Below are 72,089 nucleotides of genomic sequence, written 5' to 3'. Positions count from 1 at the left end.
AAGTTAGGAGGGGATACAGCTGGGACAGTTGGCTGAAACTGACCAAAAACTATTGCTGAAAAGTCACACTAAGCAATAAATGTTGGTAGGGGAGGGAGGGGGAAGTTCTTCTAAGGCAGCCATTTCTTGTGGAATGGCTGGGCATCTGTCTGCTGGTGGCGAGTGATTGCTTTTGGAATCACTTTTTTTTCATTTTCCTTCCTTCCCACCCCCACCCCCCCACCCCGCTCCCTTTTCACTTACTAATCTGCCATTATTGTGACCCATGAATCTCTTGAGGGTGTGTGTTTGTTTGCTTGTTTGCTTTTCCCCTCACTTTGCTCTTCTGATTCTCTCCCACATTCTGCCAAGGACAAGTGACCAAGTGGCTGGGTGAAAGCTGAGCTGCCAGCCAGGGTCAGCCCACCACAGGATGATAGAATAGGTCCTCCAGAAAAGGTTTTCCACCTTTGGAATATAGCTGTTTTAAAAGAAACACAAAACAAATCATGGACTGCATTTTCAGGGAATGCCACAGCAAGTAAAAGAGCTGTTATTCACAGGTATGGACTGTTATTTGTATGAAGTTATTCATTTGTATAGACTGAAATGATACAAAAACCCCAAAGGTATCACCTTAACAGATTTAAGGCGGTGAAACTGACTTTGCAATATCTGCCCTTATACTGTAATACTTATAAAGTTTACATCTTTATATTGTTTAATCTAACCTAGTGGAAATTAATAATATAGTACTGTAAAAAAATACCGTGAGGGAAAACTTTCCAAAGATACAGGGAAAGTAAAAAGATGATAATTATACACTTAGCAGCCCATGTTTCCTCATCTTATTCTATTTTATAGGCTAGGGAGCTTGATTAAATCTCCATTAAAACAACTGAAATTTGCCATAGAGGTCTTCATTTACTTATTTATTAATAATATAGCACTGTCAGTGAGCATAAGGTGACCTAATTGTTCTGAACAATTCATAGTCACTTTCCCAAAGAGATTATGTTCTCAACTTGTACTGTATCGAAATAAAAACCTGTATAATGTGTATGTTCTTACAGAGAAGTTCTTTATATAAGATTGTCTGAAAACAAGGCCCAATGATGGATGGACAGTTTTGGGTGTGGATTAATGCACTAGTTTTCCTTTCAGAAACATGATGGGCCACAGTTTTGGCCACAGCTGAAAATGTGTCTGATGTCCTCAGCTTTATTCTTGGTGTAGATATGCATACGGCTGAAGGTAATCTATAGTTACCTCTTTGGGCCTGATGTGTGCCATGGGAATTCTACAATTCTGTAGAAGAGATTGCAGTGACTATGAAAGACAGAATCCTGCAGTATGTTGTTTGGGAATGGGTTTTTCATTTAGAAAAGTTTGCAAAGTATCTTCTTTTCCACCGGTTCTGAGTGTCTCAAGAGCTAAATACACATAATTTCTTTTTCAATGTTTTTGTCAGACTGTCAGATTACATTACCAAATGAAAAATTGACTCCTGTGTAAAACCAGTGACAGCATAATTTCAGCTTTGTGTTTTAGGGTGAGAACTCTACAGAACAGGGCAGAAACGTAGTTACAGAAATAATTTCATGGTACAATACTGGCGGGCTTTCAAATGAAGCTTTTTGAATGTCATAATCTAGTGTAGATTTGTAAAAATAGATTTAATACAGATGAGAATATGTTTACGTTAGCTCAGCTCTTTTGGCTGAACAATATATGTTGATGTATGGTTTGTTTTTTAACTTGTCATAGTTCTGAAATTATAGATGTGCAATGTTATGCCGAGTTGCACTGATAGCTACGTTTATGCTCAGTGCCACATTCAGAGACACCTGAGAGCATTGCAGGAGACGACGTCATACGTTTTAACAATGGCAAGAATATGCACATCAGGAACATCTGAGCTGAAAGGGGGCTGCTTTCATCTTTGTGGTTCAGGTGCATATCTTCATCACAGTTGTTAACGGTGCCTCAGATATGACACCAATCTGAGAGGCTGGTTGTCTCTTGAGCATTCAGCACAGCGTGCTTAGCTATATCTGCTCACACTTGATTTTGTCTTTCTGTCCAACTAGAAAAATTCTAGTTGGCTGGTTCAGCAGAGCGAATGCTCGGTGCAGAGGTTTGTTTTTCAATAGCTTCTTTTTCCTAAGAAAAGCCAAAAGGATATTGCCTTCATCTGTTTTCCCATTTAAGTTAAATGTCTGGTTGTTCTACCGTTTCAGGCCTCAATGTCTTTTCAGTAAGGTTGATTGTTCTTTCAGACAGCTCTAGGTATGACAGGTGTCTTTTAGTAATGGATAAAAATGTGTGAACTACTTCCAGCAATGGGAACCAGACAGATACGGTAACTTCTGACAAGATATGACAATGTACAACATATCATCTGTCCCTTGTGCTCAAGGTACTGTAAAAATCTGTATACAGACAGATAGAAAAGTCAGCTACTTTGCAATATCTGTCTGTGTGCAGACAGTTGGTAAATATAGTGTGATTTGAAATACATTAGTGGTCGAAGAAGGCTGGCCTATCATATATTTATTGTAGGTTAGAATGTGTAGAGAGATAGCTGGGAGTTTGATAGTGGATAGCCATGATAGTTTGCATCATTATGCAGACTTGTTTGTGTATCAGTGAAGACTAGTAATTTTTTTATGTATGAGCTTTGCTGTGTGAATCTAATGTGATCGCTGCATTATAATTCCACAAAGACTGGAAAAAAATCTCATGTTGTTGAATAGTTTATAAAAAATATTGTAAACTGAATTGCATGTCAGGTTTGTATATGAATGAATGAATCCTAAAAGCCACAGTGATGATTTATTTTACTTTTTCCAGTGCTGATTGTTTATCAACATTTGTTATTTTTTCAACACTAATTAGTATTTGTAAAGTAGTGCCATATATGAACTTGCAAAACATATTGCTTCCTGTACAAAATCAGAATATATATACATGTATAAATAAAAATTATTAGAATATTTTCAGAACTAAAATATATTAATGCTGTCCATGAATTTTAACAATTTTTGTGTTCTGCATTCACTGTAAAACTATTCAGAAGAGCGAGCTGAAAAACTATTCATATGAATACACTTTCATGAAAACTTCTCCTTAAATTGCAACTGAACAGATATGAAATTAAGACACACTTGATTTTATGTTTAGAGGAAAATAAAACAAAAATCCCTCTTCAAAGTCTTCAGAACCGGCATTTCACACCCTTTCCCTAAGAACTGGTTTACTCATCTGTTTTATTTCATATTAGTTGGCAAATTATTCTCAAATTGCAGTGTTTGATGCAGTTGACTTGCTATAGTAAGTAAATAAATAAAGCTCCCTACTTTGTTACTAGAGCTATTTAAAATATAATACTGCAGGCAATGATTCTCAGGATTTAGCCTGACTAGGAAATCATTTGGAAACAGTGGTAGTTTTTTTCTCTGATGGTCTGTTTACTATTATGTAGGGTGGAGAACGAGGTCTTCATTTGGATAGTTCAGTGTTCAGTGTTCTGATCCCCAAAGGCATAGTTAGTTTGAACTGTTTATTCAATTTATATTGAAGTGTTTTCTTTACTACAAAGGGCTAAACCACTTATGACTCAGGAGATAATTAAAAATATTTGGGGTATTTCGGTACACCATGTTTGCATTGGCTGATGAGTCTCAAAAAAATTAACAGTTTATATAGAAGTAGCTCATTTTAACTCACTGAAGAAAGATTTATTTTGCTTTTCCTCTTCTTTTCTAAACAAACATACAAATACAAGCCAGACCTTGAAGATCAGACAAAAGTCTAAAAAATAATCACATTTCCCTAAAGAATATTTGTTTACTAATTTTTATTTTTAAATATGGATTTCACTTCTTAAAAAGTAGGCATAGAAAGTAAAAGTTTGTTTAGAGATACTCAGAAAGATGTGCAAAGGAGCCTTTTAAATGTAATCTGTGTTGAAAAGATACTCCATCCTACTTTTGTCTATCATGCTTTCTAACTGCATTCAGTTCATTCAGTTTTCGTATCTGTTATAATAGTATCTCTCAGAATAAATCCAAGCCATCTACTCTTTTTTTCATGTATTCTTAATGGAATGAAAAAGAGGAACAAAAACTACAATGAAAAGTAGTTTGAAATTGTGTTTTGGAATACAGGTTTTCCTAGAACATGTTAAGATGTAGGATTCCACCACATCTAATTAATTCAACTTTGCTTTGTATGCAGCATATCCATGCTCTGCCTTTTATGCTTTTTAAATCTCATGAAGTATCTACAACAAAATATTTGCAGATGATCTTATGGGCTGTGTTTTACTCTGCTTTCAGTGTGGATCCTATTAAATCCTCAGATCAGATACTAGCAGTTGCACTTGAACAAAAGCATTTCCCATTTATTTTTCTGCTTCTGTGCATAACACCAACTCTTCACTTACTATATTAAGTCTGTTTAGCTTTTAACTCAAAGTCTGTCATTCTGTTCTAGATAATGAAAAGGCTTATTGATGTGTTAATCGTGTAGGCTATAAAATGTTTGCCTCCTTTTTAAAAGTGTAGTTGCACAGATGTGTTAAGCTGGTGGCTCTTCAAGACATAAAGAGTAGTCTCTGGTTCAAGGAGGAATGGTGTGTCGTAAGCAGGAAAGTATGGTTTTAATTAGTGTAACCATAACTCCAACCACAGGACCAATAATTAAATCAGTATGGTCCAGTTGCTATTTCAATCAGATTCAGATTTTATAGTCTGCTGTCTAATATTGTAGCAGTCTTACTTCTTTTAATCATTTAAATTGCATCTTATAAGCAAAATCCTATTTTCACCATTTATGACAGCACTGCGGAAAGGTTTGGTGTTGTAAGGCAGGATACAAAGGGCTGTGTCTTACACAATCTTTAGGTCTGTAATGCAGCACTACTTGCCAAGGCAGACTTTAGGTGGGGCAGCAACAAGACCAGCAGGACACTGGCCAGTGATGCAGAAACTGGAATTACTCAGCCGGATGTATTTTTCCAGCTGTTCAGTAATTTCTGTTTAAAATCACATATGCGTGCATGCATGTGGGCACACACACACACATACAGCCCATTGATGCCGCCTGCCCGTGCAGCACCACGTGGACACCCATGAACTGGGCACTTGCTCTGACCACTCAATCTGTTGGCCCTGACTGGGAGCCCAGCCCCTACAGATGTAACCACTCCAGCACGGGCCCAGCCTGCTGCACCATGCCTGACATCCAAGGATATCTCCTGCCCCACACTGAGAGGCTATTGTTTAGGTGAACTTTGGAAAAGATCTGCTTATATTCTGTCCAAAAATTATAACTGAGTTATTCTGCAAATGAAACTGGCTTGGTTTACCTTTGAACAGTCTCCTTATATTTGTGTGGAATCCAAGAGTTACTTTTCTATGGTTGAGACTATAGTCTCAGTAGTGACTTAGGATAATATTTCATTCCTAAGGTTCTGATGTTGTTCCTGATATGTATACTTCCCTTATTCCATATACAAATCACCACCTCAACATTTTTATGTGACCTTTTGAGAGCTATTTGAGTTGCAATGTGTTGAAATCCACCACATTTCTGATAGGAAAAAAACAAACCAAAACAAAAAAAACTCCAAAAGAAACGCTAAATGGAAAGCTGGAGAGAGAAAATTCTGTGGCAGCATATTTTTCCTTCCTGAAAATTAGGCACACACAACAATGAAAAAAAAAAATTAACGACATCTTTATTTCCCTCTTAGTGTAATTACTTCCTCTATAACCATCATGACAGTATTAAACCTATTAAATGTAATGCTGATAGCTGGAAAATAGATGATTCAAGGCACTATGCAGCAAATACCATACAGCTTTAATTTTTGCATAATGCTTCATTTATCAACAGTGCCTTGAGGACTTTTCCTGTGCTGAACTCAATTTTTCTGTTGCATAAGATGAATTCATTTTCCTACTGGTCAAAACTGTAATATTTTGAAGAAAGAGGTTAGTAGTATAGGATCAGCATGTTTTCTCAATAATGATACCTCTTGCTTGAATGAGTTACAGGTATTTCCCATTTACATATTAATTTCTAAATAAATAATTAGAATATGAGTGCCAATATGAGACCAAATGTGTTGACAATGAGAGACATTTAAAACGGGGGGTTTCAGCTATTGATTTTATCACATAGAGATTATATTCCCTAAGGTACAGGTAAACCTCTGTGCAATTTCAGGAATATTGTTGGACTAATATATTACAATAACTTGAAAAAAATTAAATAAATACAGTGCTCTTAACATCAAAAGACTACATTTTTAATGAGGATTAAGATATATTTTTGTTTACATTTTACGTAGGTAAAGGAAACCTTAATTAAAAAGTAAGTGCTAATTATTTTTTTTAAAGGCAAACCAGAAACTCCATGGAAAATAATGAAGATGGAATTACCTATTTCAAATTGGACAAGTTATTTTTAGGCAGAATGGACTTCCCGTCTTTAAGCCTAGGCTAGAAGTGTATTTGTGAAAGAACTGATAGATGTGTCCTTCATTACTATTATAACAGAATAAATAAGTGGTTGCTACTGTCAAATTATAAGTTTTAATTGTTAGGCTGGACCTTAATAATGGTAAGTCAATGTTTAAGTCTTTGTTGTACACAAAAGCAGCTTCACTAATGAAACACAAACAAATCACCCATGTATTCCAAATGTTTTTAAAATAAAGATTGAAGTGAGAATAAAGACAGCCTATAAAAAAAAAAAAAAAAGCCTTGAAAATGTGGAAAGCATAGATAGAGCTTATCAAGGTAAAACCAATCATATTAAAAGTTTCACTTCATCTGGCCAATAGAAATTGTAAAAAAGAAAAATAATAATGCATTTTTCTCTTTGTGATGCACCTGTCATGTTGATAATCAGAGCTGTGTAACTCTTTTGCAGGTAAGACAGACCATTGTCATGTCCAAGTGCACAGAGTACGTGAAACAGTTCCTGAGACATAGATACTGCTGTCCCGTTTTGGATTTAATATCAGTGCAGTATTAAATTGTCTTCAGTTCCCTACACTTCTTATTTTCATATAGGCACACAGCATTTCTCAAACACAGAAACTCAGAATTCCATCTCTCTGGGGCCACCTTTAGACACAGGTAAAGTAGCTGTTATGGGTGTCTGGACCTGCTAAATTAAAACCATAACCTTCCTATTTCCCTCCCAGACAAAGACAAAGAATTGGGCTGGTGAGGGCAACATCAGAAGTGTGCTGGGAACCAATACAGACCAGAGCAATATCAGGTGCCCAGGGCAGCCCAGGAGACATTGCTGCCACTGCTGTCCTACTGCCTGTTCTCCAAAGTCGAGTAGTGCCTTTTGCTGTATTTCTCCAAGCTATATGGCTAGTGCTTGCTAGGATGTAGCAGTCCTTAAATGAATTATGAATAAAATGGAAATGATTTTACTAATCTTTTGGATTTTGAGACTGTAGGTGGAAACTAGGTTGCATTTTCAGACTGTTCCATGCAGTTATGAAAGCTAAGGCTAATACATGTGTCTATGTACTTCTGTGTCTTTATAAATATGTACGTTTGTGCACAAATTGGTGACCCCAACATGATCCATTTAAGGATCTGACGTGATGGGTTTATGAACCACCAGGCTGAGTGCCAGGCTGCGAGTCCCACAGAACATCGAATGAGCTGCTGAAAGGAAGCAGGAATCGAAAAAAAGTCCCTCTGGAATTAAGAGGTGAGCTGTGGGAAACTTGGGAATCAGGTGTTCTTCCCCTATCAAGGACGTATATGAACTCATGGAGGGTCTTCTAGTCAGATCCGGGAGTCCGTGCCTCAGTCTCCTCAAATAGTGACCCCTATGGTGGTGTTCCAAAGCCTTGGAAGAATAAGGACAGAACTGATCGATAAAAAAGACAGCTCGTGGAAGAGGGCTGCATTCCAGAGGAGACGTCTTGGCTGAACGATCGTCTTGCTGGCTGGACCAGGCAGACAACCTGCATTGAGACAGGTGAGCAGCCAAGAAACTTTAGAGACTTTGAAAGAAATGAAAGTGTGTTCATACAGCAGCCAATTGTATGATGCTGTCGTGGAGGGGAGCTCCGTGTCGGGAATGCATTTAGCACCTTGGTGGCAAATTCTGACTATTCTTTGCCAAGTGTGGACTAATTCTACTAATGGTGCTAAACCAGAGGAAGCTGTAAATTCACCGACAGCGCGACTCTTCTCAACACACCGTCAGCGGTGACGATTCCGTCCACACCTCCTCTGCCCCCAAAGCTTCTGTCACTGATTGCAGCGACCCTCACAACACAGGACCAAGCACGGGAACAGGACAACTTGGACAATGATTTTATTGACACTGATAAACCTTTTGATCCAGGTCCTATAGATCTGGAAAAGGAGCTAGACCTTTCCCCCACCCCCTCGTCTCTCCTGATGCATTGATTGTATTTTTGGGGAGGGTGAAAGGGAGTCTGAGGGATTGGTGGCAGGAATGCAAGTGGGAAACACTTAAGGGAGGGGGTTTGGGAGTCGCTATGGCATGATAGGTTAGTGATATATAGCTATGTAACTACATGAATGATTTTTGCCCTGAGCCTGGTGGTGCATACAGCTGTGGTTTGTGTCCAGTCTCAGAGATGTAAATATGGGCTTCTCTGTTATGACTTTTTGACTGAACCAGTTCTTGTTTGGTGTGCCCTTCCACCTATGTATAATGTTAATCCAAAAGAAGTTGATATTGTTAATGTCTTTCTGTAGATGCTAGTGTAGTAGGAGGCTATGATGGGAACGTATTGCAGCGGTTCTTCTCTTATAAATCATCTTGTTTAGTAGGCAGTTCAGAATGTGAGTCAAAATTGCCACTGCTTTTTGTTGTTGGTTCAAGGACACGGCTGTGAGGATTTTGATGGTATGTGCTGCGTGGATTTTAGGCGCCCCATTGCAGCAACATGTTATCAAAATCTGAGAAAATGTCAGCCTTTTTGGCATCCATTCACTCAATTGGCAGTATTGTTTGTTTGCTGTTACCTTGGTCGCTGTCATGTTTGCAAGGGCCCTGCAGAACATGGCAAACCTGGTACTAGCTGTTCAAAAACAAAAAGGGGAAATTGTAAAATTGTACAGAACAGAGACAGTGGGTTGTTTTGACATTGATAATATGTCTTAGTTGCTTTTTTTATTTGTTCTATTACAAAAACTAATGACTCATTCGGTTTCAAAGGTTCTTTTTGTGCAACAGGAAGGGGGAGATGCAGGAGCAGGCTGGAAACTAGGACCATGCGTGGCAATCAGTTAGCTGAGGGGAATGTGCTCGAGTGTGTATAGGCACAATTAACATGATGAGTCATGCTGAGAAAGCATAGGGGAGTGGGGGACGGGGGGGGGGACGGATGGCGCCAAGTATGGTGCCAAGTAAAGATAACAGCTTGCTGCTGATTGATGGTAGTTAACCACCAATCAGGGACTTCCTAGTATGCAATGCTTAGCTCAAAAGAACCAATCTGTTTAAAACGCACAACTTCTGAAAGTATATATACCCGTGTTTTTATACAATAAATTGACATTTGCTTGCATCAAGCTGCGTCCTGTCTCTCCATCGCAGCACTTTTGCTTGGCATTCTCAGATAATTACTGGTTACCAGGAACTGTCCTTTTAATTAGGCATGTAGCACTACAAGATTCACAACGCAATTATATGCTTTAGCATTTTCAAGCATCATAGGGAAATATTCCATAAATAAGAGCTTGCTGCCACATACTGTAGACGTTGCATTACAGGGATTTTCACTAGGTATTTACTAGAGGTCTTTTAAGATTCATCTTAATAGCAAGGTGTAACATTGATCCTACAGAGACATCCTGAGAGCTAATAGACTCTTTATAGGCAGACTGTACCTATTAATTTATAGTGAAGGTAATTTCTATCCTCACATTGAATAGAAAGTAGATGGGACAAAGGAGAAGAAAAGCTTTTGATAGCCACTACCCGCCTTCCTGCCAAAATTATCTCATGCTTTGTAGATCCTCTCTCTAAAACAGATCATTGAGCAATTACCTGGTTCTGCTTACACTTTCAACAGCTTCTAAAGGCACTACAATCTTCTCAGAATGAGACCCCATGCACAAAGGTGAGCAGTGTTCTTGTGCATTCAGGGCTAATCAGAGAGTAAAGAAAAAGTCAAATTCATGTGCATCAATTAATACCACTTCAAGTTAAAGGTGATTTTCTTTCAGTATTTCCACTTTATGGTATGCACACTGGCTCCCATTCAGCTAAACATTTATGCTAGACCAGGTTATTACTTTGAACAGAGAAAAAAGATTTGAAATCAGAAGCTCCTGCAGATTAGGAAGCAGCTGTGTTCCTTCAGTGGCCATCAGGCCTTTTTTGCTTCAGCAGTACTATGTTGATCTCTTTTTTTTCCCTCCTTCTGTTGAAGATTTATCCCACTTAATGTTAGATGTTGAACAGAAACACCTTTATCAGGAGAGAAATTAGCCTAGGCTCTTGAATGCAAATAATGAAAAATAAGTACATCCTTGCTTTGACTGTAAAGGGAACCCAAGGCTGCTTTTCTCCCAAGTTAGATAACTCCTTCAATAAAGCTTCCCATCAAATTTCTCCTACACACACACACACACACACACACACACACACAGAACTTCTGCCCTTGAAAACACTTATCTCCAAAATCAATAATAATTGCTAATAACAGATTGGAAGGAATTATTACAACAAAAGGAAATTTACTCATATTCAGACAAACTACTACAGAAAGAACATAATATCCAAGTGTTCTTATGTTACTGTGCCTGTGAGGCTATTGTACCTGTTATGCTCTTTACTTAATCACCTTTCTCTTTGCCTTCTGCTCAATACATTTCCCAATACTGTTAGTTTCTTCTTTCTTCATTCCATCACTAAATCATATCCAGTTTATTGGGGAAAAAAGGAAAAAAAAAAAAAAAAAGATTAATTGTGTGCTCCTAATATTTACCAACCATTTTTGCATGACTTCAGAAGGAAAATCTGAGACTTACTATCTCAAGGAAGCAAGTTTCTGATATTTCCTCCTGCCAAAGCTTATAGATGCGGTTAATTATTTGCTCAGAGACATATTTAAAAGAATGGAGCTACTACCACAAAGTTAGAAATATGCATAAGACTTAGCAGGCTCAGGGCCTAACTAAATATGTATATTTTCTCTCTTCTCATTTAGTTGCAATAAAGAAAACTGGAGAATTTTAAAATATTGTACATGGCTTGTCTTATTGCATTTCTACTGTGATGGTGCAATTTTAATCAACCTAGCGATGTATATTAATAATGTTAATGGAACATGTTATTATATTACTATCTTTTACAATTAACCTAATTTTTAGGATTCTGGTATTGCATAAGTATGAGAAAATATAAACTTAAACACCTCAATTAATAAAACAGTATCAGATAACATTTAAATATTACTAGTATGAAAATAAGCAAAGACTGTTGCCATAAAAGTAGTAAAATACATTACTATTTCACTCTTTCAATTTTTTAAAAAAAATTATAGAAAATGCTCAGGGAATGATGAGGATTTCTGAGTGAGCCCTGTTACTAGGACAATAATATTTTTTTCAGAGGTATTTCACTAGAAATGTTAGGGTGTTATATGAGTAGGTTACTAGTAAGTAACTGAGGTAAGAATGGTCATTTATTTTCAATAGCATCTTTCACATGAAAGCTAACTTAGAGGTTTTAGAATGATTTATCTTTTACTGAAGGTAAATTCTGTGTGAGTGCCATCCTGAGGTTATTTGCCTTGTCTTTTCCCCATAGCAAAAGCTATTAGCTCTGATAGGATAGGTATTATGGAAAAGAAAATTTAAATCAGCAGAGCAGTAACTGTTGGAACACTGTGAAGAAAAAAGTATATTATTCTCTTGTGAAAACAAAACAAGTCCTCCATTTCTAGAATTTACCACTTGTCATTATTCTGTGAGTTCAAACTCTCACTAGATACCTTTACAATACTTCAAAAATATTAATATCTTTTGTACTTGTTGACAGATTAGTTTCTAATCTGTTTTAAAAGCTAAAATGGCAGAATATTTGTGAATGCTATTATTCATCTCTTGATGATGACGGGTTTCTTACAAATCAAAAGAAAGTTAACAGGAGACAGAGAAGCTCACTAAAAGGTTTGCTTGGCTTTTTTTTTTTTTTTTTTTTTTTAGGGAGGGGAGGGGTGTCCTGGAGAAATAAGATAATATATCATATTTAGCTGGTTCTAATTTGAGAGATCGTTCTGGGAGCAACTCAGTAAAACCCAAAATGATATTAAAGGGTGGAAAACATTATTTAGATTAATATCTTTCTTTCCATTTTTGCTTGCTGTAGAATCATATTAGATGTTTATACAATATTCACAGAAATATAAAGAAAAAATATTGGAAATAACAATAAATTCATCAGTAAGAAGACTAGGAATATAACATTTCTCAAAACATAAATTACTGGGCTTTAATAGGCTACCTTCAGAAGGCTGTATTGGAGATAAGCAACCTGAAGTGAGAAATGTGTTGAGTAGGAATGTTTATGAAATTTCTTGAGGAAATAAATGATAATCCATTTGTTTCATGTAGTGTTCAAGAACTGAACCACACAAATTTTTCATAATGTCTCGAGTCTCAAGAGGATTTCTAAACTAAATCCCGTAGAACAGTATACTCAGGATGACTCACGCTGTCAATATGAGTTCATATAAGGGCAAGCAGAATCGGGGAAGTGCACAATGGCTTGCACAGAAAGAGGGAAGTTTTTATTTTTTTCACTTTCCCTGACACATTAGAAAATAAAACGACCACCATCACCACCCCCACCCCCTTCATCTTTCATTGATAAAGGGAATTTCTGGCTTAAATTCAAAAAATTAAGAAAGATGAATTAAAGTGGATCTTAGGTCAGCTGTTCAATCAACCCAACAGGCTATTTCCAGCATGATCAGAAGACAATGTGTTTTTCTCTACAAAAGCTGTGTTTGAGGTATGAGAGTGTCTCACCTAATTTTACAAATACACTGTGCAAATATCTGCCTCTGAAACCATCATCCTAGTCTCATTTTATAAACAGTAGATAAAATAATATATATTCTAGGAGTGAGCTCTCAATCATTAGGATAGGAAAAAATATTTCTGCTCCTCATAATTTGTATGGTTACACTACAGTATAATATGCCAATTAATGGTAGATGATTCACTTTTGCAGAGTCTGCTTGAAAGCCAGCGGAAGCCTGAAAAACTGTCTTGTTATAGGGCAGGTGAGATCCCCTCAGTAAGTTGTTGGTTAAGTGTTTAGAAATAAAACTAGAGGAGAAGCAGACAAATGCAGATAGGCAACCAAGTTGGAGGGAATAATTTAGTGAAGATGAAGCCATAGAAATTGTGAGTTCTTAAGACACAACAAAAGGCTCCTGAAAAGATTAAAAATATGGTCAGAAACAGATGAGAGTATATTCAATGGTTCAAATCTTGCATGAGATTTTCTAATTTTTTCTTTCATGAGAAAGCAATGCATGGGAAAGCAATTTGTGGTATATTCCATAAATACACATATGACATGATATACACTACAGGAAAGGCAAAGTAGATGCTCTACTGAAGAAGTGGAATTATATGATAAATTAAATGCTGAGCTCAATAAAATATCAATAAATAGTAGAGTACCTGTTTACTTAAACTGCAATATGGATTGTATCAAGCATTAAAAAGAAAAACTTAGAATATGGATCGTATGAACATCATGTTGTCCATCCAAGGTGGAATTGGCACTGTGACCAGCTAAGGGCTATGGTATATTAGTGTAATGAGGACAGAAATCACTGCCTTTCTGAAACCTACTGGTAGCCTAGAACAACATTGTAATGAAAAAGCAGATTATTTAGTCACAGTGCCTTCTGGAGAAACTATCCAGAAAACACACAAACAAAAGGAAAATAAAATATTTATTTCTCAGGCGTACACAGGACATGGTTCAAAAGTGACTGTTGCAGTCACTAATAACAATAATCTAATCATATTTACAGGAAAAACTACCCTAAAAAAAGTTTCTCCCAGTAACTCTCCCAGTGATTTCACTTCAAAATCAGTATAATATCAAAAGAAAACCCAGGCAACCATTTTTGTTTGGTTGGATGTTTTTTCATTTGTTTCTTTCTTTCTTTTAGAGGGATGATAAAAGAAATTGTCAGAAGGACATAGTGTACTTTCACGTAGTACAAAGCTCTTTAAGGACACTATGTTAAAAGGTCGTATTTAATGTCTGTTACCTATCAGAACATATCCTTGACAAGGCAGAAATTAGGAAACTGTGGCAAGATAATGGATAGCCACAAAAAGATGGCCAAAAAATTTAGAAAAACAACTTATTAAATATATTTAAACAAGTAATATAACACAACAGAGACACAAATATGACAAAACACCCCTGCAGAACCAATGATCAATGTGCAAAAAGATCTTTCAGGATGATAAAGCCATAGCCATCAAGCTACATCAATTCTGTGTGCAAGTGTTCAGGTGCTAAGAAAGTTTCCACAGTGGTGCCATTTTTCATGGAAGAAAAATCACAGTAAGTGACTCAGACTGAAGTGTCAACTGAGAAGTTTTGAGAATAACCTTATAAACTGAAAAAAAAGAAGTTTCTTCCTCTGCCTTTTATTCATTAAGAAGTTCTAAAGGAATTAAGGGGTGAAATACTCCCATTACTAATTCTAAGAATGTATGGTTTAAATACTGTCAATACTAAAGTAAACAACTTCAGTAGAAGAAGCTATCATGAAAAGAAGAATGAGTAGGAATGTGGGTAGATATCTACATAAATCTGGTACAATGGTGAAAGGTAAGTGAAAAAATACTAAATTACAAGGAAAAAGTTTTAGAACAAAGAAAAGGCAACTGCTTTTCAGACAACACATCATTAAACTGTAATTCAGCACCAAAATAGATTTTTAATGCCAACTTTGTGCATAACTGCAGGAAAAAAGTTAGACAATGCACTGGTGAAAAGCTCCAAGAGCTAATTAAAAACACCTCTGGAGAGATCCTTAAACTGCAAGTTTCTGAAAGCTAAGAGGGTATAATGGGGGAACTTTCACTGTACATTTCCCCACTCTTGTATTCTTTTAAATATCCATTTCAAGCCAGTGTCAGCGAAGTACTGGAACAAACAGACACTTTGTCTGACTTAGTAACAGACATGTTAATGTATATCAGGGTGTTCATGTATAAATATAATACATAATAGATACACATTTGAGATATGAATTATACATTATTACCAAAGAGTAAACCATATAAGAAGAAACCATCATAAGAAACCTTTATAATGGTGTTTCCTATTTCACTTTCATTTTATACTTCTGCTATTTTTAAAGAAAATGGATTTTGTAGGTATGTCTTTGTGATTTTTCTAGAGAAAAACTTATGTAATACTTGGTTTAGAGTAGCTTTTAATTACTTTTCAGCATCTGGTAAAACTGTTCCAGGAAAACACTAATTTCCATATTCACATTTTCCTTTTCTGTAATTGTGCTTCAGTGTCAGTCAAACAAGACTTCAGAAAAACTAAAACCAAAATGAAGCAAAACTCTGAATTCAAGCATAATAATTTAGATCAATTAAATAATATGCATGTAATGAAATTTAAGAGTCTGAAGACAGAAGCTGATAATTAAAGTACATTTTTACTATACCTACAATGGCACAAACAGCATAAAGAAAAAATGACACTGATAATATATTTGTTTCTAACTGTTAATGTAAGAAGAATTATACTAATCAAGGAAAATTAATATATGTTAACTCAATGTTTATATATAAACATAAAATATGGTATCAAATCTGCATATGAATAAGAATTAGATTGTTGAGAAATTAATCCGTATTTGCATAAGTTAAATAGCTGTTTAGATTCATTACAAACATATACATATTTCTACATAAAGACATTTTAAAGACTGGAGCTAACATTAGTTGGCTAATCATCTTCAAATAATATTCTGAAATGTGTGAACACTCCATTTCAAAATTACAGTCAACATTTAATTTCAAAGTCAGGGTAGCAGCATTTTATTATTCATTTCATGCTAGTAATCATCATGGGAAAGGCTTTAAGACACCAGACAAGACTGGGGCACCTCCCACATATCAACTTCCAGCAGAAGTTGCAAACATTAAATTGTCCTCTGTGCCTTTGTTTCAAACCAGAAGGCCAAAATTATAGTCAGCGGTTGTAGCATCAGCTGATATCTGTAGAAGACAGATTCTTTTTTGGTTTGTTTCCTTCGTTTCTTTTTGTTTCTTTTTTTTTTTTTTTTTTTTTTTTTTTTGGGACTGGAACTCAAACACCTTAGATCCTGATATTACTTCTGTTCTTGTCCTCAGCTTAATATCAATAATTTTACCTGAAACAATTAATGGCCATATAATTACTGAAAAACCCTTCAGTTTTAAAGTTTTCTCAAACTAGTATCTTTATTTTATAGGATATTAGGTGAAAAAAGAAAACCTCTATTTTCTGTATTATTGAGGACAGTCAGCAGTGGAGTATATTGCCCTGAGAGGCTATGCCATCCCCATCCTTTGAGGGATTCAGTTCTCAGCTGGACCAAGACCTGAGCAGCCTGGTCTGACCTCAGAGGTGGCCCTGCTTCTGGCAGGGGGTGGGCTAGAGACCTCCCAGGGTCCCTTCCATGATCTGCAAGATACTTGCAGATACACAACTTCTCTATGTCATGTCAGCAAAGAGAATAAATAATATCCTCTAAAAAATTTTAGTCATTTTACCTCAGTAACAAAGATCTGTTGGAGTTAGTGAAGTCCCTTCAGGTCACACTAGGTGAATAAATAAGAATGGGGATGTTTTGGACAGCTGGATTGTTGCCATCTGCTGTGGTATCTGGAATTGATCACTCAAGTTCTTCATGGAATGAAAAAAAAAATTTAAAAGACTATTAACCTTGTAATTCTGTTTGTTTTCTGAGGAGAGTATAGTGTGCCTGAACATAGTCCTACAAGATGCTACAGGAAGATTAAAACGGGCAAGAATTCTATGGAAACTAAGATTAGATTTTCCTTGCTTCAGAAAGCATTTGTTGTAAAAGTATGTTCAGAAAGAAAGTTTTCTTGGAATCAGGGGAGGATCTTAGAATCACAATGCATCAAGATTTAATGCATTGGTTCATTGAGATTGTTACCCTGGGACTGAGCTAGTCAATTAAAGGAGCAACTAGGACCTTGAACTCAATGCATAAGGAACAGGGTAAAGAATATTTGGGGTTAGAAAGCTGAACAAGAAAACTGATGTTTGAGGCTGCTGTGGTCTCATTTTTCTGTGCCCACAAACACACTGAGTACTGAACTTTGTTAGACTGAGGTAGCTGAAGACGAACCATTTGTGATTATTTCAATATATCTATAACTTCTAAGAAAAAAATAAAACAAAACAAAACTTCAACTGCCATTTAATCAAAGGAATTTCACTGATTCACTCTTGATGTCCTGCCTCTACTCCTTTACCACCCTGTGCCTTGGCACATGTATGCAGTCATTTTAACTCCTGGACTCCATGATCTTAAAAGTCTTTTCTGGCCTAAATGGTTGTATGTTTCTGCACCACAGACTGCACAGATGGATTTTCTCCATGGAATTTCTCAGCTATCTGAGAGAAAACAAGCTTCAGCAGCCTGGGTGGCCTATGGAAGTGACGACTTCACTAGCTTTTGCTGTAGAAGATAGGGATGTCCAACAGAGGTCTCCCAAGCCATACAAACGGGTACTGCCCTTCTGAAATACTACATATTCTTCTGCCTCTAGCGGAGTGCACAGATTTAAAGTCTGTTTTACTCTTAAAATTCCTGTCAATATATACAACATGTTTTAAATGGAACTTGACAAATAGTTTATGGCTTTTTTTCTGTGCAGCATTTTGTAATCATGAAAACAACATCAGGAAAAGTGTAGGTAGCTGGTCTAATTTGCAGTGTTTGTGTCACGTGTTAGACGTGAGTGGTATCGTTTGACCTGTTGCAGCTGCTTTCTGTGGTTTGTTGTTTTCAGTCACCTAACATCAGGAAGGCTCCTAGTCCTTGCCTTTCTTTCACATATGTGCAGCACTTCTTTCTAGTTTCTCTCATGCTTTGTTGAAAGAAGTCCTTGTACAGACTAATTGTGATATAATTCTTGTAATGCCACTGGAAAGTGGAAAGATCCCATTTAATCTCTGAGAAATGTAATCATAGAGCCATAGAATAACTCAAGGTGGAAGGGATCTATAAGAGTCAAGTCCACCTCCCTGCTCCTTGCAGGACTACCTAAAATTAAACCATGTAACTAAGAGCATCATCCAGATACTCCTTGAACTCTGACAGGCTGATAAACCAAAAAGCCTCCATATTTTATTTTAGGAAAAATATACTAAGCTGAAGGTTCTGATGGGTTAGTGAGAAGCCTGAAATAAAATTTGATACAAGCAGTCCCACATTTTTTTCTTGGCAGTACCCACACTCTTTTCATCTATGGATATATTTTGACAGTACATTGCATGAAAGGCTAAGTTATGTTTGCTTTCGTTTAAAAGGTGCAAGAAAAATTGTGTAATACTTTAAAAGGTATTTGCTGCCACTGATAAAAATGTATTCTAAGTTTCCCAACCTGTTCCTATTTTCTGTTCTTTTCTTGTCCCCTTTTTCCATCTTGTAATTAAAAATCTGTACTTAGCTTGCTTAATAAATCTTCTGTCTAGGAGATAAATCTTTTTTTTGTCATTAATGCAGTTCAGACATTAGTTGAAGAGACAGAAGGAGAGGATATGAAGCTCTCCTTCTGTGTAATGGTGTTTTTTTTAAGAGGTGTAGAAAGCCAATCATAGAAGTCTGGGCAATGGATTTGCACCAGAGAGATGTTTAAGGGTGCCGCAGGCTGAGAATTAGTTTCTGACAAACAGCTAAAAGGCACTGTGGGTATTAGTGTGTTGTGAAGCTGTTTAGTTGGGTTTGTTGGGTTTTTTTGTGTGGTTTTGGATTTTTTTTATTTCTGCATGATTAAATGAACATTTTTTATTTTTGCATATGAAATTGAGAGAGAGATACTGGCCTATTGACATAGGAGAGATGGTTACTCTGAGTGAAATTCATCTCCCCTAACTCTAGCTGCCTGAAAAATGGGCACCTAGTCAGAACTATTTGTCTAGGCCTTTTCTCCCTCCCCTTTTAGTCAATGGAAAGGAACAGATAACTGCCACAGGCAATTCATCCCCCCCTATCTCAGACACACAACCAAGATGGGATGAATTACCTTCCGGGAGTTGCTTCTTTCTCTTGAGTAACTACATACTACATGGCTACATTTCTAGCTCTGAGCAGCCATTTAACTTTTAGACGGCTGGCTGAGCTGAAACACCCTCTCAATGTACATTTGTAGTGCAGATTTCTGTTTGCAAACAAGGAAATTAAAAACTTGGCAAAGCTATTCCATATGCTGGAAGCAAATACTCAGTGTATGTTACCAAGAAAACAGTATTTGCATGGAATGCACTTAGTGTCTTTCATCTGCTTCTGTGCCAGTGAACTGATGGGTTCAAACAGCTATTTTCAAGCCGAAAAGATGAAGGGGCTGAGGAGCAGCAGGACAGAATAGGCATCTAAAAATGTTTTTGGATAACTTTTCTGAGAAATCAGTAATTATAGGTGCTTTGCATAGCTATAGATAAGCAAATAGTCACTGACTTTCAGCTTTCTAATAACACATCATTCAAAACTCTTCAGGGGGTTACTTTTAGTGTTTGAATAGTGAATTCAGAGCTTATGAACTGGTCAACGAATACAGGAGCTGACAACTGTGTTGTCCCAGGTCAGCTGCAGCAGAATCAGTGAAAGAAGTAACCTACCACAAGGGACTGTGAAATAGGGTAGTACTATGCTAGCCCACATAAATTGTGCAAAGGGATGAACAGAAGTTGTATCTTATCATAGAATCATATAGCATCATAGAATCATTTGGGCTATAAAAAAACTTTAAGACCATCAAATCCAACTGTTAACCCAGGACTGCCAAGTCCATCACTAAACCGTGTCCATAAGCACCACATCTAAACATATTTTAAACACCTCCAGGGGTGGTGATCCCAACACCTCCCTGGGCAGTCTGTTCCAATGCCTCACACCATCTCAGTGAAGAAACTATTCCTAATATCCAATCTAAACATCCCCTGGCACAGCTTGAGGCTGTTTCATCCTGTCACTTGCTGTCGGGAGAAGACACTGATACCCACCTGTCTACAGCCTCCATTCAGGTATCTGTAGGGAGCAAGAAGGTTCCCCCCTTGAGTGCAGGAGCGGGCTGGAAACTAGGACCATGCGTGGCAATCAGTTAGCTGAGGGGAATGTGCTCGAGCTTGTCTAGACAACAATTAACATGATACAGAGCATAGGGGAGTGGGGGATGACGGATGACGCCAAGGATGGCACCAAGGAAGGTAACACCTTGCTGTTAATTGATGGTAGTTAACCACCAATCAGGGATTGCCTAGTATGCAATGCTTAGCTTCAAGAACCAATCTGTTTAAAACGTGCAGCTTCTGAAAGTGTATATAAACTCGTGCTTCTGTACAATAAATGGACATCTTGCTTGCATCAAGCTATGACCCGTCTCTTCATTTGCAGCGCTTGAGCTTCCTCCTCTCCAGGCCAAACAACCCCAATTCCCTCAGCCATTCTTCTTAAAACTTGTGCTCTTGCATGCTTATTTATAAGCCTCTACATTTTGACACATCAGGCCAGGGAAAAGAGGGTTCAGATCTCAGGCTTTAGCAATTTAAAAAACAACTGAAGTAAAAGTTAAACTCAAAGTTTTGACCTGAGCACGATGTATGCACCTTGCCAATATATTAATAAAAACATAATATAAGCTCCTTCTCTACCTTCCAGATATTTTTTTATTATTATTTGTAATTTTTTTTCTGGTCAACATGAGATTTCTGTGTATATGAGTTATCAACCATATTACCTATAATTTTTTAAAAACTTCAGTTACACCTCCAGTGAAATTACAGAAATGTCAGGCTTTCTTTTAAGCTCTACTTTGAAGTCATCTTTCCAATTGTATGTGAATACAAATGCTACTTTGATTATTGTCTTCTAAGCAAGGAAGCAGTGGGGATGTCATGGTAACTTTCATGTCATCTGTAAAGTGGTGAATCTGACATCTAACATTACACCAACGCAGCTACATTTTTCTATCAACCAGCAGATCTTTTGTGTGTGCCCAGTGTCGCAAACACTCGGATTGTCCTTGAATCGGTCACTGTGAATCAGTTTCTCATAAGAGCTGAGCTGTATAATACAGAGGTATGAAATGTAAGGAAAGGATATACAAAAGCTATACGAGTTTTCTGCAATTTCCCTTCTAGCCCAGGTAGATACTGAGACAAGACTGAGCTCAAGGGCTAGAGGCAAGTGGCAATAATAAATGACAATATTATTTTGTGGCTTTGTACAGAGAAAGTATATTATCCTTCTAGTTTCTTTACAAATACTATAACATTGATATAACCTGCTGTATTGAGTTTGTGCGGTTTTGCCAGGTTCTGGTATTAAGAGGCTGTATGGTGAACTCTGAGAAGAGGCCAGGGGCTATCTTGTGTCTGGCACAGTCAGTTCCACTGGCTACACAATGCACTCAAAATGTATTTCACAGAAGGACAAAACACTTCATTGCAGAAAGAACAGTGAGAATAAGAAGTGTGAGAGAAACCCCTGCAAACACCAAGGTCAGAAATGGAAGGAGGGAAGGAGGTTCTCCAAGCGCCAGAGCAGAGGTTCCCCTGCAGCCTGTGGAGAGGACTACAGTGGGGCAGATATCCATACTGCAGCTCATGGAGGACCGCACTCCAGACCAGCTGGGTGTTTGCTGAAGGAACTGCAGCTTGGAGAGATGGCCCCTGCTGGAGCAGGTGAAAAGTGTGAGAAGAAAAGTGTGAGCAACAAAAAGGAGCAGTAATGAACTGACCTCAACCTCCATTCCCCATCCACCTGCACCATGGGTCAGGGAAGGAGACAGAGAGGTTGGGAACGAAGGAATGAGGCTGAGTCTGGGAAAGGGTGGGGGAAAAAATATTATTTTAATATTTTTGTCTTTGCTTCATAGTACCCAGCTCTCTTTTAATTGACAATAAATTAGAATAATCTTCCCCAAGTAAAATCTGTTTTGCCTGTGACAGTAACTGGTATGGGATCTCCCTGTCTTATCTCAAACCATGAGCCTTTTAAGCTTATTTATCTATCTGCCTTGTTGTGGAGGAGCAAGAGGGCAGCTGGGTGGGCATGGGGCTGCTGGTCACGGTTAACTCACTACGCTTGCATGTCTTAATCATATTTTTCCATTGAAAGAAAATTTCTTAGGATGAAGTCAATTTAAATAAATAACTGGGTTTAGATTGTTACAGTTTGTATAAATTCTACCTTGACAAGTTCTTTAAACTTTCCCTAAACTGACAATGCTCTTTTTCTTTAATGCAACCAAATATTTAGGACTACTTTTCCTTCTGTGGAAGTAGAAGAATTCATAGCTGTGAATTTTGTCACATTTATGTAGCTGTGGTCCTGGTAGACAAGTTTAATGTCAGTCGGTGGTATGCCCTTGTGAGGAAGGTAGACTGCATGCTGCATGAATAAAAGCAAAGGCAATACATCAAAGGAAGAAGTTATTCCCCTTTACTGAGGATACAGAGGTCACAACTAGAGTACTGTGTCCACTTCTTCACCCCTGCCCCTCTGCTTCTCCCAAGCAATTTTGAAGAACTGAAGAGATTTCTGTGAAGGACCAAAAAGATATCCGACTGCTAGAATATATGACTTACAAGGGGATACTGAGATACAACTGAAGTTTGTTTAGCCTGGAGAAGAGAAAATAAAGTTTGGATCTAATTGAAATGTTGCACTAAATAACAGTGGTTGGTTGAGATCTAAACTCTTCTTAGAGGTGTATGACAGAAGTACAAGAGCCAAAGATTACAATAATGTTGCAAGAAAAAAGATGCTGATTGTCCAAAAAAATTTCCTCATAATAAGAATTGTTGAACTGTGAACGCAACTGCCCAAAAAGGCTGTGAAAACTCCATCTTTATATGTTTTAAAACTGGTGTGGAAAAGTCTTTAAGCAACCAGTTCTAACTTGGAGGTTAGCTTTGCTTTGAGTGGAAGACTAGACACAATAGTTTTCAGAAGTCCAAATCAACTTAATTATTTATGTAATTCCAGGACTGAAGTACTGTATTTATCTTCAAAAAAAACAACAAACAGATTAAAACATTAATAGTTAATGAGACATTTGACTTTTGAACACATTTTCATTAAGTTTCCACATATATAAATACACACAGGCCCACACAAATGCACGTACACATGACTTCCTGTGAAGCCTGTTAGATATTTGTTTCTCCCTGTATATATATCATTAGATGATAGAATCCTAAAATAATTTAGATTGCAAAGGAACTCTAGAAAGCAAGTTCTTCATTCCCTTCATTAGAAGCAGGGCTAAAGCAGATCTATGTGAACCATATATAAAATCCCTTCTTTAGAATGAGAGGAATGTTCATTGCTGTAAAAATTATGATTACATCCCTGATATTGTATACACATATTGTACCAATTTAATTAAAAGGCATGTATCCATACATGAAGGGTTAGACTTTATTATTCAGGAAAACTAAAAATCTTTGGGACAAATATCTGCAAATACAATAATTTTACTGAGGAATTTGCTTGTCTGAACAGCATCATGACTACAGAAAAACACAACACGGGTCAGTTGACATTAAAAATGCATTATAGCTGAAGTGTATGAAAAGTCAGTATGTTGGCTGGCTTAGCTTTTGCTTTGTTTTAGTATTATAAATTGAATTATCTTGGGGAAATATTGTTGAGCTTTTCCTTGGAGGGAAAGATGGTTCAAGCAGTGCTAGAGAAAAGTTTCCTTTCCATCTAAATCAGATAGAAATTTGCATTTGCCCCATAGTTTTAATGCGAAAATAACCATGTCATTATTACTTTGTACTGTACAGTATATGATCTTTCATTGATGATTTCTATACATTGTTCTGGTATTTTACAAGAAGTGGTTTCAGCAAACAAATCTGCACTGTTCTGATATAAATTTTTAATGTATCTTCATAATACTAAAATATTCTAATTCTAGTGTATTTATAGCTCTAGTGATTATGGTTAGACTGCTACTCTTCTACTAATACATGTATATTTTTCCTTAGGATGTGTATCCAGAACATCAGTTTTGTGCTTAAGAGTAAAGATATCCAGTATTTTAATAGAATTTACTCCATAGATTTCTTGGAATGACTATATTACAGATATTGTTAATAACTCTCAATGAATGTATCACAGTGGTAATCTGTTTCTTAAAGCCTTGAACACTAGAAGGATCTTGTATATACTCAGTGGTAACGCTTATGCCAGTGTGTATTTGAACTCTAACAATTTATGACAGATAAGACTTAACAAAGACTTTGTTTTATCTCTGGAAATCAGGTAAGTGAAAAACAGTATCTTCCTATAGTTGGACCCACACAAAAATATGGAAAATTGATTTTCATCTTAAAATGTATCTTAAAATATGTAGGTAAATCTGTTCTAGCAAATCATCAATAGAAGGACAAGCATTCCTCTTAATGTGACCCACTTCCCTGAGATCTTTAATAATTTTCTAAAATTAATTTGCATTTTTGGGTTTACACAAATCTTGGTGTACAACACAGTAAGATGAAATATGCAGAAGTTTTTTTCTGGATAACAGACATTCATTTCGGATGAAATAATGAAAAATGTGTATTCCTTATGCCTACGTCTCAGAAGATTTCATCTGTGAAATAGTTTGGTACTCTTCCAGTAGTTATATCTGTCTTTGATATGAACTATGATATTCTAAGGTGGTAGTCTGATTTACCTTTCTAGTTTTGTTAGTTTTGAAATTTATATATGGAAATTATTTAATATATGTGAAAACAAATCAGACAGCAATATTGTGTACTGTATCATCAATTCCTCATAGACACTGAATAGAAAAATTTCAATCAATAGTTTGATTACTTACACATGGGTAGTTATAGAACTTATGTGTGTATTTATGTATCAAAAAGTATCTCATAAATTAGAGTATGGAGAGAATTGAAGATAAAACATAATTTTTGGATTACATGATTCTGCTGAAATACAGATGTCTGGCAGCTCTTAGGCTTACTAGAAGAAAAAATTAGCTTTAGAACTATAAATATTGGTTTAGTGTTGATTGAACGTTCTCCAAAAAAACCCCAAATGTTCAAAAGTTTCAGTGAGAATACATATCTTAACATGAACATTACTAAAGAAAAGGAAATTAAAAATCTTGATTTTATAAGAACATTTTTTTTTTTGTTTATTCATTATAACACCATGCTAAATCCTTCTATGTCAAGCCCAGTTTAGCAGTCTGTTGGTTTTTGCATGTCAGAAAGCAATACCATCTACTTTAACCCTTGTACAACCCAATGTCAGGAAGGACCTGAACCCCACCAATATCTAAGTAACGTACCACCAAGGTCCCTGGAGTCCAGTGATTCCTACAGGAGCTCACAGATGGCTTGCTTTAGGTATCTAGTGGTGGAATTCAGCCAACTCTGTGTTGACATCTATGTCTCATCCCATCACTCTTGGTACCCTTCACAGTCAGTGAAAAGAAGCAAGTGTTGGTCTTCAGATGTGATTAATCTCAAAATAAATGCTTAAAATACACTAGATGAAGCAAATCCTTGAAGTGTCTATTGCTCTTCATGGGGAATCAAGGGTGATTAGATTTGCTAATACATCTACATTTAGATAACTGAAGTTGAGCTCAGTGACCCTCTCTGATGCTTTGTTGCAATTCTGGCATGACTGCAGCTACATCTTTACTGTACTTTATTATCTATAGGGTTTGATCTGGTAGATACAAACATTGAAGTCTTCTGCACTGAATTCAGTTCAGTATGAAATGTGTCAGAGCAGTTATTTTAGTTTGTAGGGAACTGCCCTACTCATTTTTGTCACTTTTGCATCTTTTATTAAAGCACGAACTGAAGGAGCCAGGGAAAAGTTTGGAATGAATGGGAAGTCATTTTCACTATGAATGGAAGTGCATAGCTATAGTGACTTTAGCATGTATTTTTTTGTATATCTCACTTAACTCTGTATGGTAAAAGACAGATAGTGGTAGCAAAATGTCATCAAAATATTTGTCTAAAACTTCTGTTCTTACTACATAGAAGAACAAGACTGGTTGAATCTGAAAATACAAATGGAATACAAATTCGGTATTATGTTTCCACACTTCAAGCAAGTACTGTTTCCTTATAGGATTCTGTGATTGAAGTCAAGGGTGAAAACAACCCCCCAAATTCTATGATGTCCTCCTTCCACTCTTTGACAAGATTTGTATTATCAAGACTGATCTCTTTGCAAGCAGCAATTGTGCTAAGTAATTTCATTATAGATGTGCAGATACAAAGAGTTGGGAATAAGAAGGCATTTAACACTAAAGGATCTGCTTGGTTGACAAAATTAACAGCACCCTGTCAAGTCAGCAGTACCAACTGAGTACATTACTAAGTAAAAGGTTTTCAACTTCTGTTTTCCAGAAGCCACACATTTTACTAAATGCTATTTACACTGGCATGAGGAAATCTACAGTTTTTATTTGACTATGATTAATTTATTATTGTTGTGAAGTATCGTACTGCTCTTGGGAACAAAGTATAATTTCCAAATTTAAAGTAAATCACCTATGTCTAGTGAAAGGATATTTCACCTGCTGACCCTGCAGTGGCACCAGCACGCATGCAACTATGTGTTCCTCTTGGCAAAGTGTACAGAAAGCTGAAAACTAACACATCAAAAAGAAATTAAAAATAAACATTATTAATTTTCAGCTCAGTGAGCTTCTTCATCTCCCTAACTGTTGTTCAGCCTGGTAAATGTCACTGTGAGCACAGTATCTGTGTGGAAAGAAGGAAAACAGTGTGACATAAAGCTGGAGGCAGGAAGATGCACAGGTTAGCAGCAACATGGTTACATGTTCGTCATAAAGCTGTGACCTGAGCTAGACACCTATTCTGCTGGTTTTCGTGGTATTCTACAAACACAGAGAAGCAAATTTTGAAACACATGTAATTTGCTACTTACACTAGCAACATTGCTATGTTAAAGTCACTTTTCTATCAAGCTTTACCAAGTAAGATCTGTTCTAGCTGTGCACCATCTGAGGAACTAGCAATGTGCTGGCTTCTCAGTAGGCCTAGCTGGTGTCTTACAGCAGCTTGGACTTTAAGTGACAGCCCCAGGTCTCCAGATGCAACAATGGAAGTGTGGGTCTTAAGGACATGGCAAGGAAAGGAAGTTTTGAAAAGTTTGTTAAATTTTGGTTACAGAGGACAGGAGTGTGTGAAACTGCATTAGAAGGCTAGGTTTCTTCAGGCTTAAAGCCCAGGCAGGGTACAAGTCATTATCAGTTAGTCATGCTTCATTAGACCCAACTGTATTCACATAACCCTGTAATATGGCACTGGTTTTGCTAGCAGCAGGCCATAAGCTTCATAGTGAGTTTGCAAGGTCTCAGTGTCACCGAAATGCGGGAATAAAACTCCTTAACACCAATGTAGAACTAAGCAGCCAGCATTATTTATTGTGGTGCCAGCTGCACGGAGGATCACTCCACCTACCATGCATGCCAAACTATTTTGTGCATCCCATTTTGTGATACACAGCTATACATATTGATTACATTTCTCAGAATTATTTGCATATGTATGAGTTTTCCCAGGACCTTCATTAATATTATAATGTCCTTTTACCCCTGTGTAGTTATGCCTTTATATGGTTGTTTTAGTGGTCTGGTGGTCGTTACTTCCTCTTCACTCCCCTTCATCCCGTTGTTTGCCCCATGACCCCCTAAGTTCTTGCACAGATCCCTTACTTGGCACTCCTTCACAAACCCCAGAACCAGCTTGGCCTTGTTCGTCTGCTGCAGACCCTCTCTTATTGACTTCTTGGATTAGAAGGCATTGACAACTTGAGATGGTGGGAACTGCATGACAACTTGACATGTTGACAACGTTGACAACTTGAGAGGGTGGGTCAGCTTGACCTAAACTTTGTGCACATTCTTATCTAACTAAATCAGAATTCAGTAACTGAGGAGTTTCGGCAACATCAATAGTGAGGGTTAGGTGTAACAGCAATCTTTCTAAATTCTGTGGCTAATTTGGTTTACTTTCATTTAACTTTGTATGATACCACCATGGTTTTACAATTCTAACATCACAAAGTAATATGGAGAAATGCAGGCCTGGTACAGTAACAGAAGGCTTGAGAAATAAGAATTTGCTGTAAGACTCCCACATCACAGTTACCTAAACGAAGCCACTGACTTCAGAGCTCAGGGAAATAGGCAAAAGGAGAGCATAATATCAGGACAAGGGGTAGAATTTTAAAATGTATGTTCAATAACTTTAATTATGTTGTTATTACTAAAATTCATAATGTATTCTTTCACTTTCTGCAATAATTACAACTGAACTAGTAATGATTCTTGGATTAGACTGTTAAAATGCCAATTAATCTAATATTGACTTTATAGATAAGATATGTTTCCTTTTTCCTCCTAAACAAATTTATTCTTTGCTAGTTGCATATGAATCCAAAGGTTCCATGGAGGAATTGAATAATTCTCCAAAGCTGGATTGGAATGGTGGACTGCGAGTAAGGCAGTTTGAAGAATGAAAAGCAAAGCACCATGTTGAAGAGAATCTAAGTAAAAAGCTCACACAGTGAACATTATTCACAGTGTGAGGGGGATGATAGTGAACTTTTATTACAAAAAACAGTTTTGTGATTGTGTGCATAGTAGCCTTACCATAATGCTCTACTCTAGGATGCTGAATTCAGTGTTCATAGACAGCCACTGTTATTGACACATCCTAACATCTCATGCCTTGTCTTTACATTCATAACATTATTTTTTTAAACATGGATATTTTCCATATAACATATAACCATGGTATAAAAAACAAATATATTTTATTACCTGAATATAGGTTATTTAGTGGACCATTTAGTATAAAACTATCAATATAAGAATCAATAAATTCTGTAATAATTTTCCAATATATTGAACATTCATCTGTTATATGGCTATTCCTTCATGAGTTTCCAGGTAATGTTTCTATTTTGATCTGTAGAACACAAAGTGGAGACTTTGATGTCTGTGCCATGTGCCAGGTGCATAACCATGTGTCAGTGCAGACAGGACAAATGTTATTACTTCCTTCTTCCAGGATTTCAGAAGTGAACCCCAGTAGAACATTCTGTGGTCATGTGAAAACACTTACAGTCCTGATCGTGCTGGCTTTAAATAATTACCTGTAGGGTAGTCTGCATCTAAATGCTCTTCAACCAAGCTAGGTAATGGAGTTTAATCTGGGGAGATTAGGTGGGAAGCAATCGCTTTAGAGACTAGGTATGTACTCTCCCAGTCCCATGGATCAGCAAATTAAAATAACAGAAGAGCTACTACAAAAAAAGTAAAAAGGACGGAATGGGAGAAACAGATGTGGAAAGTCATTCTTTCATTTGCCTTTTAGAGTTGTGACCAAAGAACTGAAGATAGAGAGAATAATTTCCAGGACACCTTGTGATGTTAACTAGCTAAAAAAATGTTGTCACAAGAAATTATAGTGCTTTATGTTAATTTTCCCTAGATTTCCAGAAAGAACTCAAAACAACGTGCTTAGTAACTTTTCAGTAGCAACCATTAAACACTGAACCAGCCTATTTTTCTGCAGAATAAAGATGGTAAAATCAATTGTAGTTGTATTATTCACTTGTGAATAGATCAATTTCTTTATACTCAGCCTTTATTGGAACATGTGTTCCTCTCTGGTATTGTTAAGGCATATTGAACCAAGATGGGAAAAAAGAAAGGAAAAAAACCCAAACCCCAACCAAACAAAAAATCCCCAAAAACAAACTAAAAGACTCCCCAGCTGTTCAAGGCCTTGACCCTTTATTATATCTAAGAAATTATCCCAGTTGTTCAAATGCATACATAGGGTATGCCTTAAGCCTTTTGGGTTGTTGGTTGGTTTTATAACTTTTTTTATTGTCACTGCTCAATTGTTCTACCTGATTTGAATGTATGTTAAAGCCTTGAGCTCAGAGAAGGCTAGACTGAATTTTAAAATTCACTGAGGAAAGGGACAGTTTCTAGATAGTCTGCTACAGAAGCAGTCAAAAAAGTCAGTGAAAATTCATGAAATCTCACACATCTTCCTGTTTTGTCAGAATAAATTCATTTTCATAAAGCATCTACATGTTCTTGAACTCAAGGGAATATGTTTCAGATTTTTGCCTCCTCCACAACTATATTTCCCTAGCTCCTATCTACTTATTTCTAGAGAGTCTCTGTTTGTCCATGTCAGAGGAATTACCACCTCAGTGTCTGTTGGGAGAACACTTGAGAACTGACTGTCTAAACCTAGGAGACTCTGAATGTAAAAATACTTGTCTGCTAGGTCTGTGAATGGGCTTTCTCAAGACCATATGTCACGTCTGCAGAAGCTAATTTAAAGATTAAAGGGCGATAAGATAAATAAAAGTTTGGGTGCAAAATGAACAGACTTTTTCATGTATTCCATTATGTTTTCAACATTTTGTGCTTTTGTGCTTTTCTAGAGACTTTTAACTTATACTCCTGATGCCATTAGCTCCAATATTTATTTTAGAATAATATTTCAACAATCGTCTTTTTAAAGGATGTTTTGAAGCATCAGCTGAAAATCTAAACATTCAGAAAGTAACCCTGTCAAAATAATTTTAATTCTTTATATTAATTATTTTAGTTAACTCATTCTTTTCTAGCTAATGTCAATATTTTTGATGACTCATTTCTGCTAGTTGTGCAGTCAACTGTCAGTACTGCATTCCTCTCTGTCTTTAGTTAATTTGTTCAATCATTGTATCATTTTCACATGCATGATACAAGTATTTTTTGTTTCTTGAATATAGTCTTTATTAAACTGCCAGATTCATCTATTTTCAGTCATGATTTAGAGGTTCCATGATATATGACAAATAAATTTCAATACAATAAAATCTATTGTGAGACACAGATCACTTTTCATAGTTAAATTGCACAAGTGTCTGTGTTTTCCTTAAAGAATCTGGACATATTTGTAGTTGTTTTGCACTCATGACTAGAGTATCCCTTCCAGATGATAAAAGATTATAAATTTAGTAACAACAAGCAAAACTACTTCTGTACATAGACTTCCCATTTTTTCCTACAAACAAAAAATCATTCAAGTTCAAGACTTGGGGGACTTAATTAGTCATAGGGCAGGAAAAAAATAACTGGTTAATGCAAAGATTACTGTTTATAAGAGATTAAAAAGGAGTTAGGATATACTGTGTTCCTGCTATATGCTAATTAGCTTGAAATTATGATAATGGGAACTTTAATTAAAATGGCAATTTTAAGTGCCTGCTACAAAGTGTCATAGAACAGCTTCTCGGCTAGTCATTCATTAAGGGAAAGACAGTATGTTCTCAAGGAAAGAGAGTAGAAACTGTGTTTAACCCTTTATTTAGCAAAAATCTCCTTATGATATTGGTTACAATTGTGAATAATATTGGTTATGACCCTTAAAAATATTGTATTGAGTTTATGTAGCAAGGGAGCACTGCAAGGGTGGCCTCTGTGAGAAGACATCAGGGACTGCTTCCATGTCAGACAAAGTCCCAATTGGCGCCAAAACAGACCTGCTGTTGGCCAAAGGTCAGTCCATCAGCGATGCTGGTGGCATCTCACTGACAAAATATTTAAGAAATTGTGAAAAACACTGCACAGCAGCTGTGAGACAGAAGTGAGAAAATATGAGAGAAATATCCCTGCAGACACCAAGGTCAGAGAAGAAGGAGCGGAAGGAGGTCGTCCATTGCAATGGAACAGAGAATCCCCTGCAGCCCATGGAGAAGACCACAGTGAAATATTATCCTTACAGCCCATGAACTACCAGGTCAGAGCAGATTTCTACCCTGCAGCCTGTGCAAGATCCCACAACAGAGCAGATGAATGTGCCCTGAAGAAAGCTGCAGCCCACAGAGACCCAGCACTGAAGCAGGGCCATGGCAGAAACTGAAACCTGTAGAAAGAAGCACATGCAGGGGTAAGTTTTCTGGCAGGAAGTATGGCCCATGGGTGATCCACACTGGAGCAGTCTGTTCCTGAGGGACTTTTCCCCAAGGAAAGGACTCACACTGGATTAGTTCTTTAGGAACCGCAGACTATGGGAAAGATCCACATTAGAGCAGTTCACAAAAGACTGTATCCTTTGGAAGGGACCACACGCTGGAGCAGGGGAAGAGTGTGAAGAGTAAGAAGCAGCAGAAGTGAAGTGTTATGAACTGTCTGCAACCCCAATAATATTTGGGAATATTATTTGCTCAAGTAAAGGCATTTCTCACAAAATACTGCTTTTGAAGAGCGTAATTATCCTTACCTTTGTGTTCAAACTTTCATCTCATCATTGAATTTTTATAGGATTTCTTTTAAACAGTAATTTGAAATTAATATTTAATGTTGGCCTTAAGCAGATAATTGCAATACTGGAAACTTAGATATGAAAATACAAGGAATTTCAATTTTAATCTTAATAAGAACAAGGTCTCCAGCAAGATTACATTCCATCTGTTATAAATGAGAATGATACTTGAAGTTATACAAGAGAGGGTATAGCTAATTAGAACAATAGTGAAGTGTATTGCAGTTCTCAGGACAGATTTGTTACCTTCTGGTTGAATTCGTACATGATTTTGTGAAGTAGAGAGTGAATATTGGTGAATTTAGTCCATATGTCATGATGAGCAGATTTTCACAGCTGGGCCCTGGCTGAGAAATTGTAAAGTATCACTTTAATGGAGAGACATGAGCACACCTGAAAGGTGTTAATGACATCTGCAAGGGTCATATACCTGCATATTTTCTGCATCTTCTTTGCTAATAAAATGTTGCAAATAATCACTTTTATAAGATGCAGAAAATGTTTGAACCTTCCAGAAACATCCACCATTCATGAGCTCTTGGATATTCTGACTCCAGATTCTGAGTCAGTCATCGAATTACAGGAAGTTTACATAACAGAGTTGAAGGCATGCACTGAATCTAGAAAACCTAAGGGTCCCTGTTTTATCACACTTTGCAACAAAAAGAGCTATTGACAAGCACTGAATCGTGGAATTTCAGCCCATTTAAATGGACTTGAGCTAACACATTCCTTTCTGGTCTTTGCAGCTCTGTTTTTGGAAGTTTTAGGGGGTTGTTTTGTTCTTTTTTGGGGTTGTTTTTGTAATTATTTTTTTTTTTTCTTCTTAGTAGCTGATGCAGTGCTGTGTTTGGGATTTGGTGTGAGAACAATGTTGACAGCACACTGATGACTTTAGTTGTTGCTGGGTGATGTTTATACTAAGTCAAGGACTTTTCAGTTCCTCGGGTCCTGCCAGCCAGAGGGCTGGAGGGGCACGGGTAATTGGGAGGGGACACAGCCAGGGCAGCTGACCTGAACTAGCCAAAAGGATATTCCATTGCATGGGGCGTCATGCTGAGTGTATAAGCTGGGGGAACAAGAAGGAAGGGGTTGGGGGGAACATTCAGAGTGATGGTTTGTCTTCCCAAGTCACTGTTATGAGTGATGGAGCCCGGCTTTCCTGGAGATGGCTGAACACCTGCCTGCCCATGGGAAGTGGTGAATGAATTCCTTGTTTTGCTTTGCTTGGGTGTGTGGCTTTTGCTTTACCTACTAAACTGTCTTTATCCCAACCCACAAATTTTCTTACTTTTACTTTTCCAATTCTCTCCCTCATCCCACCATGGTGGGGTGGGGGGGGGTGTGGGGGGGTGGGGTGTGTGTGAGCAAGCGACTGTGTGATACTTAGTTATTGTCTGTGGTTAAACCACAACAATTTATATGCCCTGTATTCCAAAAGAGCCCAAGCTGATGACCCAGTAATATCCATGCAAAAGCTGCTGTGTGGGTAAAGAAAAAAAAAAAACAACTGCCTCTGAGATGTGTGTTAAAGACCTCTAAGCAATCTATACTGTGTGACATAAATTGAGGAATGAATCACATTTATCTGCATGGGATGATTCCCACTAACTTCAATCAGTATTAGATAAAAAATAATACTAAATTCAGGATTTGAATACACATATTGCTTTTATTTACTGCCCATTTTATAATTTCAAGAACTTAACATACTTTGCACAAAATATTGTTTATTTTACTTGACTTTGGAGACTTTAGAAATCACATTTAAATTAATTTTATTTCATTCAAACTAATTCCAGAACATTGTGGTAAAGGTTCTGCTATCCACGTCACTGCTGATGAGTACCTTAAACTGTGTTGTGCTGAAACACACAAATTAGTTCAAAGGAGATGGTTTTAGCAGGAGGTATAAAGAAGGCAATAGCATTGTAATCTTTGTCTGTAGGCATTCAGTCCCACACAGATTTTTTCACTAGTAACACACAAATGAATATTCTAGGGTTCCTCCCAAGGTGAATACTGTGTAAGTACCTTCCTGGAGTTATAGAAGACTCCCAAGACAAATATGCATAGACTGTTGTGTGTAGGCATATTATAACTATCAGAAAGATACCCTGATACTCATACAATTACTGTGAGTGAAAAGGGTTTTTTTCTTGACAAAAGGTCTGGTCTACACTTGTGAGGAAATAGTTTTTCCACAATATGATGAGTAAATACTCATTGATCATTATGGCATAAACCAAAACTGGAGTGCTGTGTCCAATTCTGGGCTCCCCAGTTCAAGAGAGACAGGGAACTACTGAAGAGGGTCCAGCAGAGGGCTACAAAGATGATCAGGGGGCAGGAGTATCCCCCTTATGAAGAAAGGCTGAGAGAGCTGGGCCTGTTTAGTCTGGAGAGGGGAAGATTGAGAGGGGATCTTATCAATGTCTACATATCTCTTAAGAGCAAGTGTCAAGAGGATGGGGCCAGGATTTTGTCAGTGATGCCCAGCAACAGGACAAGCGGCAATGGGCACAAAATGCAATGCAGGAGGTTCGATTTGAACATAAGAAAAACTCCTTTATTTTAATGGTGTCAGACCACTGGAACAGGCTGCCCAGAAAGGTTGTAGAATCTCCTTCTCTGAAGACAATCAAAACCCGCCTGGACACAATTCTGTGCAACCTGCTGAAAGTGAACCTACCTTAGCAGAGGTTGGACTAGATGATCTCTAGAGGTCCTTTCCAACACTGACCATGCTGTGATTCTGTGGTTCTGTAATGTATGGATAAAAGGTAGAAAATCAAACTGTACATAAGAATAAAGCAGACATCAGCAAGTACACAGCAAAAAATATAAAAATAAAAACTAGGAAGTTAACTGAAACAAAAAAATATTCTGAAAAGAGAAACAAAAGCAAATGCTTAAGACAATGGAGGAATTTTAAAGTACAAAACAAGGGAAAATAATAAACACATTGGATGGAATCTAATAGACAAAAGGTGAGAATGGTTATTAATGGGGAAGTTTTTCTGATTTTTCCATCTTTTCCTGTTTGATCATCTGTTTTCACCTTATTTTTATGTTTAAAATGCAATGCAGCGATCCCATTTTCATATGTTTGTACAGTCTAGTATCTCCGAATAGGATTAACAGAAGCAGATCTACTTCCATACATATAGACCCTCTGAGATATAATTATGTAGCAGCTGTGTAGTGCAGTGATTTAGGAGAAAGTTTATGTACATTGAAATCCTTAAAAATTAAACAAGAATAACCAGCACAAATAATTACCTATAGTTTGCTAGACACAAAGGTTAATAATCCAACAAAATCCAGGTCCAGAGTCATCCATATTCTTTGAAAGAGAACCCTTTTGGTATCTCCATCTGGTTGGTCCAGAACTTTCCTCAGTGGGAAGATAACAGCTCACAGAACCACTAACAGCATGTCCTGCATTACATGAGTTTTCCCTAGATGTCTTGCATCAAAGTGCTGAGCAAGCTTAATAGTGCATAGTTTGAGATTTGATGAAATCATACTTCAGCTGTTCTGGCTTCTGGTTGTATCAGAAAGAATACAACTGCATAGCTATTGCTTGTGCACAATATGTTACATATGGAAAAAAAGAAGTGTTAAATATATGGCTATTCAAGTAACTGTTAACACAACAAAAGAAGACCAACTTTAATATTTATAACATTTACTTATCATCTTCCTGTTATGTTCATTTTGGGGGTTTTGTGCTGGTTTTGGGTCATGTAGAGTTAATTTTGTTCATAGTAGCCAGTATGGGTCTATGTTTTGGACAGAGTTCATAATTCAGGGATGTTTTCATTATTGCTGAGCAGTGCTTACTCAGCATCAAGGCTTTTGTTGCTTCTTCTATCACCCCACCAGCAAGGAGGCTGGGGGTGCACAAATTGCTAAGACAGGGCACAGCCAGAACAGCTGAACCCAACAGACCAAAGGGATATTCTATACCATATGATGTCATGTTTAGCATGTAAATTTGGGGGAAGAAGAATGAAAGGTGTGACGTTTGGAGGGATGGTGTTTTTCTTCCCAAATAACAATTACGTGTGATGGCGCCCAGGTTTCCTGGAGATGGCTGAACACCTGCCTACCAAAGGGAAGTGATGAATGAATTCCTTGTTTTGCTTTGCTTGTGTATGTGGCTTTTGCTTTGCCTCTTAAACTGTCTTTATCTCAACCCATGGGTTTTCTCACTTTTACTCTTCCGATTCTCTCCCCCATCCCACCATGGGGGGAGTGAGTGAGAGGTTGTCTGGGGCTGAGCTGCCTGCCGGGGTTAAACAACAGCTTTGTACAACTTTCTATACCATGTAGAACTTCCCAGGATTTAGATAAGATCCTTAAGACAGTAAACCCAGTAAACATTATATTAATGTAGCTGTTACCACTAATGCCAACTCATTACCTGTTCTCCAAAACTTGGATGAATATTTTTTTGTTAACAAAATCACTTATCTACAAGTTTCAATAAGCATTACTATGGTTTTCAAGTTTAATGGCAAAATATTGAAAAATATGAATATGAAACATGGCAGTAAAAAAGCCCTAACAAGAAGTGTTGGTGATGTTTTGATTGGTTTGGAGTTGGGTTTTTTGGTTTTTGTTTTGTTTTGTTTGGTTGTTTTTTTTTTTTTGTGGGGAGAGGGGGATGTTAAGATTCTGATGTGATTCAATTAATTTTTCAATGAATTTATCCTTCTTTCCCCAAATTTTTGCTTGTTCCATGCACAATCTGTTGTATCACTTTGCTTTTAATTGCAAACCAGAAAAATTCTAATTTTAATAAGGTTGTGTGGTAAACATAGTTATCTAATTACATATATTTAGAAGATCACTTAGACAGTTTTTTAAGCCACTTATAAATTATACAGCCAAATTATTATGCAATCTATCCCAAACTAAGATACATTGCTACTATAAGGCTTTGGATTGTCTCAGAGCAAGGGGAGAGTAAGGATACACCTAGACCTTGTACATATAAACTTCATCTATATATATGATGAATAATGAACAATTCATATTTTGAGAACACTTAGCTTGCAATATAGCACTTAATCACTTTGAGTAGGATTCCTATTGCCTAACTTTTGTCTTCTAAAATGTAGGTGTTGTGTCAAAGGCCATTATTTAGACTTTCAGTATAATTAATGTGATGGACAAATGTAAATACATCATCCACCTTCTGAGACAATGTTTAGTACATAGATGAGATTCCTTGTCATAGAGGTGAAGTAAATAAGCTATGCTAAATATCCTACCTTATACAACTGCCTGGAGACTGAAGGGATCATCCTATGGCATATTCTGGCAACTGTTGCTTCTGTCAAAGCTGGTAGGGCATAATTTGGAGATGATGCACATGAGACTTATGGCTGATCCAAAAGGGATGGCAAACTGTAAGATAAGGAACGCTTCTACCCAGAAAAAAGTCTCCTGTGGAATATCAAAAGTAGAGGGCTGTAGTTCCCTGCAATTACCATGACATCCCCCAGTTATATCATGATTGCACACACTCCTTTTTCCTTTTTTTTCTTCTCTTGTTCACTGTACTTGAGAACTGTTGAGTTTATGGGGTTTCTGTTCATGAAAAATTTAAAGAGTTTTGTATTATTTTATATAGGTAGCATGCTTTATTTGCCTTTTAAATAAAGATCAGTAGAGAGATTTAAAATTCTGCAACTTGAAACATTTCTTACTTTATATCTCGAAATGAGAAATTATCAGTCTGAATTTTGAGAAAGATCAACAGTGCACACACCTAAAACAATGCTTGAATTTTATTTTCAAAGCATAGAGCAATGTGTTTGCATAACACTTTTACCCTCTGCAAGCCCTGGGCTCAACATTGAAGTTGAGTAACTTGAATTGTGTTGATATAAAGTTACATTTATTTTTAGGCACAATGCTCTCTTCGGGGCATTAAAATCTTGGCTGTGAAGGCAAATGAACCCTTATTTGATGTTGATAAAGACATACAAGTGCTTTTATTTTCCTAATGCATGGTGAAGGTTTTCTGGTTCATCCACAGTTCTACTATCCTGGGGGACACAGCTGGAAGCATGATGAACTACTAAAGCAGCACTGGGCTGTGTTGTACTACTTGCAATGCATGGTGAAGGCTAGTCCTTGCTCTTTCTTTAAAGAGTTTTGGAAAAGAAAACATCTTAGTCCTTTTGGATATGTATGGATAAAGAAAAAGCCGGAACAAAAAACAGAGTACATGATGCTTTCAACAAAGAAACTAATGGGAAAAATCAAAACAAGAAAAAAATTTAAAATATGCCTAAAATGTCAAAAAAGTAAATTTCTGAGTAGTTTTGTTCAAAAGACATTATGAAGCTAATATCTAGTACAATGTGTAATTGTTTTTTTAGAAAAGTCATAACCAGACTTAGTTTACTTACAAAACAGAAAAATGAAATTATAATGAAATTCTAATTAACTAATATTTGGAAGATACTACGCTTGTTAATTGATTCATTTCAGGCTTTATTTCTAATTAAGAGCTTTGTTTCATAAAATTTAAAGATGTGTTAGAATATAATAATAATTTTAATTTACATTTCATAGTCACCTAAGGATGACTAGAGATATTAATGAATGGATTACACATATTATTTCTTCCCCTCCTCATTTTAAAACAGTTAGCATATGGTGATTTGGTAGAACTTAATTGAAAATTCCATACACAATGGAACTGAAACAAAAATTACACACATAATTTTTTGAAGACTAGCATTTTAACCCTCAAAATGGTGAATTATAATCCAACCAATTCAATTAATAATCCAGGAAGTATGCAGGGGAAGTCAAGATAGAAGAATGGCTGTTTATTGGAAACATTTCATTTAATTAATATTTCTATTTTGTTCTTGACTGTGCTATTTTTCAAGTAGCAACAAAAATCTAAAGCAGTTTCTCAGCTACATGGAATCAGAACAAATAGTTGGCTTTAGTGATCAATAGCAACAGTTGTTGAATCTTAAATTGTTTCAGTGTGTTTTACTGGACTTGTTTGGGAGGGCAAAAAGCCCATTGTTCCCCTATAACTCTGGAACAGTCAGATGGCAAATACCTGGATTCTGAGACCAGAAAACAGACGAGGAAAATCACTTTTGAGCATCTGTGACTGCAAAACTACAGTGCAGAGGGTTTGTAGAAGAACTTAAGGGTAAAGGAAAAAAAAAATCCTTCTATTGAAACACAAGTGACAGAGACAGAATGATGAAATAATTTTGAATAACATCTATATGCAGTATTGATCTTTTTTCTAGGACCTTCTTTAACTCTTTTCCTGATCTATTCTATGGGCTATTTATGCTCTCTGTATATAAACCAGGGTTGATCTCACTTTCCATTAGTTTTTAAGAAATCTGTAGATTAAAATAGACAATGCTGTCAGGATTCATTTACAGGGGTCGGGTGGGAAATCATCACCTAATGCCCTTTGAAAAGTCTTAGGGTTTCTTAGTCATCTCCACAGTTCTGGCAGATCTAAGCCACAAAATAAATTAGGGGAACCAAAGCCCTTCCAGGGCATCAGCTATAGATCTGCTATCCCACAGTGCCCAAAATGACATTATAAGCCTGTGTTTAGGCAACTAAATCCAGATCCAGATTTCACAGCTGGTGAATGGGGAAAATTTGTCACTTCCAGAAAGTGATTTATCCCACATAATTTGGACACCTATTTTAGGATGGCATACATTTCTGGATATGTCTATTTCTTTGTTAAATGAAACGGGTTGACAAATTTAGACTGAGGGTTTGATTCAGCCCAGCAGTGGACACCTCAGCATAGTTTTCTATCTACTTGCTAAAGCATGAATATGTTATTCTACTCAATCTAGATAATATAGTACTGCGCCTTGAGGTTGAGGCCATTCAGAACTATTAATGCACTCAAGTGCTCTGACCCTTGATGACAAACAGGAGATTTTCTGACTTGTTTATAGGTTCCAGGAATGAAGAATTCTCTAGTTCCACTGATTGCAATGAAATATAGAAGACAATTTACCTGAATGAACATAGGTGTCTATTTGGGAATAATACCTCAAATTTTGCTAACTATCTGCATGAGCTAAAATTGATATTTGTATCTGCATTAGCTAAAATGGGTATTTAGAGATGAGATGTGCTTCAGATGTAGACATGTATACTCTAGATACTTAGAGATACCTAAAAATAGATCTGAGCCTCACTGTAAATGCTGAGCAGATTTCATGTTTGTGTATCCTACCAAAAAACCCAAAGCTTCTTCCCTTTGAATTGGATTGGGAACTACACCTAAATTCTGGTTCCCATAACTCTTAGGTGTTACACGAGCTTTACGCTCTTTGACAGGTTCTGCAAAACATATGGAACACTGACTTTCAAGTCAGATAACTGCAAAGAAAGTAAAACAATTGTTTCTAATAGCAACACTATTATACTAGTTCTAGATGCTGAGTGAAACAGTTTTCCGTTCAGCAGATTCTAAAATTCATCTGCAGGTTACAAAACCAAGGCTTTGCCAATGCATTTACAGTACAGCAAATTGAAACACCAGCTGCTCCAGAAATATTCATATTCTAGTGGGTTTTCCTGCTATCTGGCCAGACAAATTCAAGTCAATCTGACATTGAGTCTACATGAGTTGAGGCTCATACCTAAAGTCCAAATAATATCATGCTACTTGTCATAAAGTTACGAATAATACAATGAATATTAGAAGAAAAAAATTCCTCCCTTAACCTTATGATACCAACTCTTTTTCTGTGTCCTGTTCATGAGATGGTGAAACTCTCCAAGATTCTATTAATACAGTGGAAAATGTGCTGGGAAATTAAAGATTTGTTAAGTTTTCTCAGGGTTTACAGATTTGTCAGCCAGCTAAACAATGCTATGATTTTGTCTGTTCATCTTAAATCCCATTTGGCTGATGCCTGGATAATATTAAAACATATACAGAAACATTTATTCATAACATAAAAAAATCAACAGCACAGATATTTAAACAAACTGACAAACAAAAAACACCAAAAGTGACCCACGTAAAGAACAAATATGCACAGCTGTCTTGAATAAGGATTACTTCAGAAAGATTTTATTTGTCTTATCTCCCTGATTTACCATTGTTCTCCTGTTAAGGTGATACTACAGATTTCAGAATTTTCTGTGTATCTTATGAACATGTTGGACCTGATAAGCAGATTCCATATTTGACCTTGACTGTAAGAACTCCAACAGGAAACAGTTTACGGAACACCTGGTGCATAAAGAAATGCATGCATTAAAATAGATCATGTTATCAGTTTTTGAGATCTCCAATGTTTCAAGTGTCCAGAAAGCCTTAATCTCTCATTCAAAATTCATTCTACTTCTTCCTTATCCAGGACACAATTGATCTTGATGGACTTGAAATGTGGACCTGTGTGAACCTTATGGAGTTCAACAAGGCCATATGCAAGTTCCTGTGCCCAGGTCTGGACAATCCCCGGTATTGATACAGACAAGGAATGAATACATGGAGAGCAACCCTGCAGGGAAGGACTTGGGGATAATGTGGATAAAAAATTGGACCGCAATGTGTGTTTGCAGCCTAGAAAGCCAACCATATTCTGGGCTGCATAAAAAGTAACATAACCAATAGGTCAGTGCAAGTGATTCTCCCCCTCTACTCTGCTCTGGTGAACCTGGACTATTGCATCTAGCTCTGGCATTCATAGTGCAAGATAGGCATGGACCTGTTAGGGCAGGTCCAGAGAAGGGCTGTGAAAATGATCTGAGGGTTGAAACATTTTTCCTCTGAAGACAGGCTGAGATAGTTGGAGTTGGTCAACCTGGAGAAGACAAGGGTCCATGGAACATCTTACTATGTCTTTTCAATATATAAAGCAAGCTTATAAGAAAGACTGAGACCTTTTGCCAGGGCCTGTAGTGACTGACAAGGGACAACAGTTTTAATCTGAAAGAAAATAGGTTTAGATTGGAAATAAAAAGGACATTAGTACAATGAGGGTGGTGAAAAACCTGGAACAGATTTCCCAGAGTTGTTGTAGATGTCCCGCCACTAGAAGTGTTCAAGGCCAGGTTGGACATGTCTTTAAGCAACCTGATCTAGTGAAAGATGTCCATGTCCATGGTGGGGGGGTTGAACTAGATGGCTTTTGAAGATTCCTTCCAATCCAAACCATTCTGTAATTCTATGATTCCATGATAACTTACTTGATTGAAAATAAAAGTTTTTCCCCTTTCTGAGATATGAAAGTACATTTTTGTTAGATTTAGGAAACAATTTAAACCTTGTCTAAGTATTCAATGGCATTTTAGATGTTCCCATGGTGTCCCCAAATAGCTCACTGATATGAGAATTGTCTCTAGGAGGCAATTTGGATGCAGCAGAAGCTGGATGGTAGGTAGATGGATACTCAAGGGGGTTTTACAGTTGCTCTAACGGCAAAGATTAAGCATTAAAACCATTTTCCTTGAAGACAGATAAAAACTCCAATTCTCTTGCTGTTTATACATTCTAGTTTAGGATAGTTTGGGTTTTGATTTTTTTCTTACTCTTTTTCTTATACCCTATATCAGCATTGTTATTAAAAACAAGTTTAAAACACTGAAATAGGAAAACTGTATCATTAATTTCTGACCTACACATTAGATGTTACAAAAACTTATTATACTAATGTGGAAATTGATTTAGGCACATGGTTAAGCCATTTTCAGTGATTGAACATTGGAATGCCTTTCAATGGCATTGCATGGAGGTTATATATGCCTGGTGAAAACTATCTTTCTTTCCTTACTTGCTTTTTATACCTCTTAAAAGTAGCCTACAGATCTCTTACTGGTACAAGGAGAACAGATGGACATTTTTAATTACATAAGAAAATACAAGCATTTTTGTTTAGGTTATTTTAGGATATTTTTAAATAGTGCTCAGTAGGCATCTAAAATGTACATACAGACCTCATTTACACAGAATAAATTGCATTCTGAACTGCCATTATGCCTCCAGCTCATCCTGGAAGTCACCATGAAGCATGTGGAGGAAAAGAAGGTCATTGAGAACAGTCAACATGGATTCACCAAGGAAAACTCATACCTGACCAACCTGCTTTAGCAGGGAGGTTGGACTAGGTGATCGCCAGAGATCCCTTCTAACTCTGATTATTCTGTGATTCTGTGATTGGCAGGTATGCGTGTATACTTAGCAACACAGCCACAGTGTTATCACTGCTTATTAGTGTCACTTTGAACACTAATAAATGTCACTCCAAGTTGAACTTCATTGCTTTCAAAAGAGGAAAATATTTATTGGATTCAACTTGGGAATGAATATTAAGTTGATTTTGAGGCTTCCTTCATGAAACTATGTGTAAAATCACCAGGATGCAGACAGCAGACTTTCAGCCAAAACATCAGACATCTGTTTGACATCTGTTCCATTGCCTGGAAAAAAGGCCACTTCATAGCACAGGCCATTCCTTTGGTCTCAGCAGCAGTCCTGCCTCTGCCACCTCACTCCACCACAGTGCAAACTGTAAGAGACTTTAGTATAAATGCAGATTTACACCCAGTCAGCACCTTGCTTAATATTTATACTGGATGGACAACGAGGCAGTGCAATGTTTTGAAGAGACCTTACCTCCTTCCTGACCATCTCAGGTCTTCTCCTGCTGTTGTTTCCTAGTATCACACTAAGGATACCAGTATGCACACAAGATATTCCTCATTCATAAATTTACCTAAAGTCTGCTCAGTGCCACAGGTTTCTCTGCATTGATTTAATTGAACTCCAGATCACAGCACTGCATTTCTGATGTGCAATGAATAAGTAAATAAAGGGGGTTTGTTAGGGGCTTTTTTGTACTTTGGACTAAGTCTATAACGTTTTTCAGTCACAAAGTGTAATGGGAGTGGGGGAAGTCACTTAGTTTATTACTCAAATCCTGTTAAGAAACATTGGATAACATATTTAGTCATTAGAATTAGTAGACATCCAATTAATATGTTGCAAATAATTCATCTGAATTTAACTGATCTTGATTGCTACTGATTCTGATATGTTTATGAAATTAGTCATCCACCAGTTCCTCCACCTGATCATATAAAGTATATGGCTACCTTTATAATTTTTTTTAAGTTAAATTATAGAAATGGTCATTAATGGATTGGAAATGGCAAATAGAAACCAACTTTTCATGTGTGTAAATATGTCATCTGTCAGATATTTCTAGAATTTCACTTTCAGTATACAGCAATAACAAACTGTGCATGCTGATGAAAAGATCTGATAGTTAAACCTGTATAAAACTGTGTCTACATACAACAAATGTCAATTTAGCAAGCAAGAAAAGAGAATTCTGCCACAAGGTCTTTTTCTTTTTTCTGTTTTAGAGTTTTATTTGCAAGCTTTGTTCCTCAAGGGAACCAAAGAATTGAAACCACAGAATTTTAAATACAACAGATTTTAATCACAACTATAATTTTACTTTGGAAAAATATGAAGGGGCAAGGTCATGCACATTATAGCTTGCTTTGTGGAATTAGTGTTCTTACCTCAATCCATACCAATGTAAGAAGATCAATGACAGCGTTTGTGGGTTGATTACTTTGGCCTTGGAGTGACAAAAGGAATGTTTGCAAAATCCAGTTCAGTTTATGAGGAAGACAACACATAAATCACAAGCAAACAGACTATGTGTGTACACACACATATATGTTATATATATTATATATATGTGAAATAGGTAAAGATATAAAAGATAGGTAGAGATCATATAGGTACAATATACCTATATACATATAGATATGGATACAATATACCTATATACATATAGATATGGATACAAATACAGATATAGATACCCCTTTTATATCACCCTTTTTATGAAAAGCAATATATCACTAACAAAAAGCAATAATGACTTTAATCTGAAAAATACATATAAGCAAACAAATCTGCATGAAAAGTTTTTTTTAAAAAAAAAAAAAAACAAAAACAGAAAAGAAAAACAAAAAAAGGATGAGTTCATAGGCTAACCAGGAAATAAAAGAAATAACGGTGCCTTTGCTTGTTGGATTTTTTAGCATTTCAAAGCTAATGTTACATGCAAATCTATAACTAGCATTTTGTCTTGGTATTTATTATTTCACATGCACTAAAGGAGTGAAACAGCAAAACTGACAGCACAGTATTAAAATGTGAAGCCATTTCTAGAAAGCTATGTATGATATGTCAAAGCACAGTCAACTTGCATTAGCCGAGTAAATCTGCACTGCATCACTGAACATTAGCTCTAGTTCATCCATAATGGTGTAGAGATTGCTTATTGTGTTCCCAGGGCTCTTTTATATAAAAGAGCAATAGTACTATCTGCCAAAATGGTCTTGGCCTGTCAGAGTAGTTTTAATTGAGCTGAGCCATAGGACCCTGCCCGGTGCTATTACAAGAACAGAGAACCATTTGGTGAACAGCACTCTATGAGATTATAGCTGTTAAGAGTATAACGGACAGTTACTTTAATATTCTACTCAACTAGAACACTATAAACACATCCATAGGTAGTCATTTTACCTAGTTATTCCATTTCCTAAAACAGTGTGGGTCTGATGCTTTGTGTCTTTTATGTGAAAACTACTGCTTGTATTGGCAACAAGTGTTATCCATTCTGTGGTCATGGGAGGGAGATGGAAGAGGTCATCTTTAGAAAGCAGACCTTTACTGTTTAAATTCCTTCTGCTTCTTTAAAGCAACTATATTTTCCAAGTAGAATGTAAACTAGTAGGATTTAAATGCTTGCTATATTTTTCTAGTGAAAATATGTTAATGATTTAATGGAAATATTAGTTAATAAGGAAAATATTTTATTTTCAGACTTATAAGAGCTGATTGTAAATAATGACAAATATAAATAGGTGTAAATAGGCACCTGAAAAAATACTTTTTTAGTTGTATTTGAGTAGTTCTGATATTTGAACATATATTACTTAATTTAAACCATTCTTTTTTAGTTTCAAATTGATTTACAAAGTAGCATATCAGCAGAACAGCATGTCTGGAAAGAAATCAAACAATAACTAAGTACTTCCCAGCAAGCTTATGTAAGTCTGTGTATTGAAAAACAAACAAACAAAAAAAAAACCCCAAACCAAATGTAATCAAAATGAAATTAGAAATGCATTTTTTTTTTGCACAGCTGTTGAACACAAGACATAAATCAAAGCCCCTTCCATTTCATATCCCTGCCAGAACATCAGAAACCAAATAAATACATATGATGTTTTCTGATGATGATGATGGTGATTTGTACAACCCTGTTAATTCAGTTTAATGTGTATTTGTGTCTGGCAGCAAACTGCTGTGAACTGGGGCTCATTGTACTGCCATTCTGTATAGGCAATCTAACATGTTTGCCCAGTGCTGAAGATGTACTGGAGTATCACCAGTTTGTAAGACAATGGCATAGTGGAGACAAGAACATGGAGTTATTTTTTCGAGGGGGGGGGGGGGGGGGGGGGGGGGGGAAAGCAACCAAAAAAGTCCACAATACCCCCACCTTTAAAAAACAAAACAAAACAAAAAAAAACAAACAAAAAAAAAAAAAAAAAAAAAGACCAAAACAAAAAACAACAGACGTAGACAGGATGGGGCAAACTTTAGAAATTATTGAGGATTAGGTGGATGCTCCCCAACACACTCCTTGTAGAAAATAGAGAGAAAAATAGACCAAAAACACAGAATTTGTCTAATGTTGTTTCTTACTTCTTGTAAGGATAAAATGAATTGCTGTCCAGAAATGCCTACTTCTTTTGAAAAGAGTTTGACCTAAGTCCATAGAGTATTCTCAAATGCTGAAGAAACTGGAGGAACAAACTGAAGATAGATACACTTTTTATCTTCTTTAGGTATTGTTGTACAAGCTAAACCAAAGCATGTTTGTAAGAGTCCTTTCAGGAGATCTGTATCCCTCCATTTATCTAAAGTACAAATCCCAGTCTTTACAATGTAAAAATTGTTGTGTGAAAAGCATTTATGCTTAGGGCATGTCTCTGCAGGAAGGGCTAATAGGCATAGGCTGTTTTCTGGAAAGTACTGCTGTGGCAGCCTTGTTAGACTTGGAAAAAAACCCCTCAGATTGCCTGAAATAAAGGAAAAAAAACAGGTACTAAATGAGTGTTCATATAATGAGGTTATACTACGACACTATCTCCTGAACCAGAAAGACAGCCACCTTTTCATAAGCAACAGGGCTAGTACCAGAAATCTTCCAGGTCTAAAATGTTATATATTTAATAAATTTTTGCAGCTTATTTAGATCTCATACCTCCCTGAAGGGCAGAACTACAGTAAAATATAAACCTATAATTAATCAATAATTTTAATTCCTACAGTTCTTAGCTTTTCCAAAGCACAAATCTTTACACCTTCAAAGAACAATAGAAACTCATCTAGGTCAGTTGTTGGTTTTCTGTATATTATAATGTTAAGGGAAATGACTGTAGTACTCCACTTTTCAAATACACAAATGTGTGTATTTAAAACCTACTTTTGCAAAGTCGCAAAATAAAAGTAAAACAAAATAAATTAAAAGTGGAGATTTTCACTTGTGAGAAGCTCTGGAAGACCATGTCTCTGCTAGTCTACCTCTTCGTCTGAAGTAGCATAAACAAGCAATTTGCTTTAATGTTTCCTGGCCCCTGGAGAAGGCAGTCCTATGCTTCTGCCGTGCCCCACTCCAGTCCCACTGTTCCTGCCTTATTTTGTCTGTGCACTGTATATTATGTTCTAATCCTCAGTGAATCAATTCAGTTAACTGCTGTATAAAAAAGTAAACTTTCCCCTCCCTGGCCTGCTTATTTTTCTATCTTCACTTCCTCTTCGCTCTCTTTGTCTCTTCCTCTTTCCCTTCCTCCCTTCCTTCTTTCCTCACTTTCTTTCTCTTTCTAACCTAATTCTAACCTTCTCTTAGGGCTAACAAGGGGTCAGGTGATTGCCAGAGCTAGCGCAAAGGATTATATAGGAATCTCTACAATAGAATAGCACTGTTGCCACTGTATTAAAAGACCAAAAACTCAGTGGCAGCAGGATATTTGACTGACCTTTTGGTCTTGGGGCCTCTTGCCCTGATAGGTCTAGCCCTGGCCCTTGCTGTTGTAGGGGCTGCAATTGTAGGCTGTACACATCTACAACATGTTGGACCTGGAATGACCTGCAAAATCAATTGTCATCCCTGTAAAAATCTTGTAAAATGAAAGCAAGCAATGATAAGTCACTGTCAGAAAGACTATGTGAAACATATTTTTAATCATTTTTTCATCATGATGTGCGGAATTAGACTCTATAACTCGAAAGTTAAAAAGTAGGTATGTTTATTGCGCGCAGATGCACGGGGGATAGCTCCTCCACAAGCGTGCATGCCCGAAGTGACGAACCATCTCACATTTATACAATGAAACAAATGAATATTTAATTAATGCCTATACATATTCATTACCTAAACCCCGCTTCGTATGTTAATTAGCTTATCAGTCCTTTGCCTGGAATGTGGTGGTCTTGCAGGTTTGTAGGTGATTCATGTTCTTGTGACCATCCATCTTCTCCAGCAAGGAGACTTAGCACTCCCTCCCTCTAGATAGCCTTGGAATATCTCTCATCCTTTTCTCATTCTTTTTTAAATAGCCCCTTTGTTAGAGGAAGAAGGGCAGGTGTCTCCCCTTTGTTAGAGGAAGAAGGGCAGGCGTCTCCTCAAAACTGCAGTTGTCTCCTCAAAGCTGTGTGCCTATGTGACCAGAAACCACACCCATAACCAGTCACCATACCCACATTCCTGAGTAGACATATACAATCACAGTCGGTGTCCATTGTCCCCATTTCACACTATTTCTCCATATCAAATTATCTTTTATTTTACAAGCCAGCATTCTTGGGGGAGAGACAGTTGTGTTTTCCTTGCAAATTAAATATGGAAATGGTCTCAGATATCAACATTTGAATTGTAGTGACAGCATATTTTTTTTGTTTTGTCTCTTATCAGCAAAAACAAGAAACAATACTTGTTCATTCTGTATTAATACTTTGCAATGTTTTCCTCCATATCTTTGGCATTACTAAATTAAAAGAATTTTCTCATTTCTATTGTTTTAATAACTTGTGTTTCAATTTGAAACCACAATGGAAACTAAAGGAAAAGAAAGGAAACATAATTACAAACGCTGATTGCATATTTTACCAGGAACTTCACTGAAGGAAAATTCATATAAAAGAAGCTGTCAGGTTGTCAGACCTGACATAGACAAATAGCGTGCAGGTATTGTGGACCTAAGATTTTTTGAAAACTAAAAATAACTCCTTTTTTACTTAAAAGAAGAAACAGTTGTAGTCTAGAATATCACTCAATGACAGTAGTTGAAAAATATAACCTTAAGTACATAGAAGGCCATTTCTTTGCCACAGAAAAAAGTACTGAAATTTAAAATGAAGCTTGGAAGTGTTTACAACCAATTGTTTCCATATCTATATCCTACAGCATAATAATTAGTAGGGCCATATAATACATGAATACCAGCATATTCAATTTCAGGAAATGAACTTTGAGTGAATTAAGAAAGCCAATGAGCAAAGTGCAATGCACTAAAGTGAATGAACTGGAAGAACTCTGGGAAATATTCAAATGGAACCTCGAAACATTAAGTCTATAGGAAGTACATATGAGTCAATATGAAAGTACAAAAGATTCCATGAGTTAGTAAGGATGAAAAGGAAGGTGAAGCTGGATTGGAAGAACTAAAAAAGCAAGAGGCATGTTCAGTATCAGTGAACACACCCTTTGATAAGAGCTTACAAATTAAAAAGACAGTCATAATTATTCTTTCTTACAACCTGTTAAATTCCTGTATTTTATATTTTTTTTTTTAGATCAAACTCACTTGTCAGCTGAAGTTTTGTAATACCTTGAGTGGGTTGATAATAGACAGAAATTTTCCTTTCTCATTGGTTGTGAAGGGCATATAACACTTTAACAGCGCTTAGACAACAGAAAGTACAACAAAACATATTTCTGATTTGTTTCAAGGCTATTGTGTCTCCAACATGAAAACGATGAGACTCAAGGCTTCTCAAAACAAGAAAACAGTGTCTGTGCTTTTGTAGATGGTGCAATCATTAAAGTTTAGTGCAATGGTTTCAAATAAATAAATAAATAAAAAACACCCAAGGTTTTAAAGTTATTCATGTAACACTGTGTTGGTCACATTAAGTGTGAGATGTACATAGAGGATCTGTTGCACTAGTAAGGCCATTACATTCTGGATTAATAGCTTTAAACTGAGTCTTTCACGGGAACAAATATTTCTGATTGGTAATAATATCTGGTATATTATTTCATATTTTTTGTATAAAATCAGTTGTTATAAACAGATATTTTTTAAAAAAAAAATTATAACACTGTAGTGTTTAATTGCTAAGACCGCGTTAGCTCTTCATCGAGTTTACAGATAACAGATGACATTTTATTTCATATACTTGGTATAGGTTACTGTGGTTCCATACAGATGATGCTTTACCTTGTGAATTAAAAGGAATAAGGTGGGTTTTGTTTTTCGTTGGGTTTTTCTTCCCCCAGCACCTTGTATTCAAAAACTGATTACTTGTTCTTGCTAAAAAAACATACCTATGAGTGGTGACTAATTCACTACCAAATGTCCCTATTGTCCCTTAATACACAAATAATTTTTTATCAGATCTTTGCACTGATTTAAGTTATACGTTTATTTAAGGATTGATGGTACAAAAAAGATCTTAGTTGTGATACATCTCCAATGATAACTACCATCTGTAAACCACATCATTGTTTCATGTCAAGTACACAGTAAGCAAGTAAAGATGCACAAACATCTGCCAAACCCATTGCTTTTCATGGTAGTATTGCTGGGGTTTTTTTTTTTTTTTTGGTTTTTCACATAACTCTACTGAAAAAAAAACAGATAATCAGCTGATTTTGATGATATCTGGCTCCAGGCTGAGAAAAGGAAAATTTAAGATGAAATCAGATTGATTTGTACATGGTAAGAAATAGCCTTGATATCAGAAAATTTTAAAATTGTCTTGTGTTCTTCATGTATTCCAATTCCAAATTTCTTTGATCCTTGCTGATTTCAATTAAGGTTGTTTTTATTCAGAACTGAAATAAATAATTAGATAACCAGTTTTATCAGAGGTAAAGTTTTTGTAATTACTTTGGAATGACTCAATTTATCTCCAAGAGGAACAGGGAAGAAGGAAGAGTAAGGGAAAAGAAAATGGAACACTGTACCAAAAAAAAAAAAAAAAAAAAAAAAAAAGAGGAAAGATAGTAGATGATGGAAAATTTTATTTGTTAGGTCCTTAACCTCCAGATGAAAAACCTTATGCTGTCATTATTTGTTTTCTAATTACATTAGGATAAGATAGCTGAATCTGACTTCACATCTTTTTCTTTTTTTTTGACATTTTCAGATTCAAATGTGTGTTAATTAACTTGGAGTATTTCTACCAGACGTTTGTTCCCAACATCTTCCAGATTACTGTGCACCTCAAATTCTGGGGAAAGAAGCAATTAAAATCATGTTGGAACATCTCTTACTATTGCAAATCATTTTAAAACAATGTTTTTAATACAGTTGTAAAATGAAAAGCCATGTGCTTCTGAATGCTCTTAGTGTGTCTGTGGCTATTCTTTTACAAGAAATTACTGAGAACTTTTCACTGATAATATTTACTAAAAGTATAGGAAAAAGGGTTTCTTATTTAAATATAAACATGATGTGAGAAACTAGAATAATCAAATATGAATAACAGTTCTGCATAATGCTTTGAGGGGTTAAATTGTAATGCATTTCTAAAATATTAAATCTATATGTTTTATGGATTTGTTTATATATATATATGTGTATATATATATATATAGGAAACCTGTAAATATTTGTCTCTGAAAGTAGCGCATGCACTGAAGAAATGTAACCACTACAGGTTATTGTAAACCAAATTAGAATTGACTGTAAACTCCAAGCACTTCTATAAATAGCCTTTTAGCCTTTCTGTTGGTAGTAAAACAAGTCTCAGGCATCCTAAAAAAACCTACATGCTGTTATAGGTTGATAAAATACATGACAGAATAGACAAAAAGGATATTTTTTTTTTTTGGTTCTAGAGATATATAATTCAAATTCTACTTTCGTATGTAAAGAAAGAAAAAAAAAATCATCTGTGATGGAAAATTAGGAGCTTTGAGATGTCTTTGTGTATGAACTGAATAAAGTACAGAAAAGGAGGAAGAGAAGAGAAAAGAGTTCAGTTTTTCCAAGGAAGGTAATAAACTTCAAATGATACATATGGAAAAAAAAGTAGAGGAAGGAAGATAAACTATAAAGTTAGACAGAAAGGAAGAAATAAAAGTAAACTAATTTATTTACATGTAAATGAAATATATTGATAATGGCTTAGCAAAGTTAAAGCACATAGAACAAACTCTGGAGTGTCTTTAGAGTAGGACTGGACTCTTTTGTAACTTAAGTTGTATTCCTGGGTCTCGGTCCATGGTAGTCCTCCTTGCCTTTTGGAGTAAACCAACTAGTTCACTATGAACAAATTCCAGTTGTGGCTCTGAGAGTCAGAGACACTACTGCCCACCGCAAGTACAAATGAGACTGGATCCAATTTGGCTGCTTTTTGCCTAAACATGCCTCTACTGTTTTCCCAGCAAATGTCGCACTGGGAAGTACCTTTACCTCATGCCAAAATCTTCAGGACATACAGAATGCATTCTGAATATTAACATTACTCCAACTTTTTTGTATTTATGACAGAGAATTATATACTTTGGAAGAAATATGAATTTCTGCTACAAGTTCAGGGCTCATAAGAATTCTTCAGGAGGAGGAGGACTTGGATTATTAAGGTGTGGTGAAGCTGTGAAAAGGCAAGGACTGTTGTAAGATGTATGAAGAAAGGTAATTACACGACACATAGCAAGCACTTAGAGATCTTACCTGAAGTAAGATTTATAATTCTCTTTAATAATGAGAAACATGAATTCAGACTAAAGCAGTTAGAGAGAATGTTATTCTAATGAACAGGTAACTGGAAAGAAAAGGAGTATACCATGTATAGTTTAACAAAGAAAGCTGGTACTGAACGTAATTGCTGTTTAAATTCATTAAGGGAAGAGACGCAGAGAGGGTAATATTCATAAGGGAGAGAAAAGAGCTATTTACTCTAAGATAACGTAACAGGAGGTTATTTGATTGGATATGACAATGTAACCTAAATGCAAGAAGAATAGGTTGCAGCTTTGAGGATGTTTTCCTATCTTTAAAATGACACAGTTGTGGAACAAATTATTCTAGAAGACATGGGGACAAAAATAAGCTTTTTCTTTTTTTAATAGCCTCCATCAATTCTTGAAAAAGATATTAGGTACTTGGTTCCACCAACACAAGAAATTTTATTCAAGTCCCCTGCCATTATACCCGAAGATTATGCATCTATCTAATTCTTTATTTAGTTTTTACTGACATACTGTAAAGGATTGTAGAGATGACAGCATGAAGATATAGCAATGTAGAGGCAACATATGTTATTCACTGCTGTGAGAAGTTCTCATTTTCTTGATTGCACATTCACTTGGGACATTTTCTGTAAATAGATTAGATATTTACCTCAAAATAAGAAATAAACAGTAGTTTTTCCTTACAACAGCTTTGTTCTTATCAAAAAGAGTTTTATACAACTTCCACTGGAGCATTTTCAAAATTTTAGCAAAAAAGTATTTATTGGTGGCAATAAGAGAAACACTAAAGAGGTATGTACTTTGGTTTATTTCACTAGAATATATTGTCCAAATATCAGAGAAGTAGGTGCTATATTCATGTTCCTTTAAAGTTGAAATAAACCAATGGAAGTACATGACAACATATTTTTCCTATAAAGAGTATTCCTAAATGAGAATAACTTACAAAGCTTGCAGAAATAAAGCCATCACACAACAGTACCAGTAACATGGGCTGGTGGGATGTGGAAGGGGCTGACAGAAAAAAAATAATTAAAAAAGACCTAAAATATACTAACATTTTTAAAGCAAGCTGAATAGAATAAACAAACACAATATTTGCTTCATCAGCCAGACTGATATTTTACCATTTTAAAATTATTTTGTAAAAATTGCACATAACAAGTTTAGGGGACTATCTCAGTAAATCTTATTAAATGTTGTAAGCAAATAGTATCATACAAATATTTTTCAACTCTAATATTTTTTTATGATGACATGCAATAACCAATTCTAACATTCCGATTGTATCCATAGCTAATCTCTTTAAGTCATGAAAGAGGCTGAAAGAGGTCTCAACTGGCCATCTAGTCCATTCTTCAGGTCCAGGGCAGAATCATCTACATTTGCAACATCCTTGATCTACATTTCCAACACCCTTGACAGATACTTTAAATTTGGTAGTAAAGAAGGCTGGTAAGGGAGACTGCACAGTCATCCAAGACAATTTACTCCAATGTACATTATTGTTACTGTTAGAAAGTGTTTCCTAACATGTGTCCTGAATCTTCCTTGCTCTGTCTTTAGTCTTTTATTTCCAGGTAATTCACTACAGACTTGCAGAACAGATTGTGACCTTCAGCTGTAGCAATCTGTGTCTACCTGAAGACAGTTACCATGTTTTCTTTCCTTCGTTTCTTCTCAATCCTGCAGCCCATCTGACTTCTTGTATTTAAGCTGAATAAATGTCATTCTTTCACAAGTTCTCTGATCACTGAATCACTATTTTGTTTTTCAGTTGGAAACTTGCCAGTGCTTTTTCTACTCTTTGTATAAGATGCTATCCTAAGCAATATTTCCTGATTCAGGAGGTTGGCAACAGCAATCAAGAAACATCAATTCCAGCAAAGTTCTTGCATATGAATAGGCATATGATAACTGAGACTGCTGAACAGATTTTGGCAGTTGAATTCAGAATGTCAGAATAAATATAAAAGGTTGAAAGAATAATATGCATTATAATTATAGAAAATTTAATATGAACAATGAATAATATTTTTGGATGGACAATAGTGAGGAAGAACATTTGTCTTCTAGGCAAATTTTAAAAAGCAGCTTCAAAGCAACCTCTGAACTTTTTACTACTTACACAGAATTAAGAAATTGCTCCAGTAGAAGTGCCATATCCAAAATTGCTAATTTTGCTTCAGTTTCCCTATCTACACCACTTTCCACACCTTAGATTTCATATATTTGATAAATACATTCTTTCCATGTTTACCAGATATATTACACTTAACCTATGGCTTAAAAGGTTTCATTCTATTTTTGCCATAATCCTTGAGCCACTGTTTCATCACAGGTGAACAAATTTGCCAGAATTTCTGATTAGTGTGGACAGGCCCAAACCACAGGGTTGATCAGAATAAATATACTACTATATTTGGATCGGAACAGCCCAACTGTTTCTACTAAGGGCTAACAACACTGTTCTTCATACATAAAATACCCTTACAAAAAAAAAGATATCCTTGTAAGTGAGTAAGATTGGGAAAATGTTACTTTTTAACTCAAAAGAGGGTAAAAATATTGTGAATTACATAAGCCTAGTTCAACCAATGCATTGAAATTGAGATTGCAGCAGGATCGGATCTATCTGATCCATTTCGGAGGCAGGTTCCCACTGGATCATTTTCTCTCTTGATTGCTTTACATGTGTGAAGTTGCATTGATTCCACACCTAACAAACTGCTCTGTCATACAGAATCCAAAAAGACAAAGCCACTTCCAAAACTTTTTTTCCAGGTAACAAAATACTCCACAGGGCATAAACAGCCATCAGCAAAGCAGACAGATTTGTTTGCTATGCATCTGACAACTACATTTCCTGCAAGGATTTCACAGTATGATTTATGAAGCAATCTGCTAGATATACCGTGCATGTTCTGCTAAGGAACAGACAATGGAAGCTCTACAACCCTGAAAAGGTCAAATTTACTTAACATGTTTTTTGTGCTCTTGTTATACTATGCAAATATTTGCCATGAAACTGCTTGCCCAGTGGACAGCCTAAGGCTGATGTCCCTGTAAGATTGCTTTGTGAATTGGGAGATTCTTTAATGTCTAATTCTTTCTGAAGAAGGCAGCTTTACTGTCCACAGCAAAATTCTTCTCTACTTTGGGTTGATAGCTGTATTTGGTATAGGTCTAATTAACATTATGCAGCATATCTTGATGTAAATAGTATTGCATTTTGCCTTCTTTAGATAGCTCTATTGATGCAGGTATGTCAGTTGAGTAGTTAAATTTGCATTGTAAACCAATCCATAAGCATCATTAAATCACATAAAACCTCTGCATACAGCTCAAAATGTTAAATTAACTTTAACCAATCTGATTTCCCACTCATTTTCAACTTAAGTATTTTTTCTTGCTACATAAATTTGATGAAAAACTCATATTCTTAGCCTTTCATGGTCTGAAGTATTTCTATATTGTAATATATGTTCATCTGTTTGTCAAAATTTACTGAATGATTTCTCTGGTTACTATCCCAGTGTCATAGCCCCCTCCTCAAAAGAAAAAAAAAAAAACACAACAACCAAAACCAACCAAACAAAACTCTTTTGAATGTCTAACATATGGTCTACTCAGAGAAAAAAAAATGTTTTACCTATGTGACAGTACCCATTAAATTATTCACTTTGTATCTTTCCCTCACACAAATGCCCTTTAAACTTTGCATTTCTTAACTTCTGGCTGAACTGTTTGAGTCTGCTCAAGAAATTATTTAAAAAATACTTTCAAGGTATATTTTAGCATGATACTCTTGAGTTGTTTGCTACTTTATGTGTAAAGGTTTTAAAAATTCATGAAAAACATTATTTCACTCATAGTAAAATGAATTAATGAGTTATGAACTGGAAATCCAGTAACAGGAGACAAACATCTACCAGCTGATTTGATCAGTTACCTGTTAACTAAGCGTTTCCTTAGGAGGAATTTTCTTGGTGTAAAGAAAAGTTATCATACATTTTGCAGCACCACACAGGCATTGGGATAAGATTTAGGTTTAAACACCTAATTTAGATACCCTCAATGTTTCTTCATGTGAGTCATATGGTTAGGCTCCCGTCACTGGAATACACTTACCTTCACCTATTATTGTGGCATGATGCTTATATTTTTGTAGGGGAAAAAAAGATAAAAACAGTTCTCACAAAATTAGGAGAATTTATTTCTATGTACTTTTGAGGGCCACCTTCTTCACAAGCTGCAAATATCAGAGGAGGATTTTGAAAAAAGGGATGTGAGATTAATATGCAAGACAAGTTTTGTTCTTGTAAAAATGTATAACAATACTATTACTTCTGTGTACCAGAGAGGAATGATTTTAGGAAGTTACATAAATAAAATAATTCAGATAGTGCAGATATGTTTATTTACTATTTATGAGGAATATATTTCATATGATATATTCAAGATTTTAACTTGCCTTATTAGCTAACTAGTACATTAGCAGTGTTCAATGTGTTGCTGTCTTTTGTACACAACTTATAGTTTCATCATAGCTTGTAAAACTTCAGTTCATGGTAGTGAGTGGAAATGTTTTGTGTATCATAGAATGAGGCTCTCTGGACTAATCACTATTTTTTTTTTAATAGTTTCTATGACTATAGGGATCTGGAGTTGACTCCAATGTCCCTACCAATCACATATTCCTAGGAACTTGCTATTACTGTCCTCAGTTTTTAACCTATGTTACCAGATATCTGACAGGAAAATATTAATTTCATAAACTTGAAAAGAGATTAAACAGCCACAGTTATAAATTGAGTTTGATGCAATATGACATTGAAACATAACACAGCATGCTGAGATTCATGTGCTAAAACCACAGTCTGATGTTCCATTTAAATTCATCTCGGTTAACATTGCTTTGTCCATGGGAGGATACTGGCAAAGTTAATCTACTGAATGGTTATCATGCTTCACTGACTATCTGGATGCATTATGTTTGCATAACTTAACATATTTCTGAGGGTGACTGAAACTTCTAATCACTTGCAAGGGAGAGAACAATGAGCCTTTAAAATGGATCATTCATGCAAAATGTAAGAACTCTTGACAGGTAGAGCAAAGTGAAAAAGATGAGTATTTTGCTGGTTTGTATCCTCCCCCTGTTATATTACCGGTTTTTAAATGAAGGCAGTACAATGACAGAAGGGGAAAACCCCCACAATTTTGGCTACTATTTCAAAGCTTAGGAGATTGTGCTAAGGTTTTGTGCAATTTTGTAATGGAATGAGTCACAATACAAAACCAATTGCTGTAATAAAATGGCATTTCAGATTGATTTTTACTATGGTTTCATTTCCATGGAAAATGGAGGTTTTGCAACTTTACTTCAAAATTTTCAGAATTAGTCAATAATAGCTAGATTCACCTTTATGCGCAACACAGTGATGTGTATCTGATTCTGTTTTCTATACTTCATTCTGTAAAGTGACAATTAAGGAGAAAAAAATTTACTAAGAATTCCTTCAGACTGCATTTCTGCTCCTCTCTGGGATTGCTTATGTCTTGTGAGATATCCAATTAACGAACTATTCTTTCACACTGTATTAAATTATTTAAATTTTAAATCACAGATATTGACAGATTTGGGTCCTGAATAAGCTGAAATCTGTTCTTTTAAAGTTTAGAGTCTGTGCTCTGCTACTCTTCTTTCTCACTCGCCTCAACCTCACAGTCCACAATTCCATGGTGACTACAGCTAAGGCTGCTGATGATTACCACATCCCCAACGAGTATTTCTTTGCCAGTTAAAGGCACATCCAGCTATGTGTCACTCTAGGTACTTGGTTGGGCCATCCAATATCTGTTTTAGCTAGTTATCCCTGACATACTCCAAAAATCCTGATAACTGCTTGTGTCCCACTGCACTGCCCTTCCAGCATGAAAATCACAGCCTGTGACAGAAAGACTTCCTTCAGATGTTTAATGGCTTTGCCCATATCCTCAGCCTGATCTGTAACACACTCCTACCATGATCTCCCCCTTACCAGCCCATGTCCTGACCCTAACCCTCAAGCTCTCCACTGACCCATTGTCTGTCCCATTGAAGAGCTCCCTGCACCAGAGCTATGGCTTCAGACACAGGCCAAGATCTTTGCCTGCTCATCTCCTCTGATGGTCTGTCCATGGCCCACAGGGTCTTAGTTATTCCAACATTGTTGTAGATATGTGACTGCATGGGAGTTCTAGTTCCTCCTCACATTTGTGAGCATGTACTTGAGGAAGGCCTCCTTTCACCTTATTCTGTCTTTTCTGAGGTGTCTTTCCTTACTGTCACTGTGCACACTGTGCTTTCCTTACCTGTCCAGTGATGGTAGTTTATCCTCCTCCACTCCCATCTCATTCCTGGGTTAACACTCTCCTCACCAGGCTGGTCAGCTCTTCCCCATTCTGGTGGGTCCTGTCTCTCCCTATGATATCCTCAAAGAGGTTCCTGTTGTCATAAAATCAGATCCCTGTTAATGACTCCAGCTTTGCAAACAGATGCTGACCTGCATGATCATTTCACATCCCCAAGCTTTTTCACAGACAGGACTGAGGAGACACCAGACTGCCACCCATGCCCTCGGCTCTCACCTACACACTCATATGGTCATGATTAATATGCTTAAGACCTTCTGCAATTGTATCATTGTGCCTATATTGGGTTTCTGTAGCAATATTTTGGTAGTGGTGGGTGGCGATGGTGTGTGTGCAGTGGTGGCCTCTGTGAGAAGAGACCAGGGGTTGCCCCTTTGTTACATTACACAGAGCCGGTCCCAACCAGCTCCAAAACAGACCTGCTGCTGGCCAAAGCTAAGACCATCAGCAATACTGGTGGTGCATCTGTGATAACATATTTAAGAAATTATTAAAAAAACAGCACAGCAACTATGAGAGAGGATGAGAAAATGTGAGCAAAAATCCCTATAGTTACCAAAGTCAGAGAAGAAGGAGGAGGTGGTCCTGTAGGTGCCAGAACAGGGATTACCCTACAGCCCATGGAGAAGACCAAGGTGAGGCAAGCTGTCTCCCTGCAGCCCTGAGGACCACATCAGGGCAGATATTGATCCTGCAGCCCAGGTAGGATGCCGTGCCAGAGCCTTGAAGGAAACTGCAATGTTTCCTTTATCATTCAATCACATCCATAGATATGTGATGACAGAGCAGGCTCCTGGCAGGAGCTGCAGTCTGTGGAGACGAAAACATGCATGAGCAGGTGTTTTGGCAGGAACTGTGACTCTGTGGGAGCCGCACACTGGAGCAGTCTGTTCCTGAAAAACTGCATCCTCTGGAAAGGACCCATGCTAGAGTAGTTTGTGAGGAATTGCAGCCTATGGGAAGGACCCTATGCTGGAGTAGGTGAAGGGTGTGAGGACAAAGAAGCAGCAGAGGTGAACTGGTTACAACCTCCATTTCCCATGCCCCTGTGCTGCTCAGAAGGGTGGAGACAGAAGAGCTAGGAATGAAGGAGGAAAGTTGAGCCTAGGAATATAGGGAGGCAGGGGAGAGGTGGTTTTAGTTTTGGTTTTATTTCTCGCTATCCTACTGTATTTTAAATTGACAATGAATTAAATTAATTTTTCCAAAGCTGAGTCTCTTTTGCCTGGAAGCAATATCCCTGTCCTTCTTTTCATCTGTTTTTTTCTTTCCTTGTCCTGGTGAGAAGGGGGATTGAGAGGACAGCTTGGTAGGCACCTGGCCAGCCAAGGTTAATCCACCAGAGTGCCTATGTGGAAAAGTGGCACAGGCAATTGTCTGAAGTCTGGACAAGCAACATCCAAGATGTGAGTCCGCAGCAAGCATCAAACCTCCCCAACAGCAGATCAGGTCAGCAGATGGGAGCCTCCCTACAGCAGGGAGTCACTCACGGCCACCACTTGTCATTTCCTCCTAATGCTGCCATTAGCCTCATAGCACCGCCAGCCTACCCAAACACTGCTTTCTGCCCTTTGTCTGCTATCAGGGCCTGTTCTGTAGTTGCAGATCTGTGGGTGGAGGGTTCCCTTGGTGCCAGAAGTCATGAACTCCCAGCCTTTGCCACCGTGGGAGTCCTCATTTACATCCAGTGAACAGTCTTTGCCTGTCCCTGCTGGAGCTTTGAGCTCTCCTCTTTGCATGGCCTCAAAGAAAATCCTGTCAGTCTCCTTTACATCTCCCTTGACGCCGTGCCATCTGCTCTCCTCTTCCCACTACTCCTTGCTCTGTTGACAGCCCTGGCTCCCACAGGATGGACAGCACCTCCACCAGCCCCAGCTCCCTGAAAGGCACCAGGCAGCCCCACGGCCCCAGGCCTGGTTGGTCCCATCCTCCCTCCAGCATAGTTAGGGTGTGCCAGGGGTAGTTGATGCCCTGTGTAGGGGACTAAAATGAGCTGACCTTGTAGAGAAACAAGGCTGAATTGGCAGAACTTTTTGTGTATAAATAAGTGGCCAAATTTGGCAGTGAAACCGCAAGTGTGTGAACAGCTTGTAATGAGCAACAGCTTTACTACACATAGAAAAATTCCCAGGTGCTTTACCACACGTAGGCACATTCCAGGGCAGAACTTGGGCAGATAAAAGTTTGTATATAACTAACACTTATATATGCAATAAAGGATCTCATTTCTTCACTGACTTGGGGTCCGTGCCTTCATACACCACACTCTGTGACACGTCAGCCTTGCAACTGGTCAGTCCTGTGCTGCCTTCAGCAGTGTATCCAGCTCCTTTCCATGCCCATGTACAGATGTGTCTGTTAGCTGCCTCCCCTTGTGTTGCTTTTATTGCCCTGTTATACCTTAATTCAAAGGAATCTCTTTGAGTCAGATCTGCAGATCCTAGATATTTGCTACAGCCTGTGAGAATATTTTTTTACTAAATTGTTGAATCCAAGATTCATTCTCCTACTCCTTCTTGCATATGTAAGGTTGTAAAATATTTCCCTTTGAATGATTAAAATGTATTGAATTTGGGTCTAAGCTTTCCTGGAGTAATGCTTCCACATTTGTTAAAACCTGTTTGTTCCAATTTGTATGGTATGTATTGCCAATATGATGTTCCCTATGTAGAAATCACTGGTTCAGGCCATTATAATTCACATATGTTTTTAGGACATAAGAATTTTGTGGCTGATCTGTATAAGTTCTGAAATAAATCAGGAGATACATAGCCAAAACAAAGTAATTTTACTTTTTTAAAAAAATAAATTTATTGTTATAACAGTCAATATGATATAACTGCTTTTTTATTGTTTGCATTATCATTCCTTTGTCATTATTTCTATTATTATTACTTTTGGTTATACAGTAAATGAGGGGAAAGTGAAGCACAATGGCTTAAATATAACTTTATGACATAATTGTGATTCTTGTACACAATTCATAATCATGTCAACTCTGTCTGACAGCCTCACATATTGATGTTATTACACATGTATTTAGTCATTTCTCTTGACCGGTAAGTTAAGCTGATTGAAAGTTTGTCATATCTTCTATATCAATAAGCCAATTCCATATTTTTTAAATAGATACTTTGAACTATTTTGTTCTCCAACAACCCTTTTCTCTTCCTTAAGGTCTCAAATCTTTAATCCTGATTTATACCTAAGCAGCATTTTAAGATTCTGAAACCTCAGAAGGAAACATTTTAACTTTCCAGCAGTTTTATCTTTTTTTTTTTTTTTTTTTTTTTTTTTTTAATACACACCAGATTTACACTATAATGGGGTGGTGGTGGTGGTGGTGGTGGTGGTGTAGAAAACCAAACCACCACCACAAAACCACCAAAAACCAACACATGGACATTTGTCTTCATAGATAAATTGTAAAATTTATCTGAGGGGTGTGAAGTGTGTTTACCCACAATCAAGCACATAAAAGCACTGTAATCTAAATGGAAGAAATTGATTTGTAGGGCTGCGTGAGCCCATTGATTTTCATTCTGACAAAAGGAAATAACATCACTAACTATAGCCAACAGGAAATGAGGTCCATTCTCTGAAGTTAAATGTATACTTCAATGATCTGATAAACACATAATTTCTCCAGCAAGAAGATCCCATCACCTAAACTACAAAAAAAAAAAATCCCCCAAAGCAACACCAGATATACTGTGCAGCATTACTCACTGCCATCATCATCACTGCACTTTTTTATGTTGAGAAGAAAGCTAAAGGTGATTGAAATGAAGAGTATTTCAAATCATGACGAGTGGTAAGTTTGTTGTGTACAATATCGTCAATAATTTAATGTTTGTAGATTTTGTTAGTTCTACCGGGTGATGAGACTTTCTAGAATTCTGTAACAGGTCTTGAAGCTTAACAATCACGTTTGACAACTTTAGGAGCAGTGTAAGGTGGTAAGGTCAACAAAGATTGATGTAGTCACAAAAGAAAACAAAGTCAACTTTGCAATGTTGAACTTTTAAATTACTAAGGAAAAGCAGTAAAATGTTATGCTGTATTATTGTTGTGTTAGTGTTAGCATGCACTGCCCAATATATACATGTTCTGTGTGTAAGTCAGTTCTGTCGTTCACAGAAATTTGAGGTTTATGGTCCTTCTTTTACCCTTTTTCTTGACAGCCCACTTATTACAGCACTTGGGTATTGGTTTGAGTCTTACTCCATTGTATTTGGATTTGAGTGAAGGTTAACTACCTCAGAAGACAAAGAACTGGAAAACAAGTGCTACAAATGTCTTTAAGTCTCATCTGATGATGCGCATCCCTTTTGTCTAAATATTTTGTTACTGTTTTAATGAAAAGCTCAAGGTGGCAGTCAAACTCTGAAATATTCCTTATGAATCAACTTAATTGCCATCTTAAAAATTTGCCTTTTAGCATTTCTTTGTTTTGAAATATCTATAAAAGTTCTAAACACTGTTAGATTGCTAATTATCACCTTATTGACAGTTCTCTTCAGGCGTTAAAAAGACATGTTTTTAAGACATACCCTAACTGTTTTTATTAGCCTTAACATAGAAGAAAAAACAAACAAACAAACAACACAACCAAAACTAAAACACACACACTAGACAAACAAACAAACTTCAGCCTGCAAAAAGAGAACAGCACCAGAATATAGTGTGATCAATCTCCCAAAAAATATATATAATTTCTGTGGCTACCATGTGAGATGGAAACATGTTTGTTAACATAACTTGAGGTGTTCTAACTACAGCCACAGTAGATTTTTAGGTTTTTTTGTGTAGTTCAGGATAATCAGCAGTATGTATCCTGTTAAATTTAAATATAGGTTAGAATGTACTTAGTCACAACTTTTTTTTTTTTTTTTTGTAATTACATTGGGTATTTTTTGAACTTTTGTTATTTGGCTATTTTTTGTAGACATATGACTTTTTACATGAATGACATTACAGTTAAATGATTTGTTTACAATCTCCAATTTCTTTCCTATGTTGAGTATAACATAATTTCTTTCCTGTGTTGAGTATAACATAGAAGAAAGTTCAAACAAGTTTCCAGTTCTACATTTCAAAGTACAAACCAAAGTCATGTTCCTCAATTACAGGGTAAGTAGAGATGCCCCAGTACCAAACAAGGATATGTTTTTCTATATGTCTAAACTGGAGGTAGAATGGATATTAGAATATTATAGCGAGAGATGCAGAAAAGTGACACTAGACTAAGCAAGGTCAGGATCATTTTGTCAGCTTTTTGTTATCTGGTCAGGAATCAATGAACAGATCTTAGACTAAGACCTAAACATTTTACGGTTATTTAATGAAACAGCAAACACGCCAATACCACCACCACCACCCCTCAACTCCACAATGGCATGGATTTTTTTCAAGTTGAAGTAATTTTCTTCAGAGCATTGAATGTCAGAGATTTCTACTAAAACTGACCCAAGGTTTCTAGTGCCTATTACACTACTTTGAGTCCATTCCACAAATAATTCTGGGTTCAGTTTCCCATAAATTAGGACACACTTTCTCTAATTGCATTGCCTTTGATTTTAATTTCTTATAATTTGAATTTTAAACTCAAGTTATCCTCAAATGCATAAAGAGTCACTATTAAAGAAATGGTCAAGTCTAATGCATATTTTATGAATGAAAGATTACTCTTCCTAGTCTGTGATCATTAAAGGAATACACTTAAAGTTTTAGTTGTGAACCTTTAATATCCATATAAAAGGTAACAGAATTATTACAGTAATAAGGTGATACCAATTTTGTTATAACATTTAAAATATCAGATCACTATTACCACTGATGGATCTAAACTATCCACTACCAGGCTTCAGTCCAAATGTGAGGTTCTGTGCAAAGTATCTAAAAAGTGTCATCAAGTGCCAAAACAAACATGTAAAATAGAAAATTTAATCAGTGAAAATACATAGATGACTTTGTAGGCATTTGGAGGAATATTGTGGCAGCCGTGATTTGTTCCTGAGGACATAGAATATAAGTACATGGTGGTATACAGTGTTGCCCTAACAGCGTTCTAGCTAAAGGGTAGCTTAGTAATTTCCATTATGGTGTGACTGACCATAGCATATGTATTCCCACAGGATTTGATCCTGTTTATTTGCAGTCAGAGAAAGTAGCCAACTTGCTAGCTCCTAGTACACCCTCAGAAAATAGTATAAAATTTCAGCTGTAACTGTGGATGGCCTTCCAATGGCATGACATACTCCCTTGCACACAGCAGGAAGGTGGATCATTGCTGCTGCAGAGCTGCCTCCACTCCAAGATCAGTTAAAACCAACATGACTGACAAAATCTTCCATCTTCTTTATTTTCCATGGATGTTCAGGAAAACTTTTTCCTCACTTTGGGATCTGTTCTTATCCTTCTTTTTAATTTCCTTTACTTTCTTGCATTTGCTTGGGATTATTTACTTCCTTTTCCAACACTCTCATCAGTGCCTTAAAGGGCTCTCAATCATAATCTTGATCCCAAACATGGACTGGTTCTCCATGAAAATCTTTTGTGTTCAGTTCTTCTCTGAGAATCTTAATCTTTGACTTCTGATACGGTTAGGGATCTGATATTCATGACTAGTTTCAGCACCAAACTTCTTCAGTATCAGAGGGGAAATATATAGAGAAATGGATTCTAACTTTTAAGATTAAATCTAGAACGTAAAAATATTTCAGGAACCTGTAACAGATTTATGTTAGATAGACATACTTAGGAGTTCCAGCTGAACAATGGAACTAAACAGCCTGTATTAGTTTCATTCATTTTAAGTCAATATCAAGGAAGGAGGGAGGTGGGGGGTGGGAAGGTTTAAAAAAAAAAAAAGTAAGGATTGAACTTAATTTCAACAGAAACTAATGCCCTTGTTCAGCTTCATTTGCAATCAATTAACATTTCCCAGCCCCCAACATTAACAGTGTCCAAATTTTGAATGTCAAAAATCCATTAAAATAAAATCAAAATCACAATGCTTGAATTTAGACAAAGTAAGGGAATAAGCACACAATTTGTTATTTAAAACTAATGTTACTCTCTTTTCTTTGGAAAATTCTCCACATGAGCATAATTTGAAAAAAATATTGTCATAGGTAGAACTTAATTCATTTTCCAAATACCTTCAGTTCATGGTACATTTACCAGTTTCAGATACGGCAGGTGCCAAGACTACATTTATCAAATTTTCTTAGACTTTTCAAATAATTGTTCAACTATAAAACTGATGCGATTCCTACTAGCTCAATGTACCATTTAACTCATTGTTATATGGCTGCCTCTGAGACCCACATAAATGAGGCTATAAATGAGGCTAAGTATTAGTTCTACTTGTTCAGTATAATGCATAGACTATAGACTTTTTTAGGGTGAAGAAGTTTTAGGGGGTTTTGGTTTTTTGTATGTTTGTTTGTCCATTATTTTCTAGATACTTTCTACAAAAGAGAGTATTTGATCCATAGAGTGGAATTCTGCATTTGTGTAAGAATACGGAGTTCTAAACTCACACATAGACTGTGAATTTGATCTTATCATTACACTATATAATCTGATGCAAATAGTAGCATATGTTGTAAAATAAACACCACAAATTAAGTGGAAAATTCAAAGGCACAAATATTTTGTGCTAAAACCAGTTCTACGTAACATCTCACCTTAAATTTTTAAATTCCTTTCCCAAACTCACTTATAATTCTCCTTAGTCATTACAGTATGAAACCTCATGCTATGTGGAATCTTTATGTTGCATTTGCTTTGTGCTTTTTTTTCCAAGTTGTCAATAAGCATGTCATTCATAAACAATTCAAGGCAGCAGAATTGTTCCTGTTACTTCAAAATAGGCTGAAGTTGACCACAATTTTTGGTTGTTTTTTCCCCCCCACCACAGTTTTTATTTTAGGAAAACAAGTGTAAGGCTAAATTAGGGCTATCTTTTCCACAACCATGGAAAATAACCGTAATTAAACTACAGATAAATTGTTGAAGTAGTGAACTATTGATCTGACATGTCTGTTACTGTCATTCAGTCTGTTAGAAAGTTGTTAAATGTGAAATACTAGAATAACAAGGAGATAGGGCAAAGAGAGAAAAGGGGATAATTAGAAGTCTAGATATTGGGAAGAAAAGACATACTCTAGATATTCCTTATTAAGTGAAATTTATTCACCAAAATATATATATGTAGGGCTCAAATAGGCAAACTAAGAATTTACCTTTTTTAGTCTTTTCTGGAAGAACTATCACCATACATGTAGAGGAGAGCTTGATCTTGTGAGATTGTGGACTACTTTGAAGATTTCCACTGCTGGTAAAGTTTATCTAATGGTTTGTAACCACAAGGGAATCAAAATATGTTTGACAAATGTGCTCATGTAGAGATACCTGTATGTGACTGGGGGTGCTTGAACCAATGAAAAAAATGAATTACTCATCTGATGCTGACAATAACTTTTCTGTGTTGAGGAAATGACAGTGATCAGCCTTCTGTCAAATAACTTGGTCACAGAGCTCAAAGGAGATTAGACGTTTTGGCAAAAAAACAGGATCTGTGAGCTACAACAGAGATGACCTTTTTCTTCTTCTGAGACACAGTTTTTGGAGGTTTTTTTTTTTTGGAAAAAAAATTGAGATATAGGTTTTGAGAAATGGAAAGTTTAGGCATCTTTTTATGTGGAATATATTACAGAAATGCACAGTGCTTTAATATTGCCAGCACTTCCAGCTTATTTTGTGGTGGTGTACTCTGAGCTATATTAGTTTACCTGAATAAAATCTCCATAATTTTGTTGTCTGGGTGTGTGTGTTTGGTTTTGCTTTATTTTTTTGTTAACCAAATAGATTTCATTCTGAAATGAGCATAGGCAGATGGAGAAAGTTTACAAAAGACATAAGGTGTTCTATCCAGTGCAGCTTTGTATTATAAAATCATAATTCAACCTATGGTCTTTATTCAAGCTAATAAGATATTACTTGTTAGCTGTGGACAATGCATTTTATGTAGGGATACCCATAGCAGACATATATTAATATCATGTGACTTCCATAACTAATATAAGATTTTTAGAATTTACCTCTACTTATTAATAAAATATAGATCAAATAAGCTCTTACTCATTTTACTTAACATATGTGCATAGTCCACCTGAGTTAAACAGCACAATTCACAAAAATAAAACCATATATATATATGTATGTTTGTATGGAATTGAAGCAGCAACCGGTTATAGATTTTTTAAAAAAATCTTATTACTTGTTAAAATATCTTATTTAGCAGCTCTTTGCCAAGAAACAAATGCAGCCCATATGTTACCAAGCTACTTTTGGCCTGTAAAATAGCCTCATAATGCATTAATCAGGGTTGGGGAGGGGATTGTTTTTGTTGGGGTTTTATGGTTTGGTATGGTTTTCTTTGGCTTGGATTTTTACCATTTTTCCTGGAAATATCAGATATTAAATCACATGCTTTTTCTTGACATCTAGGGAAGTGATTGTCCCCCTGTATTCGGCACTGGTGAGGCTGCATCTCAAATGCTGTGCTCAGAGTTGGGCCTCTCACTGCAAGAGGGACACTGAGGTGCTGGAGCATGTCCAGAGACGGGCAATGGAGTTGGGGAAGGGTCTAGAGCACAAGTCCAATGAGGAGCAGAAGAGGGAATTGGGGTTGTTTAGTCTGGAGAGAAGGAGGCTCTACAACTACCTGAAAGGTGGTTGTAGCAAAGTGGGTGTCATTCTCTTCTCCAAGTAACAAGTGACAGAATAAGAGGAAACAGCCTCAAGTTGCATCAGGGGAGGTTTAGGTTGGATTTTAAGAAAAATGTACTCACTGAAAGGGTGGTCAAGCATTGGAACAGGCTGCCCAGGGATGTGCTGTAGTCACCATCAGTGGAGGTATTTAAAAGACGTGTAGATGTGGAGACTAGAGGCATGGTTTAGTGGTGGACTTGGCAGTGCTAGGTTAATTGTTGGATTAGATGGTCTTTAAGATCTTTTCCAGCCTAAATCGTTCTATGATTCTATGGTTCTGTGATATTACTTTGAATACAAAATAACATGCTTAACTCCATTTAGAGAAATTCCATTAATTGGAAAGATTAGGACACCTAAATCTCAGGTTGGTTTGGTTTTGGATTTTTGGGTTGGTTTGGGGGGCTTTTTTGCTTTTTTCTTTTTCTTTTTCTTTTTTTTTTTTTTTTTTTTTTCAGGAAAGCTATGTAGGAACATTGCTAATACACATTATGGCATTACAACAGTTAAAAAGGATACAGACAGAACTTGTATTAGTACCTTTTTAAAAAGGAGATTGAACAGAAAATACTTTCCCTTTTTGTTTTTCTTCTATTTTAAAAACATATTTAAGCAGTTCAATTGAGGGTGTCTCTCCCATTGATGGTTTAGTGTTCTAGCAGCAAATAATTTACCTAAATCTAGTTTAGACATGAAAGCAGCATGCCTGTGGTACTGAATCCACATCATGTTGTATGCTGCTGGCATCAGCTGCCAGGTTCTCACTGCCAAGAGTAATGCTCTCTTTTTCTTTCTTCTTTTTTTTTTTCTTGAGTTAAAGAACATGTGAAGTACAAGCTATCAATTCTACACAGGTACTGAACAAACTGCCTCTAAAATGTTCTTTTAATAACTTCTTCAGGGAGAATAGCATGGCCTTTCAGTCAAGAATACCTCTAATTGTGTTGGATTTACTTGACATTTTCCTAGGATCTTAGGAAGCAATGAGGAAACTGAATTTGACAATAAAGTGAAGTTTTTGACATTCACTTGGTCTCTAGTGAAGTTAGAATAGCGCTATTAAAGAACTACTACCTCCCAGGATGTAGCAATTACTTTTCTCAATATTTTTTATTTGCTGAATACGAGATGCAGATATTCTTCTCCTACAAAGATTTTAGCAACCAAATTGTTCCTTTTTACTATAGAGGCAAATCATAAGTAATACAGAGCAGACAACGGGAAGATGACTCATTGCTGAATTGCTGAACCAAATGAATAGAATTAATCTTGAAATTATGCTCTGAAGAGAACAATCAGGTAACATTTGAACAAGCATCTGTTGCACAGTATGTAGTTTCCAGTAAAAATGTGTAATTTATACAGTGTTCCAAATTGTTTGTTCAGTCTACTTTAAAGTTCAAGGTTGCAGGACTAATACACAAGGAGAAATTCCTGTCACTCATTGACTTCTGACTCACTCTATGGCACACAAACACTCATAGATTTACAACAGAACTTAGTGTAAACAGTGTTTGCTTCGATCCAAAGTTACCAAATCAGTTACCATCATTGCTTTTATTTTCAATAAAGACTAATGCAAGATCCCTCATATATTTCATTTCTCCAATTACTTCCATTACTATTGTTTTTCTCCTGTTATTCCTCATTGTCTTGGTGGTATGAGGGGAACATTCATATAAATAAATCATAGAATGAGCATTGTCAAAGCTATTTTTACCATGTAGCTATTTAAGATGCTTCTTTAAAAGTGAATTTATATGTAAAAGCCATGTCACAGCAGTTATATTTATGGGGCTTGTCCATGCTGTGCAGATTGCAATGGTCCTGTAAGGAATATTTCTGAGAGAATGTTTTCCCACAGAACTTATATGAGAGCAGTTCGATACCTGCATGCACTCTCATTTGTGGGTGGAGATTGTTTGCTTTTCTGAGTAAATGTCTTGCTACAGAGTAGGCACATAAATATTTTATTTATCTTTTAGTGATTAGCATAGCTTTCCAGATGCCAAAATACTCTTGTACGCCTGCATTTTGTAAGTTTACAGATGTTCACATCTGACATTGATATTTATACACCTTAACAAATAATGGAGAGATACAGGGACACCTAAGGGTGTAAATCAGCATTCCCTGAAATAGATATCTTATTACAGCAAATGCCCAGACTCTGCT

The sequence above is a fragment of the Falco punctatus genome, assembly GCF_963210335.1.
Source record: "Falco punctatus genome assembly, chromosome: 2".
Classification (NCBI taxonomy): Eukaryota; Metazoa; Chordata; class Aves; order Falconiformes; family Falconidae; genus Falco; species Falco punctatus.
The sequence above is the reverse complement of the archived record's forward strand: the minus strand, read 5'-3'. Positions refer to the sequence as shown.